We start from the raw sequence: 72089 nt of genomic DNA, 5'->3' as shown, positions 1-72089 counted from the left end.
CACCGCTTGATGTTTGTGATGTATTATTAGGCCAACCATACTTGTGGAAGCAACATGGTGTGTATGAGTCAAGGCCTTGCGATGTTATTATTTCTTTAGGTAATTCATTATACAGGATACTAGAGGTAGCCCCACCTACAGCCACCTCTTTGATCCCTGCTAAGAAATGCAGCAAGATCATCTCCCAGACTAGCAAATTCATTTTTTGTCTGGTTCGATCCCAAAGTAAGGGGAAGATCGTTGCCACATCCATGACCCCCGCGAAGGGTTCCTCCATGCAGCAGCAACAACAGATGGATATGGTCATGAAATAACACAAGAACATCTTCTCCTCACCCACAGGGATACCATTGCACTGTTAGGTCAAGCATTCATTCGATTTGACTCGCGGAGCACCTCTACCCAACAAGATGATATATCTCCACTCCATTTTGGAAAATTCCAAGTAAAAGCAGCCACATGATCAACATCAGGTGCCACACAAGTTTCAAGTGGGTGACAAAGTCTAGTTGCATTTGCAGAAAGAACGCCTTACAAGAGCCCATCAAAAGCTCAGACCACTCTCATATGGTCCTTACACCATTTCCAAGGTTATGGGAAACAATTCTTTGGAGCACAACATTCCCCCATTCCTTTGATTACACTGAGTGTTCAATGTGGACCTCCCTCGACCATTCTTCCCACCATTACTAGACACATCAAAGATTGCAGAACAGCTCACCAGGGACCAAGTTCAACAGATGAAGGAACTCAACACAATGGGGACCATTGCTTCCTAACGAGGGAGGAATGATCCAATTGGATGTTGGTGGCCACCCACCTATCCACTTGGACCCCCATAATTGTCTCTTTTAGTTTTTCAATTTCAATATTTGTAGCACAATTTACTATTTTTAGCAGTTTTTTGGGTCTTGAACTTCCGGAGCCATTTTAAGGCCCTAAACAACTTTTTTTTGGGGAAAATGGGAGCAACATCAATCCACCCAAAGTTGTAGTCCTCGGATAGATTTTTCTAACGATATATGGTGTGCGTCAAACAAAGATCGTATGCCAAAGTTACGACCCCGGGACGTTGATGTACCAATTTACCCAAACGCGGCCCATAGTTTGGCGCTTCATCTCCTAGGGTTAGGTTTTTAGATGTTTATGGTTTTTCATTGTTTCTCAACAATAAATAGGCCTTTGAACCTCATTATAACACAGTTCAGAGGCATGTAGCCGCCACATCTCTTCTCAGAGATAAGCTACCATCGCCTAGCTGGTTTATTTCCATTTCTATTTGTAAGCATATTTCAGTATTTTACATTAATGAAATGGAGTATTATTTTTGCCACATCTCTGTATTTATGGTTATTTTTTGCGTTCATGTTTAAATCCGGGTCATTGGTACACCATGATCAATAGCTATCTCACCAATTTGGGCTTCACCAAAAGTGAAGTCGATGTAAACCTCTATCATGTTTTGGTAGAAGGGAAATTATTGATTTTTTAATATGTTAATGACTTGATCCTGACTGGTGATGAGCAGTTGATCAAATCTTGCAAGGAGGACATGCTGTTGTGGGGAAAAGTATCCGACTCGGATGACCCTATCCCTACTCTAAAGGTGACAGTCTTTAGCAACAACTGAAAGTAAAGCTTTGATATTTTCCTTTATGAAAGTACAGAGAGAAGGAAGAAAAGATTAACCAACCTGGTGTCTTTCGCTTAGTCGATCCTTATCCTCTCTCTTTGTTTCTTGTTCCCAACTCCTTGCTCTCTTTGCCGGTCCAGCTACACACAGATCCTGCACAGAACAAGAGAGGAAACTACAAGATACATGTACTCATAACTGATGCATGGATTAGAGTGGATCAAATATACAAGTAAATACAATACATCAATGCAATACAAGTATATAGGAGAACATGCAAAACTTTATTGATAGAAGTAACAGGGTTCTGAGAAGGTTACAACCATTGATGGCTCCAATCCAGCAGCACCTCCCCAGCAGCAAGAACTCTCCTCTTCACCTCTAGTAAAACAATCACCCAATAGCTCTAACTGTAAACCAACAGCACCTCCTTGCTTTACACAAAATTCCAGCCTCCTTAAACCTCATAGAAGAGCTCTATATATAGGAGAGAAGAAGAGAGGATGAGTCAGCTTGAGACTGACATGAAGCTGCCTTGTGTCCTCTCCCTCTTCAGTTAATCTTCAGTTCTTGAGTCCACTTGGAGATCTTTGCTTACACATGGTGATCAAGTACCTCTTACTCATCACAGGGCGAATCTCATGAACCAAGTGTCAGTTTGGAAGCTTCCTGGGCAGTTGACACCTTGCAGAATGACTGTGCCACTTGGCCAATCTCGCCCAGCGCAGGTAGCCTTCATTAGATTTGACTTCCAGCGCAGGTACAAGGAGGAGCAGTTGCATTCCAGCGCAGATGCTCAGTGGAGCAGCTGACATGATCCAAAAATAGCCTGTTTTGAAGTGTTTTCAGGTGGAGAACTGATCGGAAGTGCTGTGGTTTGATGACCTTGTTCTTTTAGGGGTAGGAACAACATGTTTAGGGACTGAGGATCCCTGTAATTATTGACATTTCATGCTCCATGTCGCGAGGCACAAAAATGTCTATAACAGTTGCCCCCTAAAGTATGAGGCCGTTTATCGGGTGAAATGCTTTATCTAGAGGGTCCGAAGTTCATTCCAGTGCTGAGGAGGCGCCCTGTAATACAATACAATACAATACATTATTTTTCATTTTGTTTTCATGATCTAGTTGAGGCGGGCATTCCCATGCTCAGCTTTTATAAATACATTTTGGTACATATGACAGATGATCGTCTGAAGGTAGACTGATAATTTTCTGCTGAAATTATCATCCTTTGAATAGGATGATCATCTGCTGCAATGATGTACATGGCAAATGCTTTTATATTTCCTGAATATATATCGCAGCCCGGATGGATGAAACTAGATCCGGGGTCTTCAAACTCGTTCGATCTTCACTCTAAGTACAAGTCGATCCATGTGAGAATTTCGCTGAAGTCGAACATGGAAAGACATCGCTTGATTACCGGTCAATAATGAAAACCGTTAACAAGCGCGAGAGGAATCACCAATAATGACGATGATCCTCAAGGTACTGCAGTACAATCCACGTGGCGTGAATAGAGGACTTGGCGTCGAACGCCACGCAAAATCTTCTGGTCGAAGGTCATTGATGTATACCTGTCGCCGGAAGTGAGAAACTTGCCATTGAGGCATGCAAGCTTCAAAGTACTGATGGGGGTGTTCCTAGATCAACTTCTTGGATAATGAGCTGAAGTCGACAAGAAGCGATCCGTCAAAGGAGGGCCTTAATGAATCCCACATCAATGACACGGAACGGAGCTAATGATTTTAGTGGAGGTGAAAACAAACTGTGACATATGATTCAGGGTGGCGATCATGAATGGATGAAGGATAATGTATGGCAGTGGATGGGACACGGTTGACACTTTCAGAATGACCCCTCTTGAACATATAACGACACTGATGCGATGGATCGGTAGCATTACCCCAAATGTGGATGGTTTGGCGAGGACCATGGCGATGAGACCGGTGAATGAAACAACCCAACCCGATGTGGTACGGAGGAAAAGTGTCATGTTCAAGAGTGACTTGCTACCATTAAACCTTGATGTTCTCCCAATTTTTCCCCAGTCATTTCTGACCAGTACCTCTTTATTTTTGTCAAGCTTGAGGAGGATAACATATGCTTGTTCTAGAACCTGCCCTTCGGGCAAGCCCATCGCTATGATTTAACGAGCCTAGCGATAGGGAAACTCGTTCTCGTCTAAAGACAAGTTTGTCGCTATTTAATCATTTTAACGAGTCTAACGACAAGTAAAACTCGGTCCTTTTCATTTTTAGAGAGTCTGAAAAGGTACAGAAAGTTAACTCCATAATTCCTTTTTCGTCAGCTAATCCCTTAAGTCCGAAAAAGTATAAAACAATACAGAAGGGATGGTTGTTCGGTACTTTTAACGAGCCGAACAAGACAAGCGCTCGATCCTTTTGTGCAATAATCCCTCAGGTCCAAAAAGATTAAAATTTAGAGGAGGGATAGCGTTCCGGTTATTTAACGAGCTGGAAGGCCAAAACTCGGCAAACTTTTCATATTTTACGAGTTAGTGAAAAGAGCTCAAAGAAGACTCGTCTTTTGAGGAACGAGTGATAAACAGGGATAGCAGCAGATTCCAGGTACAGGTTGGAATTTTCCAATCACGGCAGTGTCACAAGGATGGCTAGGTGAAATCACTCTTCGCAGCTGTTTCTCAAAAGAGGTAAACACACAGATGGAGGTGAATGATCGGCCAAATGAAAAGTGGAGGTGACGGTACACAAACACGACCAAGGATTTTATGGCTGATGAATTTACGATCTCAAAAGGTTATTTACCGGTTCATTTTTTCTGAATGAGCTTGAACTCTAAAGGAAAGCCTGCTCATAAACTTATGTTTATTTTTTAACAAGCATGAACTATGTGCTAAAACTGCTCGGATCTTGCGTTTATTTTTTAACGAGCATGAACTATGTGCTAAAACTGCTCGATATACCAGTCATAAAAAGAACGCCTCCTGTGAGATAGCTATTTTTTAAGGAGCTTTATCTCACGAAGCTATGCTCCAATTTTGGCAAATTTTACCTTTGCCCCACAGGCTTTCTTCATGCAAGGTTGGAAACGGCTAATCCTACGAGTTTAAAGGGTTAGACCTACAGGTTTAAAGGGAGGACCTAAAAATTTAAAAAATAAATAGTCGTCCCTTGCTTGCATTCCAAAAGTTTGCATGCCCCCAGGTATAGGATAGAATTTCGAGGCTGCCCCTCCTCTCCCCTACCTCTGCTTTTCTTTGGGTGTTCACAGTTATTTGTCATCTTGCTAATCTAATGTTAACGATACTTGTCTTCTCGTTATTTTAAGGGGTCTTACGCAGTACTCAGGCTTCCCGTCGGCCCACTTTTAATAAACAGCTATTCGTGACAATAGAAGAACACTACTCAAAGACAAAACATTGGTATTATTGAGGGAGGCTTGCCTCTTTCTTATTATCCGAAGAGGGTTCTATTCGCTGCCGCAAATCAATCTCTTTCTTCGGCGGTGTCTATCATTGGGTTGTCCAAAGATGGTTACCCTCTGTCATAACAATATAGTCTCCTACTTTGTAGGCTGCCCCTGCTTATCCTTCAAAACATATGTTTTAATGGGCGAGGCTTGAATTCAAAGATGGTTACTATTCGTTGCGATAAGGGAATTCCTACTTGGGCATTGCCCACTTTTTTAGACAAAGGTGAATGACTCTTTTGCCAAACACATAACTTTAACAAAAGAACACTATTCCAGAACAACCCCACTTCCTTCCACGGACGGGGTACGGACTAGTCATATTCTTCTGCGGAAATTCTTCCTTATACCCGGGGTTTCTTCTGCCCGAAGCAGACCAGGGTGCATGCCCCCTGGGTCCTAGTCTTTCTTTCCGAATCACTCGCACTCATCGGGAAGGAGGACTGGGGGTGGAGGCGAATCTTGAGTGAACAGACCATTTAGGAATGGTATTTGACTATTTGCGATGCGAGATCCCGGAAATGAAAGTTGGTCTACGAGCTTGACCACCCTTCCTTCGTGTGGAAAACACATTACTCTAAAGAGTGAGGAGACTATCGCTCCCATGCAATAAATATAGTCACGTCCAAGGAGTAGGTTATAATCCAAGGGTCCCTGGACGACCAACACGTTCATATTAACGGTCTTCCCTTTCAATGTAACAGGTACATTAGGGAGGATTCCTAATGGTCGACTGGTTCCTTTATCAAAACCTGAGAGATTTCTCAACTCAGGTAAAAGCGCTGGGGAACCCAGTGCTTTCCAAGCAACAGAGGAAAGGATACTCACAGACGCCCCTTCATCAATGATAGTACCAGCCATAATAATTCTATAGATCTGGACAATGATTCTGAATGGTATACTGGCTGGTAACCGGGGTCTGCCTAGTTGATTCCAATCAAAGGATACAACCAGGTTGCTTGGTGGTGGGACCGAATATACGGCCGGATATGACTCTGATGATGTTCCTTCCTGCGATAAAGGAATGGGTGCATTGCCCTGACGCTCATCGGAGTCGGTGCTGATGAAAAGAACCTGGATGGTGTCATCCTTATTCTCTTCAGTGAGGGTGTCGCATGAAGATGACTCTTCGGCGACGGTGTCATTTGAAGACGGGTCTTCAATGACGGAGTCATTGGACGATAGAACCTCTGAAGGAAGAACCGGGCCAACTGCCGTTACGACCTTTAGACTTTCGTCTGGTCTGGATTCAGTAGGTTCCTTCTCAATGACCGACACTTCAGCTGACCACTTGAGCGGGTCAACTGGATTTTCAACTATCGAGGGATTAGGCGCGAGTTTTCGGTATCCAGGAGGAAGTTGCAACGGTGAAACCGGGCGATCTTCCAAAACTCTCTTTGCCTCATCTAAGAATGGACATTTGTGGATGGCATGATTGCCTTCACATAATAGACAGGGTGATCTTGGTCCCCTTCTTCGTCCTTCACTCTCGCTAGTTGACGGAATGCAATCAACATGACAATCAGAGGTTGATGCTACCGGATTGTGCAACCTTGGGGACCAGTCCCTTAGTATCCGGGGAATACAAGGACAATCACGATGGAAGTGGATCCCTTTGCAAATGACACATGGCGATTTAGGCCCGGTCGGTGCAGTGTGTGGGTTTTTGTCAGCTTTCTTTTGCTTGCCCCCAGTCGCCTTCGCCAGAGGCTCCTTCTGCTTCTTTTCTCTCTTCTTCTTTTCCTTCTTCTCCTTGGGAGGCTGACTTTTGCCAGCTCTACCTTGCAAAGATGAGGGATCAGAGGAAGTATCATAAGAAGTGGAAGGCTGGTGGGTAGTTCTAGATTGTTCTGACTGTTGATTCGACTGCTCAGGATTAGTGGCGATCTGGACTACATTAGTTGAAAAGAGCCATACAGGGAGGCCGATTGTCAATCCTGGAAGTGACAATGTAGCCATATGAGGCGCACCAACATCTCCCCAAGAGGAGAAGGGATTTGGACTTCCGCCAAGGTTACTTCCTTGGTTGGTGGGCTCCATACTTTTCAACTGAAAGATCAACGTGGGAATAACAGGTGATTATGTTCCGCTTAAAATAAATTTTATTAACGACGCTTTTAGACACAAACTTGCTTTTTCATGTTTTAAGAGTCGAGAAAAAGCTAAAGATGACTCTAGTCGCCTTCGATGTATTAACGAGCCCGAAGTGACAAATGCTCGGTTGGACTTTTTCAGTTATAGAGTTTGAAAAAGGCCAAAAGAAACTGCTCTGGAGATCTAGGCAGAGGGTGTGCCAAACCTTTCGCGAAACCACAGAATACGTTTTACGGTACGGGTGGTCGATCTTCGTGAATGCTGTGTTCACTGCATCGCGATTAGTAGGGCGGCCGACACGGTTTCCTAAGGATAAAGGATAAAAGCCTATAGGGGTCTCCCAATATACGCGACGGTACGCGGGAGCACAAGTCCGTGTTAGTGCCACCGACTCTCAGGAGGAATCACCCACCTTCGTAGAGATCGACAGTCACTATGTTTAACGACGCCGGAACACGTCTCTACCTAGACCTCTAGATGTTTGCGTTATGTTACAAAGCATTGTTATGTAAATTGAATTTATTTTAATGTTGATCTTGCTTAACAGTTTGCCTTTCAGGGTCGCCACGAGATGTATATATACAACTTCCTATATGCAATCTAAGATGAGAAGCAAATCTTTTCAATCTTTCAACTTTGAAAACCTTAATCTACTGAGGGAAAAGAAAGACACAACTTTTTCCACAGATCATAGAACACACACTAAAATGCACATTTTCCTAAATCGTCAAGCACACAGTCAAATGCAAAATGCACAATGCATGTATTTCTTTTCGTTATCCTTAATGTTGATGTAAGACAGAAAGGAAACTGCTGTATAATTTTGAATCTAATTTCAAGTAGAAATAAACAAGCTTGTCCAAAATCAAAAAGACACCTTATGATCGACTTGTTTAAACACAGGAAATGTATAGATCCAAACCATAAAATGAAAAACAAACAAACTCAAACAGCCATGAACAGTAATAAAACTAGCTCTTAAGATCACAAAGACACTTTTACAGTTCAGGATCTAAGAGGCCACAGCTATACTGGTTCGCTTTTCACAATGGGAAACTGTAACTGAAACAAGAAATACTGAAAGAACATTCACATTTTCATCACATAACTGAGGCGGAATAATGTCAAGGAGAATGGTTTACAGCAAGTACAATGACCAGCAAGCAATCAGCAAAAAATTCAGTGAAAACAGGGCTCAGACACAAAGGGAAACCTTAGCAAGACACTGGCTAACTGGACCAGCGCAGGCTCTGGTCTGTCAGTTTGATTCTCAGCGCAGTTCCCGAAGGGAGTACCTGCGCTGAAATGCAGACTGCCTGTGGACAGCCTGCACTGAGACACGAGAGTTGCATTTACAAGGAATTCCGGGTCATAAAAAGCTCAAAAATGCACTGTTTTTGCTGAAATAAAAAGCTATAGGTCAAGTACAGGCTAAGGGATGATCAAGAGGATGAAAAGCTATCACAAAGAGTAAAGAGTCTTTTGTAGATAAGCTCTTCAAATCTTGAATTTGCTCAGCAAATGAGCAAGAGTAGCAGTCCCTCTACTTCGCTTTTGATATAGTCAAAAGCTTTTCGATTTGGTACTCTTTTCTTCAAGAAATGAATAGCAAAATACTACAAACACCAACAAGATACTAGGCTCCCCAGTGGAGTCTCCAGTTTGTTGTGGGGAAAAGTATCCGACTCGGATGACCCTATCCCTACTCTAAAGGTGACAGTCTTTAGCAACAACTGAAAGTAAAGCTTTGATATTTTCCTTTATGAAAGTACAGAGAGAAGGAAGAAAAGATTAACCAACCTGGTGTCTTTCGCTTAGTCGATCCTTATCCTCTCTCTTTGTTTCTTGTTCCCAGCTCCTTGCTCTCTTTGTCGGTCCAGCTACACACAGATCCTGCACAGAACAAGAGAGGAAACTACAAGATACATGTACTCATAACTGATGCATGGATTAGAGTGGATCAAATATACAAGTAAATACAATACATCAATGCAATACAAGTATATAGGAGAACATGCAAAACTTTATTGATAGAAGTAACAGGGTTCTGAGAAGGTTACAACCATTGATGGCTCCAATCCAGCAGCACCTCCCCAGCAGCAAGAACTCTCCTCTTCACCTCTAGTAAAACAATCACCCAATAGCTCTAACTGTAAACCAACAGCACCTCCTTGCTTTACACAAAATTCCAGCCTCCTTAGACCTCATAGAAGAGCTCTATATATAGGAGAGAAGAAGAGAGGATGAGTCATCTTGAGACTGACATGAAGCTGCCTTGTGTCCTCTCCCTCTTCAGTTAATCTTCAGTTCTTGAGTCCACTTGGAGATCTTTGCTTACACATGGTGATCAAGTACCTCTTACTCATCACAGGGCGAATCTCATGAACCAAGTGTCAGTTTGGAAGCTTCCTGGGCAGTTGACACCTTGCAGAATGACTGTGCCACTTGGCCAATCTCGCCCAGCGCAGGTAGCCTTCATTAGATTTGACTTCCAGCGCAGGTACAAGGAGGAGCAGTTGCATTCCAGCGCAGATGCTCAGTGGAGCAGCTGACATGATCCAAAAATAGCCTGTTTTGAAGTGTTTTCAGGTGGAGAACTGATCGGAAGTGCTGTGGTTTGATGACCTTGTTCTTTTAGGGGTAAGAACAACATGTTTAGGGACTGAGGATCCCTGTAATTATTGACATTTCATGCTCCATGTCGCGAGGCACAAAAATGTCTATAACACATGCAAGGAGGACATTTCAAGATAATTCGAGATGAAGGAAATGGGTGTCATGCACTACTTCATTGGATTGGAAGTATAACAAGGTGATGGGGAATGTTTTGTCCCTCGGGGCAAGTATGTCAATAAGATACTTCAGAGGTTTCACATGGACAGGTGCAAGCCCATGGAGACTCCTCTAGTGACCAATTGGAGGAAAGAGGTTGCCACTTCAAGTGAGGAAGTGGATGCGACTGTTTACCAATAGTTGGTGAGTTAGCTCATGTATCTTGTGAACACATGACCAAACATGTGTTATGCAGTCAACCAGCTTAGCCAAGATATGGTTAGGGCAACCAAAATGTTTTGGAGGGAAGCAAAGCATGTTCTATGATACCTTAGAGGCACTACCCAATTTGGACTTTGGAACAGACAAACAGAGGGAGTGAAATTGTGTGGCTTCACCGATGCAGATTGGGCTGGAAGTCAATCAAACTGAAAGAGTACATCAGGTGGAATTTTCAGTGTTGGGTTTGCAACAGTTTCTTCATATAGCAGGAACCAGAGATCAGTGGCACTCAGCTCAGTAGAAGCATAATACATGGTTGCAAGTCAAGTAGCATGTGAGGCTATCTGGATGAGGAAGATATGTATTCTCTTGTTTGGTCAGATAATGGATCCTACTGTGATTTACTGTGATAGTCATAGTTTCATCAAACTCTCTGAGAATCTTATTTTTCATGATCGATACTAGAATATTGATATCAAGTATCACCATCTATGGGATTATGTGCAGAGGAAGGTTATGTTGTTGCAATACATTCCAATAGAGGAACAAGATGTTGATATTTTGACAAAGGCCTTGTTAAGAGGGAAGTTTGAGTTCCACAGGTGCAGGATAGGGGTGGTTGATAATCCCTTTCTTGCTGAGAGGGAATGTTGAAAATGCAGCAAGAAAATCTAGTTTTGACTTTGCCTTGGTCAAACTAGATTAAAATTCGAATTTCCACATCAGCAGACAACTTGGATGATGTTAACTTATGTGACATGGCTTTTGTTGCCCAGTGTACTCAGTAAATTTGAGTTGGATGAGTTAGAGTTTAGTTTTGCTTGATTGATTTCTAATTTGTAGCAATATTTTTCAATTAATCTGAGTTATTATCAGTTTAACTAGTTCTAACTGACAAAAGAACAAGTGGAGGTCAAGTTGTGGAACTGGAAGTTCAACCACACTCAGTGATCAACCAATTAACTGATCAATCATCCCAAAATAATTATTGCATGCAGAGAATTCGAGTTACCTAGTTGAGATGGAGATTCCAAGGAAATGTACTATCAGTTGTAAGATATTCCAATGTATATAGGTGGTGCATGCATCATAGGAATACCTAAGGCAATTGTGCAATTCAAAAGTGTGAAATTCCTAAGAAAAATAGGGGCAAATTCCCAAGGGAACAACGCAAGGAAATATGAGCTTGTAGGGCTTGAAAGTTGGCTAAGTGTTGGCCAGAGTGAGTCAGATAGATAAAGGGATAGACTATACACTTACAGGGTGTACTCAAGCTTGAGCAACCATTTGTATTTCTTCTCTATTCTCTGATTAATGCAATAAAGATAGTAAGGGGTTTTGAGCAGTTTCTTTCCCCTAGATAAATATTTGTGCATGTGTGATGTTTTCGTTTGGATGTCTATGACTCTTGTTTTAGATGGTGAATTAACTTCCACAGATCAGTAGAGTAGCTTCAAGTCTTGTGATTTAGTAAATTTCACGAGCAGTATTGAATCTACACATTAATTTCTACAAACTCTTGGATCTTATGTCATACGTAGATATTTTACCTTATCGATATTATATTTATTGAGAATCAAACATTGAACCAACAACAATAATAAAACATGCAAACATTATACGCACAATCTTTACCTTCGGAAAACTCCAACTTGGTGGGAAAAACCCCAACCTAACAGAATTCCATTAGCCCTGGCCAAAACCTTGGCCAACCCGGCCAAGTAAGCCTTCACCGCTCACCCTTGGCATGCCTTACAATGAAGTATGCCTAGCCTTTTTTAAAGGAACCCCATGTGCAGAAAACCATGGGTACATTATACCATGTGCCCAAAACCACCATTGTTTAACTTGGTCAACTTTGACTCTATCCCCAAGTCAAGTTTACTTAACATTATCAGATTTGTTGTGACAAACTATCCAGTGGAATATACATGGCAGTTTATGGATCACCAGTCCCATTGTGTCATTGACAAATTATTGATGGGTGAGAGGCAAATCTTCTCCATAAAGGCAAAATCCTTTTAGCTTTGGCTTAGCTGAAACCACCTTGAATAATCGTCCTAAACCTTACATTGATAGGATAAATAAAAATAGAAAAAAAGAGTCTCCATATCAAATCCCCCGAAATGGCTTAAAATTAAATTTAAATTATTATAAATAAAAGATATTATTAATTTAAGCATATATCATCCTCCCATATTTACATTAAAGAAAATACAAGTTAGATTTAAAGTAAATTTAACTTTATGTTGTTGAGTTAAAATTAAAAATAAAATAAAATAGATGGTTAATTAGATACCATAGGTTAATAATAATAACAACAAACATTTACCTTTGATTATCAATCGGTCCAAGAAATAAAAAAAATGTGTCTATTTAATTGCTTTGTGATATTATGTTCATGAATTATTAACGAAGTTATAAAAATGACCCTTAGCAAAAAAAATTCCCTATTCATAACTTTTATATATATATATATTAAAAATAATATAATATACGACTCAACATATACCACATGTTATTACAATTTAGTTTCAGGGTGGATGGTTGAGAGGTAATGCCTTGAAACGGTTGTTTTAAGTTTTTCATAAAAATTTCAAGCGCGCTCACAATTAATTTGTGAGTGCTTGTTCGAAAAATTTAAAATGAGAGCGTTGAAAAATCAAATTGCCGCCTAGCCTATCATCATTTGATAGATGGCTCTAACAAATCAGTTAGTAGCATGGCTTATTATCATCCGCGAGGTGGCGCTAACAAATCAAATGGCATCACTTTGTTTTACTCTTGTTTTTCCTGTACAAGATATTAACTTTAGGTATGGTTTGTGAACAGTTAAAAATGAAATTTTGAAAACTAAAAGAGGTTTTCTTTTGAACGGACCCATTAACAAAAACTTCTTTCACTTTTTACAAAACTATCATGGTTCAAGAGATTTGAATGGATATTTGAAGTCTATCTTTCAAGAATTCGCCAATTTTTTTTTCTATTTTTAGAAAAATGACTAATCAACTTTCACTTGGAGAGCCACCTAGAGATGTGAGGATCAAATATTATCTCCTCCTTGATTTTTTTTATTTAATAAGCTAAAAATAAATGAAGAAGTTTGAGATCAATTAATTTTGGATCTTGAACAGTTTGTAAGTATTCTATAAAGTAGATCATGAAAGATGACTAAGGGTTGGGAATTTTTTAAGAGACAAACCTTGTGTATACTTTTTTTTAGATTAATATATTTGCTATCAACAATGTTACACGTGAAATTTCCAGAGATTCATGTGTGAATGGTTTCCTGACCATTTTTCTATTGTGTTATTTTTCTCCTTAGTCAAGACTTTGATCATCAAATCTTCAATATTTGAAAAAAACTATACGAATTGGATTTCTTATTGAATGCTCAAGTTCATGTTTTTCAAAGTACTTATGTTTTTTTCAGCCTATATATCATTTGTAGAAATCAATCTTCAATATTTGAAAAAAACTATATGAATTGGATTTCTTATTGAATGCTCAAGTTCATGTTTTTCAAAGTACTTATGTTTTTTTCAGCCTATATATCATTTGTAGAAATCAAGCTGCTCTGTTTTTTGTATTTATTTTCTATCTTCTTCTACCATACCATGACGATGACTTGTCTAAGAAACCATAACTTATCTTGCCTTTGTTAGAGTTGTTCAAATAAACTGTGACTGAAAATATATTTTTCTATCAAAGACTCCATGCCCAATAGTCCCTTTTCTTTCCTTTCCAAACCAAAATCATTTGATACAAACTAAAATCTAGCCAATGGGCGTACTATTGACCTACTACTTGAGTGGTAGATTTAAGGAGAAATCCCTCTCCAGATTGAAGGTTACCCCAATGAGTTTCCTTTCATAGCTAAGGAAAACTTTTGAGTGATAACACCACATTGTTTCTTAAAATGTAAAATACACATTCATTATTTTCAACTTACTCTTTTCCTTACACAAATTTAATCCAAAATTCTTATATATTTTTAACACGAAACAATTATAATTCCATTATAAACAAGTGCTGCATAATAACTAGTACCTATCGCTTAGTATAAATATAGTTAATACATTTAATATAATGGAAAACCTTGTAGTGCAAGTTTAATTTGATAATGTCTTAAAGACACCTACAATTTTATTTGGCTTTAGCATTTAATAGCAAATAAAAAACAAATTTATATGTATTTTTTATTTTTAGATTTGTGTTTTTTTCGTGTGAAATGAATCTAGATGTTTAAAAGAAGAATATGAAAGTGTTAGAGAAAAGGTTAGTATGTAATAGGGCATATAAAGAAGCATGTAAAGTAAAATTAAATTTTTATTTATCTCATATAAAAAAATTATATGTATGAACAAAAGGAAGAAATCCTAATTTGTATGCATATGGTTAGAAAATGCATTAGGTAAAAACTTATATTTATTAATAAACATATTATCATATGAAATAAAATTTTACATATATATTATTTAAATTTATCATTTTTATAAATATGTTATTATTCATGTTTATTTTCTCAAATATGGTGTTATGTAATAATAGAGTAGAAATTTATATGTACATTATTTACATTGGAATTTGGTTATACTGACATGATAAAATATAGATAATGAAAATATATAATATTTGGGTTATAAAAAAAATATTTGTGTTACACTTTAAAAACTTATATTTATCTTATATAATAATGTTAAAACTTAAATTTAATTTTAAAGAGAAAACAACCGTTTATATAGTTGATATCTAAATATAATTTAATATTTTTTTCATATAAAAATATTTGATGTAGGTTTGGAAACTTAATTCTTTAGAATGTAGAAAAGACAAGTTCAGATATGAATCTTTTTTTTTGTTTTTTTTCTTCTCCAAATTAGCATTAGTATTATTATACCATGTTTTACATATAATTAAATTAATTATATAACCACCACCATAGCCACAGGATATGGAAACATTACAGAACAAGTGTTGCATGGTATCGTAGTCCTTGCAACACAAATTTGCAAAAAGATATTAATTTACAAAAAGGTATTTGAAAAAGGATAAGCAAAGGATACCTTGGTGTTGTGATTCTCATTTCTCTATCAACTCACAAAGAACTAAAAATATTTACATTAACGAAGCTCTCATACCTTAGGGAAAATGTAGTTGCACAAACCTCAGTTGTGGCATAGAATACTAATACACAACGGTTATTCCATTATGCTCCATTGTACATGTCATGAAGGTGGAAATAAGACCTTCAAAATATGAACCAATGGGATGATTACACATTCTTTTTTTAATAATGTTAAAAAATAAATATATATTTTATAGAGTTAAGATTAGAGACTATATTGATCAAAGCTCAACTAATGAGTAGTCAAAAGAAAATTGATTGTTAGAGTTCTACATTGGCAGGGACTAATAACTAGCAATTGTCCCAAAAGGTACAAAGAGAGGCCGATAGGATTATTTAATTGGAATTTTTGAATTTTTCTAGAAGAGTTAATTGGTTTGTGGAAAACCTTGTTTTCTTGGACTGGATCATTGTGCAATTACTTTTATTTAGATGTTTTGTTTATATCTATATTACAAGGAACACATTGAATGTCTTATTTCATTTCTGCTATCCTTAATAATATCCTTTCCATGCTTTTCTTGATCAATTTGATGAAATATTCCATTATCCTTTGGTCAAGCCTAGAAAAATACCAACGTACTTTATTCAAATTCATAGCACCAGTATGCCTGATTCTATATATAAACCTAGCCCAGAGGAACAGAGTCGTCCATAGTCTCAAGTAGTCCTAGAATCTCTCTACAAAACTCTTATTCCTAAACAGAAAACCAGACTTAACCAAAGTGTACACAAAAAAATGTTAACTAAGCACATTTAAATGTGTGAGCATGTAAAGTCAACACAACAACTAAGGTGAAAATTTTGCAAAACAGCCAAATCAAAACGTTGATAGTCATCATACACCCATACAGTAACGAATACAAGTGAATAACAACTCATTCCAGAAATCTTCAATCTAGAGCAACCTAACAAGTAAATTTTTGTTTCCATCATAACCCAATACAGAAATAAGCATAATTTTGTGATTTTTTTCTTTCATGTTTTACTGAAATAAGTTCAAATCAATGTTTGCGATGACCAAGAAAGCTCAAGCCAGACTTGGAGTGCAAGCCAAGGAAGAGGCAAGGGAAGAGGAATGATGTGGCGTGGGACAATGTCAAGGGGTAGCCGGGAATGGCAGGATCAAAGGCTTTGGGCTTTCATCCAGGTATGGTTTCTGGTGATACTTATGGCTTTGACAGGATTGGAACGGGCCCTGTGGATGGGTTTGCAATGCCAGATATGTTTACTGCTCCAGCGAGTCAAGGAAGAGGATTTACTCCTTAGGGCCAACCACGTCCCAGTTTTGGCCCAGTTTCAGGGATCAATAAGAATTATCAATTCCCTACACCCTTGGAAAGCAAAGTGACATACAGAAGCTCGTTCCATGTATCAAGGACGCCTGGTAAACACCAATGGCTACAATCTGCAAACTGCTCAGGATGCTGCTTCTCATCACTAGTAACGGTACTACTGTAAATTGAAGGGTGACCATCTTTGCGAAATTGGGAGTCCTGTGATATCCAGCAGAGTAACAGGAAAAATCATAGTCCCTATAACTTCCTTCACTATGGGCACCTGAGGAATCACTGGAGGCGAGTATCCTTTAAATTGCACTAGTTCAGTCTGACCATAGCATTTCTGCCTGTTCTTCTAATTCCAATAAATTGGGCTGCACATTTACATCAATTTTATGAGGAAAACCATTTCGTATACCTAAAATAAGAGCCATAGCTACTTGAATAGATTTCATGAATATCTTGGAATTTGATCTTTCATAAGAACAGTTATATTTTTTAAAGCTTAAACGCTTAAACTTCCAATTCCAAAATATTCATGAAAACTGCAATCCACATCAAAATTCCCTGTAATATATACAATGTGTGTTTGTATAACACCTCTTTGCAAATCACTGGCTATTATTTTCTTAGTTAGGAATATCTTGTTGAAATTTGGGGAGTATAAAATTCCACAGTTGATCCTTAGAAACTTACGAAATAGAAACTCAGGAATATTCGCTGAAATTAGAAGATTGGGGTTTGTTTTGAGAGTAAAGCTCAGAGGAATACTGTAATTGTAATTGCTCTGTTTCACACGATGCAACATAAAACAATGGAACGGATCCCCTGAATAATTTGGAGAGGAATATTTGCTCAGAGGAAATAGAACTGTAACTGTAACTGAAGCAACATAAAACAATGAAACGGATCGAGCGAATAATTTTGATCCAATGAGATTATAACGGTTGAAATAAATTAAGAAGAAACTGTAGAGCCGAGGAAACCAGAAGGATAATGGAATAATAAAACTGAGATGAATGGACTGGGTTTTGCTTTGAGAGCAGCGCAGAGGAAATATAGTTGTAATGGAGGTTTCTCTAATTCAACTATTTTAATTCAAGAAACATAAAATTAGTATCATTCATGATGAAAGAAACCTACCAGTAGTTGGGCTAAACCTACCAGTATTTGGGTTAAGGAAAACTACATAGAAAGAACAGAGCAAGGTTAAAGATCGAAAACTACATAGAAATAACAGAGCTAGAATTAATGCCAACCGAGAACAGAGCCAGAAGATCAAAATAAAACTAAAAATTAAAAGGAATTAATGGGATTGCGAGCGGACTAAGAAGAGAGAAAAAAGATTGAAGTATAGACTTAAGCGATTAATGAGATCCAGAGAGAATTTAAAAGCATAAGCATTAGGTTACGAAGGCCACGAAAAAGGAATTCTCTTCGAACATTTTTACAGGTGCCAAAAATATTTCAACATAAATATGCTACGAAGGCCACGAAAAAGGAATTCTCTTCGAACATTTTACAGGTACCATGGCAAATAATTTTATAAGTCTATCGAAATTAAAATTAATTTAATGGTATCTTTAAAAAAATTCCAGAACTTCAAAAAGCACTCTGTCAACCAATTTCATCGGTACTAATGTCAAATAATTCAAGAAACATATTAAAATTAAACTTAATTTAACCGCACATTCACAAAACCTTAGAAAACAACAACCCACAGTCTAATCATATCTCATTTGTCAAGCAATTCCATCAGTACTAATGTCAAATAATCGAAGAAACATATTAAACTTAAACTTAATTTAACCCCACATTCACAAAATCTTAGAAAACAATAACCCACAGTCTAATCATACTTCAATAGCAAAAGCATTTGACCATGTAATTTTCGCTATCATATGAGATTAAGCATTTGACATGTCATTTAATTTCATGAAAAGAGTAATGGAAAGTGAAGCAGATATGGGTGCAATGGAAAGTACATAAAGTTGCATCAGTTGTAGAATAAGCACCGGAAAAATGCGAGAAAGCAGAGGCAACAATGCCTTATTTGGAATGGAATCCTTGTGCATAAATGCATAAAGCGAGAAAGCAGAGGTAACAATGCCTTATTTGGAATTGAATCATTGTGCATAAACACAATACAAAGGTTTAAAAAAATGTATGTAATATATATCAACATAAATTTTTGTTACAATGGACAATAAAAATGATTACACTTTCCAACCATGCCATGTGATACGATTTCTACAAGTATTTTAAAATCGATTTATACAGAATTCGAAAAACTTAAAAATAGCACTTCAACAATTAAATTATCTTTGAAAAATAAAAATTAAAAATTAAAAAAAACAGTACTCAATTAATTTCATTAATACATCAAAATTTAGAATTATTTTAGTTGAATACTCACACAACTTTGAAAAATTGAAAACCAATGCGTTAAAAAAATTTAATAACTCCCAATTTTATCAAAGAACCACGCCCAAAAACCAATGCAGTCTCATCCGATCTGAATTATCAGTAATCGCCTGTTTAATTGATTTTTCCCCCCAAAACCATGATAGCAGTTTAATTAATTTTTCCCCCAAAATCATGATAGCGTGTACTGCATCACTGCGATATTGCTGGTGAGAAATTTATTTAATGAAAACTAAGACATTACAATTCTTAGCTACAGTGTTGTGTTTGATCCCTAATTCCATCGAAAACATCACACAACTTTGACAATGGACTGTTGTCCAATAGCTAGCTTAGTTTTCGAAAGAATCGGTGGGTCTTTTAAGAGAAATCACATTGAAGAAAGCATCCATATCAGATATAGGGATGGTTGAATCTGTTTACCCCTGGTTCCAAACCATTGACATTTCACAAAATATTGCCTTGCCATAAACATTAGCAAGAATGAGACTACCATGACTTGGACACTTTCAAGTCTCATAAACCTTAAATTCCTCAACTTAAATGGATGCTTGGCGCTGGAAAAAGCTCAGTCTACAAGGTCTAATATCTTTGTACGTAGTTGAAGCAGAGCAATCGAATTTTCTGGGAAGATATTCCCAAACTTTTGGTGATTATTTTTTACATTATACCACCAAATATTTATTCTCTCACATATATATTCTCTAAATTAAGAACATAATTCTCTAGCATATACATTCTCTAAATTAAAAACACAATCACTCTAATTGACTTATTAATTTCATCATCTCTCATTCATTTTTCTGCTCAACGTTCATCATATCTCATTCTCAACCTATAAATTCAATATTAAAAGCATTTCACTATGCGTATGTGCTATCATTATCATTGCCGGCAATCAGTTATGGTCGGTGGAATACATGAACTTAGACAGAGCTGCATAGGCATAGGCAAAGGCAACTGGAGCTATAGTTGACTTAGTTTTACTGGAGTCCCCTGGAGAAGGCATCAGAGGAAGCAGCAGAGGGGGCTATAGTTGACTTAGTTTTACTGGAGTCCCCTGGAGAAGGCATCAGAGGAAGCAGCAGAGGGGGCAAGGGGCAACCTCCTTTCCATCACATAAATGAATAATTTTTGGATGATACAAATGGCAAGACCTCCTTTTTATATATCTCAGTACTGAGAATCAGTATTTCTAAACAAAGAACATAAAAAATTTCCACATAAGGTAATTCTGGACTTCAAAAAATGTATACTTGGCAATGACCAATATTCTGAGTAAAATTAGATTGGCCATATTTGGACAGAACAAATCATAGCAACATCTTGCAGAATGTTTAAAATAGACTGTGGACAATTTAAACAAACCTTTTTCAAAAAGAAGGAAAATTTGTCCAGAAATTACAGAAATGAGACTGATTACCCAAATATTTTTCCAGGCATTCTAAAATTTAGTATCCCACCAAAACCCTTAAATGAACAGATTCCACCCCATGAATCATGACCCAAAGCACAAAGGAAATAGACAGCACCATTAACTTTAATAACACCTTTTGCCATTATCAGGCTACTCATCCTAATGTTTAAAAACATCATAATTCTTCACCAGTTTTATGATATCGTGCCTCTGCCATGCTGCTCTTCCTAGGCAGCATTTGATTGCATGCCAAATTACAACAGTGGATCTCCTTCAACTTCATGTGAAATCCTGATGCTCAAAAACATCATAATACTTCACCAGTTTTATGATAGCATGCCTCATGGCATGCTGCTCTTCACGAGCAACCTTTGATTTTTTGCCAAATTGCAACAGTCCACCTCCTTCAACTTCATGTGAAATCCTGAAATGCTACCAGAATCCAAACAGCCACACAATTGGAACCTGAAACATTCACATTATGAAGACCCACAGCAGCCACAACATACAGACTACAGTCACCTCGAACACAACATCATCAGAATGTGAAGCAGTTAGAGCAGACACACCACACCATTGATCCTGATGTTCAAATAAAATCTTCATCCTTATAACCTTTTAAATTTCTTCGATCACAGGCCAATCCCCTCATTTACCAATTTCTAATCCTTCATCCTTGTAACAATTTAAATTTCTTCGATCATAGGCCAAGCCCCTCATTTACCAATTTCTAATCTTCTGCCTCGTTGAGGCTGTCAGTACGATTATAACTATTAAATGGATTGATAATTTGTACATCCAGTGCAATCATCATCTTCTCCCACTACCCTGGTGTGAAAAAATATGATTTCCCTTTTTCCATTAGAAAATTAAAGTTATTAAACTCAACATCAAGAAATAAGTCTCACAAGTAACTGTCAACGGGACCTAATAAATTTTAACAATCCCCAATTGATTTAAATAGGTTAAATACTTTTGGACAGACCATATTGCAATGGCATCATCTCTTAGAATCCTTACATCAAGAGGAGGGCATCATAGAACAAAAATTCACAAATACCGGTGAAATTTAGTTCAATTAAATTTCGATAGAATGGTGAGGAAATAAGAACAAAGAATGGATTATACAGATGTTACAACTTAAAGCGTGTTTTATACAAATAAACTGCCTTTCACTGCTCAAAGCATGTTGGGTCAGATACCTTAAAGTATCACACCAGTTCAATAAGGTCAAAGTTGACAAAATACATTCATGACACAGAAATCAACTCATATGCCTGTGACAGACTCCTTATCTTGAACTTCATAAAGACCAGACTTATCACGTGGAACAGGGATGTTCCATTTTCGAAATGATGCAACTAACACCTGGGCTATTCGGGTCAAGGGACTGCCCCCTAGCTTTTGATGTCGGTATAAACGGGTACCTGAAAAGAAGCTGCAGACCGCTATTCCCATGGCCACAGTAGGAATTCCAAAACCCCACCTCCAACCAACATTCTCTTGGACCCAAACAAGAACACTAGTTGCAACAAGAGCACCAATGTTAATTGAAAAATAAAACCAGTTGAAAAAAAACTTTTCTTTTTCTTTTCTACATCATCTGTCTCATCAAACTGGTCTGCTCCTAACGATGATACGCGTGGCTTAATACCACCAGTCCCTAGCGCAATAATGTAAATTGCCATAAAGGAAACACCAGTTTGAGTCGTTGTTGCATGGCACAGATGCAGATATAGTCAACAAGGCCATTCCCTGAAAATGGACAAAAATATTCTTCAACCAAAATGTGTTGCAAACAATGTCAAAACATGATAAATTGACAGAAAGGTGTTGAGAGAATTTGCTTCTAAATATGTTACTATTCATTTCTCAAATAACAGAAAAACTTGATAGAACAACAATGAACTTACAAAAAAATACACAATAGAAAATACAGCAATTGCTTTATAACGTCCTGTTGATGCCCCGAAATTCGTTGCAACAACATCGGGGAAACCACCTGGTCCGGAACTTAGTGCAGCTCCTTTTCCGTTTGGAATAGTGGCTCCGACTGGGGATAATGGGACCAGTTTCCCAAAGATTATAAGTAAACGGGATGGATGAATGATTTACGATATGAAGTGATAATAAACAAATAACTAAACTATAAAAGAAATATAATAACTATAAGCTAATCCCGGGACTTATCAATTCAGATAATGCAGCGTTTGATAACCTATGCTTAATGGCAGGCATATAGATGTCACTAACAGTAAGCATAAATGTTTAAACCATTTAAGATTGCTCTGCATAAATAGTTATGCAGAGCGATAATAGCGAATTACTGCACTCAGTCATTTATATCATTGTTACATACATGAGTAAAAGAGATAACAAATCACAAAACATTCAATAGTGATATGAAATGCAGATTTGCTGTTTTATTGCATACATGTAATCAATAATAGCGAAGTAATAACACAGCAATTCATATAACAGAAAAGAGAACAGATACAGATAATAGTACCATGCAAGCTGTTTGATCAATCCAATATATTAATCGCTATGTCGCGGTCCTTCCTTCCAACCAGAAAGCATCCCAAGCAAACGACAATAGTGCATCAATTCTGACAATGAGAATCAAGAGGAAGCATTTCCTGTCACTACGAGAAGCAAAATTGCTTCTGAACCTACTCAAACAACTACAAAAAAGAGGAGTGCAGGTGCTGCCACACCAAAAGAAAAAGTTCTTCCACAATAGAAAATACAGCAATTGTTTTATAACATCCTGTTGATGCCCCGAAATTCGTTGCAACAACATCGGGGAAACCACCCGGTCCGGAACTTGGTGCAGCTCCTTTTCCGTTTGGAATAGTGGCTCCGACTGGGGATAATGGGACCAGTTTCCCAAAGATTATAAGTAAACGGGATGGATGAATGATTTACGATATGAAGTGATAATAAACAAATAACTAAACTATAAAAGAAATATAATAACTATAAGCTAATCCCGGGACTTATCAATTCAGATAATGCAGCGTTTGATAACCTATGCTTAATGGCAGGCATATAGATGTCACTAACAGTAAGCATAAATGTTTAAACCATTTAAGATTGCTCTGCATAAATAGTTATGCAGAGCGATAATAGCGAATTACTGCACTTAGTCATTTATATCATTGTTACATACATGAGTAAAAGAGATAACAAATCACAAAACATTCAATAGTGATATGAAATGCAGATTTGTTGTTTTATTGCATACATGTAATCAATAATAGCGAAGTAATAACACAGCAATTCATATAACAGAAAAGAGAACAGATACAGATAATAGTACCATGCAAGCTGTTTGATCAATCCAATATATTAATCGCTATGTCGCGGTCCTTCCTTCCAACCAGAAAGCATCCCAAGCAAACGACAATAGTGCACAATTTACTTAAAACAGCATTCCAAGTAAAATTAAGGACCAGTGGTCGAGTTTCAAAAAGAATATAGACTGAAGCACAATAGTGCAAACTTCAGCCTTTAAGTCTTTTACAAAATTTTACGACCCTTTCCAAAACAATGAAAGGGTCTATAAATACTATGCTAATCTAAAAATATCTAAATATCTAAAACTGAAAAACAACTAAATTGGCATTAACAAATATCATTGTGCATTTGGGTGATTTGGCAGTCGGCGGCGATGCTTCAGTCAGAGGTCTCTTTGCCTTTACTCCTTCGCTGACATATCGCCAACATTGGCTCTACTTCTGGTGGAGTATTGAGGCGTGAAGTCAGCTGTGCATCGTATGTGGCATCTCGGAAATCGGCAATCAGGTATCGGAGAACATCTGTTAGGCAGTAAAGAACCGACCTTTGAGAATGTGGTTTAATCAGGAAAAGCCAGTATGCGTGGAATGCTTCAACGCAAATGGCCTACTTTTTCATCTGTGAAAAAGTAGGCCATTCCACGTTTATACTGCAAAATCTATCAGGGGTGAAGGATTCTCTCCCTGTCAATGGTCTAATCTTGAAGAAATTCTTTAATTGAGGAGGTAACCCCTTCTCTTTGTAGCTTGATAGTTTTTATATAGTTTGTAGGATTTGTAGAAATAAGAATGTGGGACATTTCCCATTGACCTTTCGCTGTAATTAAAAGTTGTCTCACCATGACAATATTAGTATTTACTTTTGGATAATAGCGTCTTAAACCAAGAGAGATCATTTCTAGGAAATTAGATATCTTTTTATTCTGAAAATCACAGTCTAACCTTTGTAAACTTCACTCTGAACGAAGTTCTATGAGTCATCTTGGGTGTTCGAAATTAGTCCCCAAAGGTTATCTATATGAAAATAGGAGCTAATTCATTTTCAGTATCTTTAACTCTTAAACCTGTCATCCATTTATTCTTAAGAAGATAGTTGTTCATCCCATTCACCAAAAGTTTATGATTACTCAGAGTGTAATTCTAAAATATAAAAGATTAAAGATAAGAGGTCTTATTACAAGCCTGCTTACCATGTTCATAGGAAAATAATTTAACTGACATTACCAAAACTGCATATCAAACAGGGTAATGGCTTGAAATTTCAAGACAAGGGGTCTCATCACGAGCCAGCTTGTTCAGTTTAAATTACTACCCGTGAATGGCATTGTCATTTATCTGGCCACCAAACCAGGACAATGGCTTTTATCTTAAGCAAAGAAGAAAGCGAAATTCAAAAAATACGAAAATATCTTTTGAATTCATTCTGTTTAGTCACACTCTAAGGTGAATGGAACAATGGATAACGATATGGTTAAAAGGTAACCCTGCCGAGACTATGAATGTTTGCTGGCAGCAGAGGCTCTACCTGTGACAGAGGAGTTTATTTTAAAAGCTGATATGGAAAAGTTTTCTATTTTTACCTTTATAAACCAATAAGGACTTATTTTAATACTCAAAGTACATTTATAAAAAGAGGAAGTCAAATGAAGAAACCTGTTTTATTCAGAATCAATAGACATCTAGTTATATTAGAAATTTCCTTTCCTTTATAAAGATTCTATTTGAAAAGGTGTAAGTATATTTATTAGTCCAGAGATAACTGGTTCTGCCAGCGAATCGCCAATTGTTGTGCCCTACAACAACCCCCCATTTCATAACATTTTTATCACAAACAATTTACATATGAAATGGGTCCCTTTTAAAATTTTTAATTGGCATTAATAAACTTGTTCAGATAAGGTATGATAATCAAATGAATTTATGCATAAAAACCTTGTTGAACAAATAATAAGCATTTTTTTGGTTAAGTCCGAAAAAGCAATCGCAAGGCTGGTTGCCATCTTGGTTCTTCCCGATGCGATATCACTATCGGCCATCGGCGATAGCCAATGCACACAAAGAAAAAGCACATACCTTTTCCCCGATGCGACATGATATCGGCGATCAACTATCGGCGCTATTTCTTGTAAAAAAATGTTTTAAAGCTCCTACCCGATGCGATATCGCTATCGGCAGTCGGCAGAATCCTACGCAGTTTCATAAGACGTTCATATCTTTTCCCCGATGCGACATCGCTATCGGCATTCGGTAAACCAATTGATATACATTTAGGGATTATGTTCACGCACTAATACAATGTCGCAATCGGCGTTCGCTAAAGATCTTTCCCAAATGATAATGTCACTCACACTTCCGATGCGATGCGATGACGCTTAATGATGACCTCAGTTTCCAAAAGGTGATTATTTCAAAGCATTAAAGTTATATTTAAATCCGATGTGACAAAAGCTCAGATTTCAAAATGCCGTTAAGTAAAGGGATAAGGTAATGCATGCGTATTTAAAGCTTTACCCCTTCGAATTAACGAGCAATCACGATTAGACCTTTGAAAAAATCTATTGCACGCTTTAAGGGGTCATTCGGTTTAATAACTTAAGTAATGGTCATTTATGGAGCTGCAGGTCGTAAAATCACCATCATTGCATCTACGGTGCCTTCTCAAATCATTAGATCCGCAGCCTCTTTTAAGAATAATCTCACCACACTTCAAATAATATATCTATCCCGTTATGGATCGTCATTGTTATTTCTTTGTTACGATTTCTCTTGCATTTGTGTAGAATTCAACTGTCGGGAGAAGTCTGAATATGATGGGAAAGAAGTTCAAGAAGGTGGCAGGTTCTACTGCGACACCTTCCTCAGGCCAAGCTGCTGCAGTTTTAAGGAAAGGCTTAATCTCAGATACTACATGCACTGGTCTTCCTGGTACTACATGGCAAGGGACATACAATTTGCTAGAAGCAGAACAACCAGAAACGACACTAACGGAGGCAAGTGTGGATGAACTAAGAAAGTCTGAGGCAACTCTTAAAGATTTGGCTGACTCCTTTCTGCATAGAATAACAGCCAGAGAACAAGTCTTGCCTTATACTGATGTGGTACGTTGGGCAATTGAAGAAATTACTCTCACTAATAGAACCTTCCATACTAAGGATGGAAGGATTTTCGGTTCTTTCAAGCCTGACGACTTGAGACGGATGTATCATTTGCCCAATCCCGAGCAAGTCTATAACAGAGCCTTTGTGGAGAAATTCGCCAGAGAGAATGAATCACCATCCGAACCTCTCCGAGATTGGAGGCAAAATCCAGCAAAACACAAGCAGGATATGTCGGGTAAGTACTCCAATGCTTCTTTGGCTTCACCTTACTGTTATGCTGGAATTATGATGTGTAGATTGTGGGGATTTCATGATTCTGCAAATATCCATGTTGATATGGTTCCCTTAATGGAAGCGGCCGTCAATAGTATAATCATGGATTGGGCCACTATTCTGTCTGATAAGTTGGTCTTAGCTATTCGTGAGTTTAGGGCCAAAACCAGAGTCACCGAGAGAAAAATCCCACCCTTCTATTACTCTGCCTACATTATGGATACCCTTTGTTTTAATTCTGAGTTTCCTGTCCTTGGTTGGAGATGGACAACCCATGACCCAACACCTATTCATTTGTATCATCGTAAATTGTGGAAACCCTCTCACAAAGACCATTTGTATCAAATTTGCAATGGTTTTATGGTTCCCGTTCACTATTCTATTTTTGACAGACCTATCCCTAGAATTTCTTATGAAGCCTCTTTTGACCTACCAGCCGTAGCCCATTGGTTCGGCGAAGAATATTTTTCCTATATCAGAGTTTTTGGAAGCAAGGCTAGGCCACATGTTCTCCCCTTGTACATCCCAGACAAATTGTTAGCCCGAGAAATCTCCTATCAGATCATGTCTGAGGGTGTCACACAAACTCTCAAAGAAGAGAAGAAGAGAGGATGGCCATCTTTTCCTTTGAGAATTGGAGTTTACACGCTGCTAAATTACAAGCATGCAGAAAAGGAAGCAGCAAAACTCCAAATGGTATCTCTAGCTTCTATTCCCAACAGACTCTATGACCCGAAAAAGACTGCTTTCATTGCCTTGGAACAGGCTAAGCTGACAAAGGTTGTTCATCAAGAAGACCAGTTTGACGACCTGTTCATGGGTGCCGATTCAATAAGCCAAGTCAAACAACTTGCTGCAATGAGATATGAAGATGTGGAATTAACTGAATTTAATAAACTTAGAAAGCAAAGGTTGCAAACTTTGCCTCTAGATTTATTATCCACAACCCCAGCTTCATCCTCAAGCGAGCCCGATCAGCTAGAAATAAATTCACCTCCTGTTACAACTGGAGAACAGGAGGAAAGGCAAAACAAGCTGCAGGCAGAAAGGCAGCAAAAAGCACAAATTGAACAAGAGCAAAGAAGGCAAAGGGAACTAGAAGAGCAAAGAAGGCAAAGGGAACTAGAAGAACAAAGAAAAAGAGAGGAAGAAGAAAAAACAAAGAAAGAACTGGAAGATAGGCAGAAAAAGGAATTGGAGGAACAGCAACGAAGAGCACAAGAGGAGCAACAGCGGGAGGCATTCGAGGAGCAGCAGAGGATTGAAAAAGAGAAAGAACAGAGTAAACAAATCTCTGTTGATACTGAATTGATTAAAGAATGGAACCAATTCGATTCCATTATAAGTGGTAAGGAAGCCTCCAAAGACTCAGATGCCTCAAAGACTCCCGATACTACGTTTTCTCCGGTTCTCGAAGGAACCAGCGGCCCACCCATGGTACAGAATGTTGAGGAAATTACTCAAGAATCATCTGATCAAATTGATCTTCAGGTAGAGGAAATTCCTCCCCTAGACATTTTCTACAGCCCTAAGCATAGAGCCGTTGTAAGGCGCTCAAGGAAGAGACGAAGGATTGATCAACTTTCTGTTTCAACTGAGCAAACAGTCACGGGCAATGTCGTCTGGAAGGGAGAATTAAATCCCTCTGAAGATTTGACAAAGCTGTCGCAATTTGCGGGAGCTTATTCAGCGACAACCATTGACAAAGCATCCGAAGTGAGTCTTCTTTTGAAGACTAAAGAGCATGAGGTATACGCATTGCAAGCAGAAGTGATAGAGGCAAGGAATAAGGCAGCACAGGCAGAAGAACAATTGCTGGCCCAACAACAAGAGAATCATTTGTTAACCCAGCAAATTGAAAAACTGAGGATAGACCAAAGTGACATTCAAAAAGCACAAGAATTGTCAGAAGCATTATCCCAGTTGGAGGCATCGAATGAGCTGTTGATGAAATCTAAAGAGGAACAAATAATTCAGCTGTCAGCACAGCTTGAAAGTATCAAAGGTGCCAAGAGTATTGATGATTTCAGAACAGAGGCAACTCTAATAAACGGCGCATTGATATCTCAGACCAGACTCTTGTGCCAACAACTAGTTGAAGCTGAGATACTTTGTGACACATCTACAGCAGTATGTGAACAAATCGAGAAAGCCAGGAGTAACTTGGATCAGGCCGAAGAAGATATAACAGAGTATATTGAATGGCAAGACACTCCAGAAGGGCAAGCGGCAAATTTTTCCCGAATCTGTGTAACATACAAAGACATACTTTTCATGGAATGGAACACACAGGTAATGAAGGCGGAAAGGGCAGCATCCAGATGCAAAACGATTGCCAGAAACATGATCAATCTAGTCAATGATACATTGTACCTGGCAAACATGATTTCACAATGCACACCTGGAAACATAACAACCGCAAACATGCTGGAGCATAGGAATTATCCTGAGCTGGAGACACAAGGGCGGTTAATTGCTGGAGTGAATACCTTGACTGCCGACGCATACTGGCTTTTCCTGATTAAACCACATTCTCAAAGGTCGGCTCTTAACTGCCTAACAGATGCTCTCCGATAGCTGATTGCCGATTTCCGAGATGCCACATACGATGCACAGCTGACTTCACGCCTCAATACTCCACCAGAAGTAGAGCCAATGTTGGCGATATGTCAGCGAAGGAGTAAAGGCAAAGAGACCTCTGACTGAAGCATCGCCGCCGACTGCCAAATCACCCAAATGCACAATGATATTTGTTAATGCCGATTTAGTTGTTTTTCAGTTTTAGATATTTAGATATTTTTAGATTAGCATAGTATTTATAGACCCTTTCATTGTTTTGGAAAGGGTCGTAAAATTTTGTAAAAGACTTAAAGGCTGAACTTTGCACTATTGTGCTTCAGTCTATATTCTTTTTGAAACTCGACCACTGGTCCTTAATTTTACTTGGAATGTTGTTTTAAGTAAATTGTGCACTATTGTCGTTTGCTTGGGATGCTTTCTGGTTGGAAGGAAGGACCGCGACATAGCGATTAATATATTGGATTGATCAAACAGCTTGCATGGTACTATTATCTGTATCTGTTCTCTTTTCTGTTATATGAATTGCTGTGTTATTACTTCGCTATTATTGATTACATGTATGCAATAAAACAGCAAATCTGCATTTCATATCACTATTGAATGTTTTGTGATTTGTTATCTCTTTTACTCATGTATGTAACAATGATATAAATGACTGAGTGCAGTAATTCTCTATTATCGCTCTGCATAACTATTTATGCAGAGCAATCTTAAATGGTTTAAACATTTATGCTTACTGTTAGTGACATCTATATGCCTGCCATTAAGCATAGGTTATCAAATGCTGCATTATCTGAATTGATAAGTCCCGGGATTAGCTTATAGTTATTATATTTCTTTTATAGTTTAGTTATTTGTTTATTATCACTTCATATCGTAAATCATTCATCCATCCCGTTTACTTATAATCTTTGGGAAACTGGTCCCATTATCCCCAGTCGGAGCCACTATTCCAAACGGAAAAGGACCTGCACTAAGTTCCGGACCGGGTGGTTTCCCCGATGTTGTTGCAACGAATTTCGGGGCATCAACATTTTTGGCGCTAGAAGGAGGGCCATCAACTGTGAATGGCAAGTAGGTCCAAGTCCACAAACCATTCCAAGAGTAATTCCCCCTCCAAACCCTCTTCTCCTTCTCAATCACATGCTGGTTCTCCAGCACATGATCAAGAAAAAGAAGAATCAACCACCACTGCTCACACCCATCATATTTCAGAACATTTAAGTCTTGAATCCCCTGAAGTACAGTCTCTTATCCATAAACTTCAGAGCTTCTCGATTTCGCCTCAAAAATCTGAAGTATCACAAAGCAGTGTGACTTCGCAGTTAAGCTTATCTCATCCACTTACCAGACTTCAAAGTGAAAAACTCGGTATTGAACCTACTGAGTTTCCTTTACCAAAAAGGAAAAAGGCTAAAAAGATTACTGAAGTATCTGATAGTAAAGATCTTTCTTCCATATCCTCCATTTCCACTCCTCCTCTGCGAAGCCAACCATCCACTCCTTCATTACACACTGTTGTTTGTCAGGGAATAAGCACTACAGCATCTCAAACTACTCACTCTTCAACAATTTCTTCCCCTCAGTCATCTGGAATCTCAACAGTAGTAACAAACATTATCTCAAGCATAATGGCAGATCCATGGACTACGCCAGGCGCAGTCAATATGCCTGGACCATTACATGATCTACCTGATGCTCCCGAAAAATGGTTGCCTAAATTCAATCCAGATAACGGAACACAAGCTGAAGAACATATTAACAATTTCATGTTAGCAGTTAATTTAAAAGGAGTGACAGAACAAGATGTTGTTGTAAGGCTTTTCCCTTATACTCTGCAAGGATCAGCAGGGTCCTGGTACTTCTCTTTACCTTCTGGTTCTATTACCAGCTGGACTACATGCCAAGAGCAGTTCCTTACCAAATATGGAGATGACAGGTCTCTGGAGACTTTAATAAATGACCTCTCCAATTTGAGAATAGAACATAGGGAACCAATAAAGGAGTTTAATGCTCGATTCAACAAACTCCTAAATAAAATCCCCACCGCTTCGAAGCCAAGTGAACAAATCAGGAGCGAATGGTATATTACTGCCCTCCCTTCCAACATAGCCATTTTTGTTGACAGGGCTGGCAAACCTACCTTAGCCGAGAATATGAAGGAAGCACTTGCCGTTGAAAAGCGTATTAATGCTTTAGAGAAAAAAGCAGCCTCAGAAGATAGAAAATCCAAAAAAGTTTCATTTAAAGAAGATTCTAAGAAAAAGACCCCAAAAGACCCATACGACATGGAAGGTTTACAAAAGGTCCTCAAAACATTGTCTAATGAAATGGTTGAGATTAAAAAACAGGTGGCTGAAACTTCGAACAAAAGACCATTTAGAACTTTCAAGAAAACTGAAACAAAGCCACCCAATGTTATATCTAATGCAGATTCCGAAGAAGAAGAAGAAGAGGAATCAACCTCTCAAACGGATGATGAAGAAGAAGTAGTTGAGTGTCACGGCATGTGGGATTTCATACTCCCAAATTCTGACAATGAGAATTAAGAGGAAGCATTTCCTGTCACTACGAGAAGCAAAATTGCTTCTGAACCTACTCAAACAACTACAAAAAAGAGGAGTGCAGGTGCTGCCACACCAAAAGAAAAAGTTCTTCCAAAGAAATCTCCGGTAGCAGCCCCTCAAAACCAGCCTCCCATTTCTAACTCTCCTTCAACATCCAAGACACTAGTAGTATCTGATTCCATGGAGTATAATATAGTTGATGATATGAAAAAGACTAAGGCAAACATAACCATGTTTGAACTAAGTAAGTTAAAACATCAGCAGAAATTGCTCCTAAGAGAATATAACGCTGTCCCCTCTTCCCCTCTTCCCAGTTCAAAAGCTGCTAATGATTCAGGACAACCCCCTCCAGATATGGTCGAAGCTACCGATTCGGTTCTGATCGGAGATAGATCCAATTCTCATACCCCACCTTTCTTGCTCACCTATGAAATCTATAATCGAAATCTGCATAACTGTTTAATTGATTCAGGGGCTTCATCTAATATTATGCCAGCTTCAGTTTGTTCTAAACTGAACATAGAACCTCAGAAGTCCGTAATTCACATTGTACAGTTAGACAGAACCAAAGTGCAGGTTATAGGAGAAATTAATTCCGTGACTATCAGGTTGTCTGCCGACCCCAGAATAGTACAGAGAATAGATATTTTGATTGCTGACATACCTGAATTCTATGGTTTAATTCTAAGCAGAGATTGGTCTGAGAAACTGCATGGATACATTTCCACGGATTGGTCACATATGTGGCTCCCCTACAAGGGTAAGCCAAATCAAATAAAGATCGACCGTGAGAAGCACATGACTCACACAGTAACCGATTTCGAACAAGAAAACCAGCCTGTGGCCTTCAACAACAATATTTTGGGAAATTATTCCTCAGAATCATTCTTTGGCAACTTTGTTGCCCAATCTTCCCCTTTTTCAGTTAACCATTGTACATCTCAAATAGAAAATTTTTCACAAACCAATTTATCCAAATGCTTCAACGCAAATCAAAAAGATGTAAATATTTTTGTTGATTCTCCTTTATTTTGGTCTTTGTATTTTGATGGCTCTAAGTCCAGTGAGGGGTCAGGAGCAGGTTGCATTTTGGTTAGTCCGCAAGGCGAAAAAACAATGCTATCCTGTCGATTAGAATTTGAATGCACCAATAACACGGCCGAATACGAAGCTTTAGTGCAGGGACTATATAAGGCAATTGACCTTAAAGTCCAATATATAAAAGTATTCGGCGATAGTGAGATCATTTTTAAACAGGTAAGAAATACAATTCATTGCCTTTCAGGCCACCTTAAGCATTATCAATCGCTAGTGCAAGATCTTACTTTGCATTTCTCAGCATTCAACATTTCTTCAATTCCAAGATCACAAAACTCAGCAGCTGATTTACTAGCCAACGTAGCTTCCAAACTCCTCCCTTCCGAAGACTATAGTCTTGATAGATTTTCTATAGAATTAATTTTTAGACCTTCAGTTCCTGATAACATCACTAACTGGAGGGTTTTCAACCATGACGAGGACATCTTGCAATTCTTAACCTCTGAAAAGTCCTATGACAATCAAATCATTGAAGAACATGACCATGATTCTCAAATGAAAGAAACATCTCAAGATAACACGATTCCTAAGCCGGTAGTAAAACTCGAAGACCTTTATGACATTAAAGATAGGTTCAAACCTGTAATTAATGCAAAACTCCAAAGCTCTACTCTTAGGTTTGAATCGATCAATTTGGGAACAGATCAAGCTCCTCAAAATATCAATTTAGGACTAGGACTTTCTATAGAAGAAAAGGAAGCATTCATCAAACTCTTAAGGAAAAACAAACAAGTTTTTGCTTGGAAGTATGATGACCTCAAGACATATGATACATCTATCATACAACACACTATTCCTATGCTTCCTGATCAAAAACCGATCCAGCAGAAGTTAAGAAAAATACATCCAAATTTGGAGAGCCAGATAAAGTCAGAACTTAATAAGCTCTTAAAAGCTAGGATTATCTTCCCTGTCCGACACTCAAACTGGGTCTCCAATATGGTACCGGTCAGGAAGAAAAACGGCGACATCCGAATCTGTATTGATTTCAGAAACTTGAATAAGGCAAGCTTGAAAGATAACTTCCCTCTGCCTACCATGGAGCAAATCCTTCAATCGGTAGCAGGATCTGAATTGATGTCTTTTCTTGATGGTTTCTCAGGATATAATCAAGTGTTGGTTCATCCTGATGACCAATTAAAAACTACATTCAGAACAAAATGGGGAACTTACGCATACCAAAAGATGCCTTTTGGACTCGTAAATGCAGGAGCAACATTCCAAAGAGCTATGGATACAGCCTTTAGAGGGTTAATTAACCGGACAGTAGTCGTCTACCTCGATGATATTACTGTGTATTCTAAAAAGAGATATAATCACTTGCATGATTTAAATCAGATTTTTCAACGATGCAAAACATATGGTATCTCTCTTAACCCGAAAAAGTCTTTCTTCGCTCTTAATCAAGGTAAGCTCTTAGGATTTATTGTTTCTAAAGATGGCATTTATGTAGATCCTGATCGAATTAAAGAAATTTCTGAGATTCCTTTTCCACACAATAAAAAATCGATGCAGTCGTTTTTAGGACAAATTAATTTCGTTAAACGATTTGTTCCAGATTTTTCACAGATAGTACTACCACTGCAAACGATGATTAGAAAGAATTCAACCTTCAGATGGGGATTAGAAGAAAAGCAAGCTTTTAATGATATTAAGCAATCCATAATCAATGTCCCAGCTCTGAATACTCCAAATCTTTCTAATCATTTTACATTGTATACTATTGCATCTGACTTATCTTACGCAGCAGTACTCACACAGTTGAATGATGATAATTTGGAAGCGCCCATTTCATCCTTTAGTTCAAACTTTCAAGGCGCCGAATTGAATTATTCCGAAATTGAGAAACAAGCTTTTGCTGTCTTTAAAGCAGTCAAACATTATCGGCCCTTTCTTCTTAAAACCCATACTAAAGTAATAGTTCCTTTCTCAGCAGTTAGGCAACTATTAATCCAAAAGGAATTGGGAGAAAAGAGGGCAAATTGGGTCGTAGCCCTCCAAGAATATGATCTAGAAATAAAGCCAGCAAAGTTTGTTAAAGGTCAAGGTTTTTGCAGGATATTAGCAGGAGCATCAAACATTCCTGAATCAAGTGATACAGAGCAAACTCAAGAAGTTAATCAGCTAAGTATACCGGATTCCGAATCTCAATATTCAGATCTGATCTTTTATTTAAAGAATGGTTATGCACCTACCAATTTGTCCTACAAGAACAAAAGAGCTATTAGATTGAAAGCTAAGAGTTTTTCCCTTATTAATGATGTGCTCTTCAGGAGAAACTATGATTCTGTCCTATTAAGATGCCTTGAGAAACCTGAAGCTCAAAAGGTTTTGCAGGAGCTACACGATGGACCGGCAGGAGGACATTTTGGAGCTGATACAACAGCTCATAAAGTCATTCATGCTGGATATTATTGGCCTACTTTGTTTAAGGACGCTCATGAATATGTAAGGAAGTGCATCAAATGCCAAACTGCCAGTGGAAGACAAAAAAAGCCAGCTTTCCCTTTGCAACCAATCAACATTGAACAACCTTTTGAACAGTGGGGATTGGACATCATTGGAGAAATAAATCCTTCTTCTTCCAAGCAACACAAGTATATCCTTACAGCAACTGATTACTTTACAAAGTGGGTAGAAGCAGTTCCGTTAAAGACAACAAACTCTGAGGCGATCATTGAATTTATAGATCAGTTCATCATTACCAGGTTTGGTGTTCCAAACGCTCTTGTCTTTGATAATGCTTCTTATTTCTCAGGCAATGCAATGATTGATTTCGCTATCAAAAGAGGGTTTAAATTAAAGTATTTTGCTAACTATTACCCTCAGGGCAACGGCCTAGCAGAATCAACTAATAAAAATCTAATCAAAATCATTAAGCGAACAATTGAAGAGAATCATAAGAACTGGCATAAATCCTTGGTATTTGCATTATGGGCCGATAGGATAACACATAAAGCTTCCATAGGGACCTCTCCGTTTAATCTCGTCTACGGAAAAGAAGCAATCGTACCAACCAACCTTCTTCTTCCATCTCTAGCCTTAGTGCAATTTATCGACGAAACTCCTTCTTCTTCTATACAGTTTAGATATGATCAAATTCTCAAACTTGAGGAAGAAAGGGATAAAGCCAAGGTTACACATGCAAAACATCAACAAGTCATTAAAGCAGCTTTTGATCTGGCCTCATCTAGCCCTAGACAATTCCAAGTCGGAGATCTAGTCCTGAAATGGGACAAAGCCCATGAAGACAAAGGTAAACATACCAAATTTCAAAAACTGTGGCTAGGACCATTTCAAATCTGTGAAAAAGTAGGCCATTCCATGTTTATACTGCAAAATCTATCAGGGGTGAAGGATTCTCTCCCTGTCAATGGTCTAATCTTGAAGAAATTCTTTAATTGAGGAGGTAACCCCTTCTCTTTGTAGCTTGATAGTTTTTATATAGTTTGTAGGATTTGTAGAAATAAGAATGTGGGACATTTCCCATTGACCTTTCGCTGTAATTAAAAGCTGTCTCACCATGACAATATTAGTATTTACTTTTGGATAATAGCGTCTTAAACCAAGAGAGATCATTTCTAGGAAATTAGATATCTTCTTATTCTGAAAATCACAGTCTAACCTTTGTAAACTTCACTCTGAACGAAGTTCTATGAGTCATCTTGGGTGTTCGAAATTAGTCCCCAAAGGTTATCTATATGAAAATAGGAGCTAATTCATTTTCAGTATCTTTAACTCTTAAACCTGTCATCCATTTATTCTTAAGAAGATAGTTGTTCATCCCATTCACCAAAAGTTTATGATTACTCAGAGTGTAATTCTAAAATATAAAAGATTAAAGATAAGAGGTCTTATTACAAGCCTGCTTACCATGTTCATAGGAAAATAATTTAACTGACATTACCAAAACTGCATATCAAACAGGGTAATGGCTTGAAATTTCAAGACAAGGGGTCTCATCACGAGCCAGCTTGTTCAGTTTAAATTACTACCCGTGAATGGCATTGTCATTTATCTGGCCACCAAACCAGGACAATGGCTTTTATCTTAAGCAAAGAAGAAAGCGAAATTCAAAAAATACGAAAATATCTTTTGAATTCATTCTGTTTAGTCACACTCTAAGGTGAATGGAACAATGGATAACGATATGGTTAAAAGGTAACCATGCCGAGACTATGAATGTTTGCTGGCAGCAGAGGCTCTACCTGTGACAGAGGAGTTTATTTTAAAAGCTGATATGGAAAAGTTTTCTATTTTTACCTTTATAAACCAATAAGGACTTATTTTAATACTCAAAGTACATTTATAAAAAGAGGAAGTCAAATGAAGAAACCTGTTTTATTCAAAATCAATAGACATCTAGTTATATTAGAAATTTCCTTTCCTTTATAAAGATTCTATTTGAAAAGGTGTAAGTATATTTATTAGTCCAGAGATAACTGGTTCTGCCAGCGAATCGCCAATTGTTGTGCCCTACAACAACCCCCCATTTCATAACATTTTTATCACAAACAATTTACATATGAAATGGGTCCCTTTTAAAATTTTTAATTGGCATTAATAAACTTGTTCAGATAAGGTATGATAATCAAATGAATTTATGCATAAAAACCTTGTTGAACAAATAATAAGCATTTTTTTGGTTAAGTCCGAAAAAGCAATCGCAAGGCTGGTTGCCATCTTGGTTCTTCCCGATGCGATATCACTATCGGCCATCGGCGATAGCCAATGCACACAAAGAAAAAGCACATACCTTTTCCCCGATGCGACACGATATCGGCGATCAACTATCGGCGCTATTTCTTGTAAAAAAATGTTTTAAAGCTCCTACCCGATGCGATATCGCTATCGGCAGTCGGCAGAATCCTACGCAGTTTCATAAGACGTTCATATCTTTTCCCCGATGCGACATCGCTATCGGCATTCGGTAAACCAATTGATATACATTTAGGGATTATGTTCGCGCGCTAATACAATGTCGCAATCGGCGTTCGCTAAAGATCTTTCCCAAATGATAATGTCACTCACACTTCCGATGCGATGCGATGACGCTTAATGATGACCTCAGTTTCCAAAAGGTGATTATTTCAAAGCATTAAAGTTATATTTAAATCCGATGTGACAAAAGCTCAGATTTCAAAATGCCGTTAAGTAAAGGGATAAGGTAATGCATGCGTATTTAAAGCTTTACCCCTTCGAATTAACGAGCAATCACGATTAGACCTTTGAAAAAATCTATTGCACGCTTTAAGGGGTCATTCGGTTTAATAACTTAAGTAATGGTCATTTATGGAGCTGCAGGCCGTAAAATCACCATCATTGCATCTACGGTGCCTTCTCAAATCATTAGATCCGCAGCCTCTTTTAAGAATAATCTCACCACACTTCAAATAATATATCTATCCCGTTATGGATCGTCATTGTTATTTCTTTGTTACGATTTCTCTTGCATTTGTGTAGAATTCAACTGTCGAGAGAAGTCTGAATATGATGGGAAAGAAGTTCAAGAAGGTGGCAGGTTCTACTGCGACACCTTCCTCAGGCCAAGCTGCTGCAGTTTCAAGGAAAGGCTTAATCTCAGATACTACATGCACTGGTCTTCCTGGTACTACATGGCAAGGGACATACAATTTGCTAGAAGCAGAACAACCAGAAACGACACTAACGGAGGCAAGTGTGGATGAACTAAGAAAGTCTGAGGCAACTCTTAAAGATTTGGCTGACTCCTTTCTGCATAGAATAGCAGCCAGAGAACAAGTCTTGCCTTATACTGATGTGGTACGTTGGGCAATTGAAGAAATTACTCTCACTAATAGAACCTTCCATACTAAGGATGGAAGGATTTTCGGTTCTTTCAAGCCTGACGACTTGAGACGGATGTATCATTTGCCCAATCCCGAGCAAGTCTATAACAGAGCCTTTGTGGAGAAATTCGCCAGAGAGAATGAATCACCATCCGAACCTCTCCGAGATTGGAGGCAAAATCCAGCAAAACACAAGCAGGATATGTCGGGTAAGTACTCCAATGCTTCTTTGGCTTCACCTTACTGTTATGCTGGAATTATGATGTGTAGATTGTGGGGATTTCATGATTCTGCAAATATCCATGTTGATATGGTTCCCTTAATGGAAGCGGCCGTCAATAGTATAATCATGGATTGGGCCACTATTCTGTCTGATAAGTTGGTCTTAGCTATTCGTGAGTTTAGGGCCAAAACCAGAGTCACCGAGAGAAAAATCCCACCCTTCTATTACTCTGCCTACATTATGGATACCCTTTGTTTTAATTCTGAGTTTCCTGTCCTTGGTTGGAGATGGACAACCCATGACCCAACACCTATTCATTTGTATCATCGTAAATTGTGGAAACCCTCTCACAAAGACCATTTGTATCAAATTTGCAATGGTTTTATGGTTCCCGTTCACTATTCTATTTTTGACAGACCTATCCCTAGAATTTCTTATGAAGCCTCTTTTGACCTACCAGCCGTAGCCCATTGGTTCGGCGAAGAATATTTTTCCTATATCAGAGTTTTTGGAAGCAAGGCTAGGCCACATGTTCTCCCCTTGTACATCCCAGACAAATTGTTAGCCCGAGAAATCTCCTATCAGATCATGTCTGAGGGTGTCACACAAACTCTCAAAGAAGAGAAGAAGAGAGGATGGCCACCTTTTCCTTTGAGAATTGGAGTTTACACGCTGCTAAATTACAAGCATGCAGAAAAGGAAGCAGCAAAACTCCAAATGGTATCTCTAGCTTCTATTCCCAACAGACTCTATGACCCGAAAAAGACTGCTTTCATTGCCTTGGAACCGGCTAAGCTGACAAAGGTTGTTCATCAAGAAGACCAGTTTGACGACATGTTCATGGGTGCCGATTCAATAAGCCAAGTCAAACAACTTGCTGCAATGAGATATGAAGATGTGGAATTAACTAAATTTAATAAACTTAGAAAGCAAAGGTTGCAAACTTTGCCTCTAGATTTATTATCCACAACCCCAGCTTCATCCTCAAGCGAGCCTGATCAGCTGGAAATAAATTCACCTCCTGTTACAACTGGAGAACAGGAGGAAAGGCAAAACAAGCTGCAGGCAGAAAGGCAGCAAAAAGCAAAAATTGAACAAGAGCAAAGAAGGCAAAGGGAACTAGAAGAGCAAAGAAGGCAAAGGGAACTAGAAGAACAAAGAAAAAGAGAGGAAGAAGAAAAAACAAAGAAAGAACTGGAAGATAGGCAGAAAAAGGAATTGGAGGAACAGCAACGAAGAGCACAAGAGGAGCAACAGCGGGAGGCATTCGAGGAGCAGCAGAGGATTGAAAAAGAGAAAGAACAGAGTAAACAAATCTCTGTTGATACTGAATTGATTAAAGAATGGAACCAATTCGATTCCATTATAAGTGGTAAGGAAGCCTCCAAAGACTCAGATGCCTCAAAGACTCCCGATACTACGTTTTCTCCGGTTCTCGAAGGAACCAGCGGCCCACCCATGGTACAGAATGTTGAGGAAATTACTCAAGAATCATCTGATCAAATTGATCTTCAGGTAGAGGAAATTCCTCCCCTAGACATTTTCTACAGCCCTAAGCATAGAGCCGTTGTAAGGCGCTCAAGGAAGAGACGAAGGATTGATCAACTTTCTGTTTCAACTGAGCAAACAGTCACGGGCAATGTCGTCTGGAAGGGAGAATTAAATCCCTCTGAAGATTTGACAAAGCTGTCGCAATTTGCGGGAGCTTATTCAGCGGCAACCATTGACAAAGCATCCGAAGTGAGTCTTCTTTTGAAGACTAAAGAGCATGAGGTATACGCATTGCAAGCAGAAGTGATAGAGGCAAGGAATAAGGCAGCACAGGCAGAAGAACAATTGCTGGCCCAACAACAAGAGAATCATTTGTTAACCCAGCAAATTGAAAAACTGAGGATAGACCAAAGTGACATTCAAAAAGCACAAGAATTGTCAGAAGCATTATCCCAGTTGGAGGCATCGAATGAGCTGTTGATGAAATCTAAAGAGGAACAAATAATTTAGCTGTCAGCACAGCTTGAAAGTATCAAAGGTGCCAAGAGTATTGATGATTTCAGAACAGAGGCAACTCTAATAAACGGCGCATTGATATCTCAGACCAGACTCTTGTGCCAACAACTAGTTGAAGCTGAGATACTTTGTGACACATCTACAGCAGTATGTGAACAAATCGAGAAAGCCAGGAGTAACTTGGAACAGGCCGAAGAAGATATAACAGAGTATATTGAATGGCAAGACACTCCAAAAGGGCAAGCGGCAAATTTTTCCCGAATCTGTGTAACATACAAAGACATACTTTTCATGGAATGGAACACACAGGTAATGAAGGCGGAAAGGGCAGCATCCAGATGTAAAACGATTGCCAGAAACATGATCAATCTAGTCAATGATACATTGTACCTGGCAAACATGATTTCACAATGCACACCTGGAAACATAACAACCGCAAACATGCTGGAGCACAGGAATTATCCTGAGCTGGAGACACAAGGGCGGTTAATTGCTGGAGTGAATACCTTGACTGCCGACGCATACTGGCTTTTCCTGATTAAACCACATTCTCAAAGGTCGGCTCTTAACTGCCTAACAGATGCTCTCCGATACCTGATTGCCGATTTCCGAGATGCCACATACGATGCACAGCTGACTTCACGCCTCAATACTCCACCAGAAGTAGAGCCAATGCTGGCGATATGTCAGCGAAGGAGTAAAGGCAAAGAGACCTCTGACTGAAGCATCGCCGCCGACTGCCAAATCACCCAAATGCACAATGATATTTGTTAATGCCGATTTAGTTGTTTTTCAGTTTTAGATATTTAGATATTTTTAGATTAGCATAGTATTTATAGACCCTTTCATTGTTTTGGAAAGGGTCGTAAAATTTTGTAAAAGACTTAAAGGCTGAACTTTGCACTATTGTGCTTCAGTCTATATTCTTTTTGAAACTCGACCACTGGTCCTTAATTTTACTTGGAATGCTGTTTTAAGTAAATTGTGCACTATTGTCGTTTGCTTGGGATGCTTTCTGGTTGGAAGGAAGGACCGCGACATAGCGATTAATATATTGGATTGATCAAACAGCTTGCATGGTACTATTATCTGTATCTGTTCTCTTTTCTGTTATATGAATTGCTGTGTTATTACTTCGCTATTATTGATTACATGTATGCAATAAAACAGCAAATCTGCATTTCATATCACTATTGAATGTTTTGTGATTTGTTATCTCTTTTACTCATGTATGTAACAATGATATAAATGACTGAGTGCAGTAATTCGCTATTATCGCTCTGCATAACTATTTATGCAGAGCAATCTTAAATGGTTTAAACATTTATGCTTACTGTTAGTGACATCTATATGCCTACCATTAAGCATAGGTTATCAAACGCTGCATTATCTGAATTGATAAGTCCCGGGATTAGCTTATAGTTATTATATTTCTTTTATAGTTTAGTTATTTGTTTATTATCACTTCATATCGTAAATCATTCATCCATCCCGTTTACTTATAATCTTTGGGAAACTGGTCCCATTATCCCCAGTCGGAGCCACTATTCCAAACGGAAAAGGAGCTGCACTAAGTTCCGTACCGGGTGGTTTCCCCGATGTTGTTGCAACGAATTTCGGGGCATCAACACGTCCCCAGTATGCATCAACCAAAAAAGCTCCAATCAAAGGAGTTATGTAACAAGTTCCAGACCAATTTGTGACATTATTGGCTGCAGTTGAATTGTCTTGCTAGAACTTATAGGCACAGATGCAGATATAGTCAACAAGGCCATTCCCTGAAAATGGACAAAAATATTCTTCAACCAAAATGTGTTGCAAACAATGTCAAAACATGATAAATTGACAGAAAGGTGTTGAGAGAATTTGCTTCTAAATATGTTACTATTCATTTCTCAAATAACAGAAAAACTTGATAGAACAACAATGAACTTACAAAAAAATACACAATAGAAAATACAGCAATTGTTTTATAACGTCCCCAGTATGCATCAACCAAAAAAGCTCCAATCAAAGGAGTTATGTAACAAGTTCCAGACCAATTTGTGACATTATTGGCTGCAGTTGAATTGTCTTGCTTGAACTTATCTGTCAAGTAGTTCACCAGATTTGAAATGAATCCATAGTATGCCAATCTTTCGCAGCACTCATTCCCTGTAAAATAAATCCGTTATGGAGACCATAATCCAATTGAAGGTATATAAATATAAAATAAGAGTGTTTCCTTGCCCAAATTTCAAAACCAGTTCTGTAATTACTAGTTATTTTCTGGTTAGTTTATCAATAAATATGTGGGCAAACTACTCGTTGAGAAAGATATTAGTATGCTAAAAAGAACATTTTGACATTTAAAGGTCATCACATATACCCAAAATAAATGGACAAGCCTTCCAGTTCCCCGAATTGTTCTTGACTGAACGTTTTCCATGAATATCTACAGACCCATCTTGAGTGTACTCATCATCAAGATTCATTGAAGAGTTCATACTTCTTATTGGTCGAGTGTTGACCTATAACATAAAAACCAATAAAATGTTAGCAAAGAATGAAGGAACAGGAATTATATTTATTTATAATTACTGGATAAACAGTTCCATAAAAAAAACCATGACAACTCCGTATCATACATTTCACGTAGTTACACCAGGCATACAGATTTGGCAAGCACACACAATAGTTTAAGTCATTGTGCAAAACGTTTCACTAAAAGGGGATCAGCGTTATGCTTCAGCTCAAGATGTGTTTACTAACTACATCCCCAATTTGTAATTTAATTATTTATGAAGAGAAATAGGGAACTGAATATTGGGAAACAACTTTGGCTAAGACCACAAAGATAATACATTGCTAGCTCAACGTTACCAGAATTCAGATGCAACAACGTTGATGATTGATCCCTCAATATATGACCATAAACTGGCCTTAATACAATATTTCATTCTGGGACATATCAATGGGTCAGCAATCAAAGGAACAATAGGAAAGAAAACTACATGAGCATTGAGAATCATTAAGTAATTGTAGATAAGCATTAAAAATTTATTAAAAAAAAAACATTCTTAATGTTACCTGCCCATAACTCACACATCAAGAGATTTTTTCATCGAGCTTTCCTCTGATGATACAATTGGTTTTATTTGATCCTCATTGCTCTCAGAAATCGACAAATTATAAACAAAGGAAGATAGCAGAGGATCTGGTACTGCACTGTTAGCAGCCACCCCACGCGAGGACACACCTCCCAGAAGTGGATGCAGCTGCCCCTCCCGAAGCTCTCTACTCAGAAAAGACAGTGTGGAATTAGGTGGCAACCCTAAACAAAGATTAATGGTTTGACTGTGGGAGTCACTTCTGGAGGTGGACAGAGCCTGATGAATCAAATCTTTTCTTAAGATTTTGCCCGTGGGGGACTTGGGAATTGAATTGACAAATGCTACTCGACGTATCTTCTTGTATGGTGAAACCTGCACTCAACCATAGCAGATATTTTCTCTTGGAAATTAACATCTTCAACAAAAGAAAACAAAGTTTAGGTTGAGACAGAGTAAGGAAACATATAGAAACTCAAGTGCTCCATTTACATGTTTTGCAACAAAATTTATGACATCCTCTTCGCAGAAATTGCTGTTTGACTTCTTCACAACAAATGCCATCGGTATTTGACCTGCTTCATGATCAGGATACCTACCACACACACCCCAGAAGGAAGAGAGTTTCATGCTTAAATAAATAGCATGTCTGCAAGAATCTTTGGCTTAATTTGAAAACGAAAAAGGACATCAGCTAATGTTTCAAAGGTCGTCTGGGCTACCAGCCCAAGTGTTCAATTCTAACTAAAACTTGAAAAATATTTGCTAGCTAAACAAGTGGTAAATCTAGCTGCATATAGACATTTGAAAGCATATCAGATCAACAAGTGGGAACTTGGGAAGTATATCAGATCAAGAAGTAGTAAATGGCACTCACGGAATAACAGCAGCATCAGTAATATCTAGGTTCGAGAGGAGCAACTCCTCTAATTCCGCTGGAGCAACCTGACAAAATATAAGTCTTCTCTGAGAAGATCAATATTTTGGGTTTGCATTTACTATAAAAAAGGTCCTTGAAATGCTATGTACCTGAAATGCTATGTACAAGGACAGTCTGATGCCCAGGCTGCCCCACTCTTGCTCTACAAACCGTCACCAGAGTAAGCTTAAAATAAATAAATCCCTGCAGTTATTTAGAACAGTAATAAGCGATTCTTGGAAAACCTAACAGAGAACAGTAATAAGTAAGGTTAAGCAGTCAATAGTTCCACCATTTAAGCTCGGAATATAGCCCAAATTTGTCGAAATAAAGCACGAATTCGGCCAAATTCGTCGAAAGAAAGCTCAAACTCAAGCAGAATCCTCGAACGAAAGACCGAATCCGGCCAAATTCGCCACAAAAACGTCAATTTGCTAAAAGAAAAGGTGCAACCGCTGAAATTTAGTCAAGAAAAAGAATCGAATGCACTAAAGTCTCGCAAGAGAAGAACATACCGCAATGTTTCAGCTCACTGTGTCAAATTAGCATAGAGGCTGAACCATAAAACGAATTGAAGGGGTCAAATTTAACACAATTTCGGAACCGCCATCATTATCGAGAAAGGCGTTGGCATGATAGTTTTACAGTTGAGGTTTAGCGAGACCCGGGCAATAGAACTCGCGCCCATGCCAAGTAATTGAATGAGACGCTGAATGCCCGCTGAAAAATATTAAAAAGAGAATTAACACTAAAACTGTTTGCCCGTTGAATGAGGATGACACGTGTCAATAGCAGAGAGAAAAGGACGACGAAAACTTTGTTTCAAAGGAAGGCCTATCGGCCTAAAGATAAATCTCCATGATTGAGAAACTTGTTTTATGTTTTTCTAAATTTATATATGTTCAAATTATATATTGATTGATTTTATAATTAAATAATAATAATTCTAAATAAAATTATAATTTAGTTAATTATTGGTTTTTTAATAATGCTAAATATATATATATATATATGTAGGGAGATAGAAAGAGAAGGGTCAAAGCTCAACCAATAAATAGTCAAAAACAAAAAGTCCTTCCAAGGACTAATAAAAATAAATCTTCATATATATCTTCAAATTATATATTAATTATTTTTATAATTAAATAGTAATAATAATAATTATTATTATTTAATTAATTTTTAAAATTATTTTAATTATAATAACTTAACATGTGTAATAAACTAATTGTTTTTATACTAATCAATTTCTAATATTAATCATTTAATTTATATTATTACTTTTATCTTAATCTAAATACACAAAATAAATAGTGATACAAAAGTGTCATGTACCCCAGACACACTCACCCATGAAATATTTTAAATACATAAAGCAAAGAGTGATACAGAAGTGTCATGTATCCAAGACACACTCACCCATGATTTCAGGTATTGCTTTCAATAAAGTTAAAAAAAAAAAATTGACCATAATATCATAATAATATGTCTTATAATATAATATAACCTTTTTTTTTAGCTCTAGCAATATAATTGACAAGCATGCAAAAGCATTATGAAAATGAATTGTTCTCTCCAAAAAAAATCTAATTTCAAATCATCCTTTGGTCACCAAAAATACACATTGTTTAGAAATATGTGTCGTATTACCGAAAGTAGGGCTACCCGTCTTAGGGTTTGTACACATACAAAATATCCTATTGCTCGATGTTTAAATCTTAAATGTACATGACAATAAGACTCTCCCTGCCATCTGGCAATGGCCAGGGACTATAGTAAGATGGTAGGGACTATAGTAATCGAAATCATTAGTCTAAGATGCTATGTTATTAATTTGAGCTGAGTATCGCGGGGTAACAAAAGTTTTTAAATACAATGTTGTTTGCCTTTGCTGAGTTAGTTTTTAAATGCATCCTTGTTTGCCATCTTATTTGGCCTCCAGTTCTTAAATGCATCCTTGTTTACCATCTTATTTGGCCTCTTCCCGCAGAGGCTGGAACATAGGTTTGTTCTGTTTTACCAGTTCATTATTAATCGCTGTGAAACCGTGGATATTAATGCTAACATTAGTTTGTAGTTTGAGCGTTTATTTGCATGTTGGCATTTTAGTTTGAGCATAGTTTGAGCGTTTATTTGCAGGTTGGCAGGTGTAGATGTGCATGCAGGTGGTGTAGGTGCCACCCGTGCTTGCCACTATTGCCACCTGTTTGCCCCTGTTGCCATTGCCACCCGTTATTGCATGGTGCTTTGGTGTTAGTGCAGCAGGTCCAATATGAACAATAGCTATAGGATCCTTCTCATCCCATTACTAATCCTAAATCAGTGGTCGTTCCTTCCTGGGGCGTGATGCGACAGTAGCGGCTTTCGGATCAAGCAATTTGGGCTTCTGAACTTTCCTCAGTTACATCTTGCACGAATGCCAGAGATAATATTAACTTTGGGCTTCTGAACTTTCCTCAGTTACATCTTGCACGAATGCCAGAGATAATATTAACTTATTGTACATATGAATATACGAATATACATTATGAAACATCTTATATTTGTTTTTATAGTATGAAACATCTCATATTTGTTTTTATAGTATGAAACATCTCATATTTGTTTTGACATTAAAACTTAGGCCGAAAGGAAACCAGCCATGAGTTCGACAACAGCTTCTAGGCCTTCATTGAAAAGGAAGGAGTCGATGGTTTCGAGGGAGGGAGACTAGTTGATCATCACCCCTCTTGGTGCAGAGAACAAGACCATTCTAGTAACTGGGATCTCCAGAGCTGCGTTTAATACCTTATTGCTGAGGATGCCTGATCTCTGATCTCTACTGAACTGACGTTGTGGGTGATCTGCTGAAGTTCTAGCCTGAGTTCTGCTGCGCTGTGGGTGATCTGCTGAAGTTCTGGCCTGAGTTCTGTTGAAGTCCTCCCTCTGCTGGGCCTGAGTTCAAAGCGGATGTCTGTTAGGTATTTTTCATTCACTCTGCAATTCTCCATAACTCCATAATCAATTTGTATCATAGGTATTTGATGTCTGTTAGGTATTTTTCATTCGCTCTGCAATTCTCCATAACTCCATAATCAATTTGTATCATAATCAATTAGGTATTTTGCATTCGCTCTACAATTCTCCATAACTCCATAATCAATTTGTATCATAATCAATAATCAATTTGTATCCCTGTAGCATCCACAATAATTTTAGCTTAATAAAGCCCAGGGATATGATGCTACAACGATTTTTTGTCACCATTTAGAGTTCAAAGCTAGTTTCCGACTGAATTAGTATGAAAATGATTTTTAGCAGCGCTACCACAACTAACCATATCATCTATTGAGTTCTATGTTTGGCTAATGGTTATCACGTTGTTTGAATTATATGGGGAAGGAAAGAAAGTGATTCTAACTATGTTCTAATTCCCTACACTTGGTTGGAACTTAAGGTGTGGGTCTGCCTCGGTAATTGCCCTCGCCTTTAGTTCGCTTACGGACTAGAATTTAGGCTATAAAAATTGGGCACTAAATCAATTGAAAGGAAGCAGGCAGATTTCCTATTTGTTACTACGGCTACTTCATCGACTGAATAAACAGACTCTATTGAATAAGCTACCAATAGAAACTACTTACAAGTGTGCTTCGAAGTAATCTTCGGAGTTGTCAGAGTTCCAAGAGAAAGGCGCTCGGAGATGGTATTGGGGCATAAATTCATATATAATGTAATGGACGGTCTTGACCTGCCTGAGAGAGGGGGAGAACCACCTTACTGGATTCCTTCTGTCAACACCCCACCGCAAGATCAATTCCCTTCGAATCGAGGGGGTTTCTGCACACAATAAAATAAAATTATTGAAATAAAATTATTGCTCGCTGTTTCCCCAAAGAAGTAACAGAGATATCCTTCAAATTGTATTCTTTGCTCGCCATATATCACTCATTCTTTAAGAAACGCTCCCGCCTAAAAATATCTAGCCAAGTATGAATCTGAGCTCTCGGAAATCGAATTAGTTAGTTGTGGTTCCCGTTGTCTATCCCCCATTATCAGTCGCCCTTCGCTCGTTTTAGTAGTGCATTGCTTTGCCCAAAACACTAATCAGAGGCATGCCAATCAAACACAACTTTGATCCAGGACCAAGTATGCACAGTGCTAACGGACGGAAGGACATCTAGAGAATCAGTTAGCCTATTCTACTAAAAAACGACTCTGTTAACTTGGTATTTGTTATCTTTGCAAGAAATGAGATGTGTGAACCTGAAGCAACACCTAGGAGTTTTAGCTGCGACTCTGTTAACTTGGTATTTGTTATCTTTGCAAGAAATGAGATATGTGAACCTGAAGCAACACCTAGGAGTTTTAGCTGAACAGGGGCGGAGCCTCGTATTGCTCCTTAGCCTCTGCACCTTCTCAATAAGTATTTCTTTCAGAACCTCTTGTACGTACTCTGGTTACATTCCTGAGATCATGCTTTGAGATGAAAACCCAACCCCGAATTGTGCTTCGAGCCTGGTGATCTAGAATTCATGAAAAACCCCCAGTTAGAACTCTATAGCCATCGCGTCGTCGTTCCAAACGAGGTCACGAACCCAAGGATAATGCCCTATTACTGGAAATTAGAACTGTGAAACCGAGAGGATCTCCTGCTATCTGGGCTCTTTCATCTGGCTATAAATGGTTTTAAGCCCCATCCAGTCCTCTACTTATTGTGGTCATTTTGGCACTTGAAAAACCTTACAAAACTCATAGCGTCATTTTTCCTGGTCCAATTCGCAATGCCAAATTGAAACCTTCATTCGCAATTACCCTTTGCAGTACCAAAAATGTGAAAATCGGAAACACGACCTTTATAAGCCCTTACATGTTCCTTCTAATGTGAAAATCGGAAACACGACCTTTATAAGCCCTTACATGTTCCTTCTAGGCCATTGCTTTGCTTCAGACAATAAAGAGACATGTCATACATGTTGGTGGGTCACACATATGGCACTGTGCATGGTGATCATGACGACAAGTAAAATGGGGCCCGTGACAAGTGGAATCGTAAACTAATGATCACGGCGACAAGTAAAATGGGGCCCGTGACAAGTGGAATGGTAAACTAAATACGCCATGACAATATCTATATGATTACTGCTTTTGGTGCTTTACTCGAGCGATATTTTTATCCTTGGGAATTTTGGTGATTACTTCTGTCTCTGGGGACTTTTGTGATTTGTAAATATGAAGCTGATGGGCATATTGAACATCTTCTGTATTTCCCCATCTTCGACTACACTCTGTTTTTCTGTGGGAAGACTATACCTTCAAAGACCAGACTATCAGATCTCGGAGCACACACAGCTTCTACAGGGGCAGTCTACAAGTGCAGTTGTAGAGGTTCAAACTTCTGACCTGCTGAGAGCTAGGAATGTCCAACCCACTAAAACTGAAGCAGGTCATAACATTAAGGCAAAACCCAGAGGTGAGAATCATGTGGTTTCAATGTTCATTTATGTCCACTTTGGTATTAATCATATGTTTTCATAGGTCTGCTTATCAATTCTGTGAAATCATAGAATATAACAGACACACTTTTTTTAAGTCAGAGTATGCAATCATTGTATATATGCTCTTTATGATTTTTGCATATATTATCTTCTTTTATGTTGTGCAGGTGGGGGTGTTGAGAGTCTAATTGCACTGCGCTGGCTGTGCCAGAAAAGTCAGTAAACACATATCAAAAACGGAAGGTGACACTTCAGCTTGCTTGCTTAATATTGTATGTTATCTGTCAATAGATACCTCAACATCATATATGTAAGCAATTTTTGTGACGTAATACACAAACTCTGGTGTCCAACTGTGTCAGGTGTGACAACATTTGCTATAGATCTGGAGAAAGAGGAGGTCACAGTGATGGGTAACATATCACCCATTGGAGTTTTGGAAAGTGTTTGCAGAATAAAAAATGTTGAGTTCTGGCCTCAGGAGAAGTTAAGCTAAAAGGCTGCAACAACATTTCTGTAATCTAACAGTCTGTATAACTAAAATTTTGTCCTTTAGCCTTCCAGCTTTTTAGAAGTTGCAGATATAACTTCACTATTTGTGTTGCTGCAGGCTTTTGCAAATAGCCTGCTCTTGCATTTTTTAAAAATTGCAGTTCACAGCGTTCTCATGTTGATGTCCTACATCATTTCAAAGGGGACAAGAACAGGAATATGAGCATGGACGAGTCCTTTGTGGATGTGCTTGACCATATGACAAAAAGTAGAAGTGCAAGTCTGAAAGAGTCTAGTTTTCTTCTGAAGGGCGATTTTCTTGAGAAGGAAGGTCAGTTATCAAAACTTGGTTACTTTCACGAAAAAGGGTTAATATAATATGTGGTTGTGCATTTATATTTTCCAGGAATACCCGTGATTTCTTTGCACTATATGACTGCAAAGAGGCTGACACTAAGAGCTGATCATTTCTGAACAGAGCTTGAAATGTTCCAGGTTGCATTTCTATTGTCTGTGTTATAAATCTGTCATTTTATAATTGCAGAAGTTAGAGAGAAAATATATATATGTTGGGCATTATTTCTGAGTTGTACATAGTACTGGAATATATCTTAAATGGGCTTCATTAATAAATTTCAGTGGTTTTATGTTATGCATAATAGATAGTGTCATTTCAACTGCGGGCCAGCCTCTCTATCTCTCTAGGAAAGCCAGTCTCTAGGATTGCTTTTGATCCTTTGTCATCTAATCTTATGTCTTTGCGCAGTAATGCGAGGAAAGGTAGAAGAAAGATGAGGGAGGAGACGGTGCAGAGACTTTGGCCTTGTGACCCTTCAAGCTTCAATCAGGAAAAATCAATCTTTTGCTTCCCGATTACAGGAACTTAAACATTGCTTAGTATTCCTTTGAACATCTCGTTCTGTTGATGTCCTACATCATTTCAAAGGTGACAAGAATAGGAATATGAGCATGGAGAGTCCTTTGTGGATGAGCTTGACCATCTGACAGAAAGTAGAAGTGCAAGTCTGGAAGAGTCTAGTTTTCTTTGAAGGGCGATTTTCTTGAGAAAGAAGGTCAGTTATCAAAACTTAGTTCTTTACGAACTACTAATATCAGTTCCTTACCCAGCAGTAGTTACAATCCCATGTGCGAAGAACTTGGTATTCTGGTGACTCAATTCTGTTGAACGGGCCAACCTCTCTATCTCTCTAGGAAAGCCAATCTCTAGGATTGCTTTTGATCCTTTCTCGTCTAATCTTAAGTCTTTGCATAGCAATGCGAGGAAAGGCAGAAGAAACATCAGGGAGCAGACGGTGCAGAGGCTTTGGCTGTGTCTGAGAAGTGTGGGGACGATGTGTTATCTGGGCAAAAACACGCTCCGAAGAGCACTGATGTTGAGCTTGCAATTCTTGACTTTTGATAATGCAAATGAATTAGAACAGGTAAATCTAAATTTTTCTTAAGGCTCTCAAGAGAGAAAAAAAGCTCATTTGGAGGACAAAGTTGCTGCAGGGGATGAAATAAATTCGTTTTCTGTTTTGACTTTCTTATATATTTGGTATTGAGGATGTATTTATTCATTTATAAGCTCACCTTGTTTTGGTTAGGGTTTTGCAGGAAGTCGCGTCTCCAGTTCTGGACTTGAAAAATGATGAACATGGAGGTAGTCCACATGGTGGGCAAATTCTATAGACCACAGATTTTTTTTAGCGTGCAGTCTCTGCTTAGGCAGCTGGCTGTACTTGGATTGTTGAGTCCCTATGAACCATACCTACATGTACAGAGCTTCAACTATATGGCATAAAAGAAGGAAGCTAGTTTGATGTGGAAAAACCTCACCGTATAGCCTTTGTTGCTTCATTGTACATTTTGACTGTACCTTGTTTCACCAAATTTATACCACTACACACACAAGTTTAAGTCCACAAATACTCCAAAAGCTATATATATGATTACTGCTTTTGGTGCTTTACTCGAGCGATAGTTTTATCCTTGGGAATTTTGGTGATTACTTCTGCCTCTGGGGACTTTTGTGATTTGTAAATATGAAGCTGATGGGCATATTGAACATCTTCTGTATTTCCCCATCTTCGACTACACTCTGTTTTTCTGTGGGAAGACAATACCTTCAAAGACCAGACTCTCAGATCTCGGAGCACACATAGCTTCTACAGCAGCAGTCTACAAGTGCAGTGTAGAGGTTCGAACTTCTGACCTACTGAGAGCTAGGAATGTCCAATCCACTAAAACTGATGAATAGGTCATAACATTAAGGCAAAACCCAGAGGTGAGAATCATGTGGTTTCAATGTTCATTTATGTCCACTTTGGTATTAATCATATGTTTTCATAGATCTGCTTATTAATTCTGTGAAATCATAGAATATATCATACACACACTTTTGTTAAGTCAGAGTATGCAATCATTGTATATATGCTCTTTATGATTTTTGCATATATTATCTTCTTTTATGTTGTGCAGGTGGTGGTGTTAAGAGTCTCATTGCACTACGCTGGCTGTGCCAAAAAAGTCACTAAACACATCAAAAATGGAAGGTGACACTTTTTCAGCCTGCTTGCTTAATATTGTATGTTATCTGTCAATAGATACCCCAACATCATATATGTAAGCAATTTTTGTGACAGAATACACAAACTTTGGTGTCCAACTGTGTCAGGTGTGACAACATTTGCTATAGATCTGGAGAAAAAGAAGGTCACAGTGATGGGTAACATATAACCCATTGGAGTTTTGGAAAGTGTTTGCAAAGTAAAAAATGCTGAGTTCTGGCCTCAGGAGAAGTTAAGCTAAAAGGCTGCAACAACATTTTTGTAATCTAACAGTCTGTATAACTAAGATCTAGTCCTTTAGCCTTCCAACTTTTTAGAAGTTGCAGATATATCTTCACTATTTGTGTTGCTGCAGGCTTTTGCAAATAGCCTGATCTTGCATTTTTTAAAAATTGCAGTTCACAGCGTTCTCATGTTGATGTCCTACATCATTTCAAAGGTGACAAGAACAGGAATATGACCATGGACGAGTCCTTTGTGGATGTGCTTGACCATCTGACAGAAAGTAGAAGTGCAAGTCTGGAAGAGTCTAGTTTTCTTCTGAAGGGCGATTTTCTTGAGAAGGAAGGTCAGTGATCAAAGCTTAGTTCCTGCCACGAAAAAGGATTAATATAATATGTGGTTGTGCATTTATATTTTCCAGGAATACCCATGATTTCTCTGCACTGTATGACTGCAAAGAGGCTGTCACTAAGAGCTGATCATTTCTAAACAGAGCTTGAAATGTTCCAAGTTGCATTTCTATTGTCTGTGTTATAAATCTATCATTTTATAATTGCAGAAGTTAGAGAGAAAATATATATATGTTGGGCATTATTTCTGAGTTGTACACAGTACTGGAATATATCTTAAATGGGCTGCATTAATAAATTTCAGTGGTTTTATGTTATACATAATAGATAGTGTCATTTCAGCGGTGGGCCAGCCTCTCTATCTCTCTAGGAAGGCCAGTCTCTAGGATTTCTTTTGATCCTTTGTCATCTAATCTTATGTCTTTGCGCAGCAATGCGAGGAAAGGCAGAAGAAACATCAGGGAGGAGACGGTGTAGAGGCTTTGGCCTTGTGACCCTTCAAGCTTCAATCAGGCAAAATCAATCTTTTGCTTCCTGATTACAGGAACTTAAACATTGCTTAGTATTCCTTTGAACATCTGAAAAAAGTTACTATATCTTTCTTTGCATACATATTTCATTTAATTCCGTGGAGCTGGGACTTGCTCTAATTTGTTAGATCATGCCTCGCCTATGGGCCAAGTAGCATGTCAGCCTGAGAATAGAGTTGCAGTACTCGTTTTTCATTTTTGAGAAGCAGAAAACCAATTATAGAGTTACTTCCCAAAGCAACATCAATCAAACTCGCTCCCAGCAATTCTGAGAGCATTCCCATTATCAGTCGATCATAGGATTCAAATCATTATTGAACCGGATCATTTCTGAGAGAAATCATTCCCAGGAGTCGAAAGGGTTCCCAAGCATCATCATTCATTCTAACTGGATCATTCCTAGCATTTGAAACGATTATTTAGACACAGTCATTTTTCCATCAGCGATCGAACTGACATCATAATTCCCGAGAGCATTTCCCTCTGGTAATTCTGAAATAACACAAGCGATATATTGAATTACACCAAAAAATGCTAGTTTCCAAAAATCTTAACGAAGGTCAAAAATAAACTTCGCTAAAAATAAATATCGCTACAACTTGTTGTGCCCTTGCTTTAGCAAGGCAACCGCAACAGCCCGGAATAGCCCCAACGCCATTTCCTTCCTTTCGTGCTCACGGTTAGGCTCTGAAGCCATGAATTGCAATTTCTGCTTCTAGCTTAGATGTTGTTGGTGCTGCTAATTACTGGTACTAATTACTCGTATTACTGCTGGCCAAAAAACTCCTCTTCGCCATTATTTTTCTTTCTAAAGCGGGGACTAGTTGTTCTACTTAATTTCTAATTATGTATCACCTGTGCACAGAATCCAACATAAGCTCTATTAAAAACATAATCCAACATAAGCTCCATTAACAACGACCTCCAGCCCCGCTTTCCACTCAAAGCACTCAAAAATATGAACCATTTCAGCAAAGAAGTTTGAGCAGTTTCCAAGGCAAAGCAGCGAGACGAGCTCCAGCCCCGCTTTCCACTCAAAGCACTCAAAAATATGAACCATTTCAGCAAAGAAGTTTGAGCAGTTTCCAAGGCAAAGCAGCCAGCCCTTACAGGATTTTTTACATATTAAAAGCTAGCGGGTCAGGAGCAATGGTTTCCAGGCCTCCTACTGCACCCGGACTATGACCCCTCTCACATAAAGGGATATTTTGACCTAGCCTCTAAGAGTAATCCAGGATGCAGAAGCGCAAGTGGCTGGCCCTTTCTTCTTAAATCAAGATAAATAAAGTTCTCTTAAGCTTGATGGCATAGTATTTTCCAGATTGTAAGCCTTATAGCTGCTAAAATTAAAATTCTGTTTTAACTGCCAGTAGGGACTCGCTACTTCGCAGCGGTTCTTCTTTATCTTAAATTAGCTACCTTATAAAGAATCTCAATGTTTATTAAGAATCTCAATGTTTGGTTCAAGAGGTAATGAGCTTTTCATGAATATTCATTTATATTTTTACTTAACCTTTCTCTTGTCATGCATATTCATTTATATTTTCTCCTTGACTTTGCTCTGGTCTCTAAACATTTGTGTAAGTAATGTATCTTTGAAATTTACATTTTTTTTATACGAAAAAAACATATTTTTAATATTTTTTTAGGAAGTCAAAAAATACAATTTCTTGGTTGTATAGTAACACACTTGATAACTTAAAAATGGGTTGAAAAAAAAATCTTACATATATCTTGGATCCCAAACATAAATATATCTTGGATCCCAAACATAAATTGACACTTACCTAAACATAAATTGACACTTACCTAAATAATATTGTTGACACTTACCTAAATATTATTTGAACAATATTATTTGAACTTGATCAAACATAATATTATTTGAACAATATTATTTGAACTTGATCAAACATATCAAACATAAATTGACACTTACCTAAACATAAATTGACACTTACCTAAATAATATTGTTGACACTTACCTAAATATTATTTGAACAATATTATTTGAACTTGATCAAACATAATATTATTTGAACAATATTATTTGAACTTGATCAAACATATTATTGACACTTACCTAAACATAAATTGACACTTACCTAAATAATATTGTTGACACTTACCTAAATATTATTTGAACAATATTATTTGAACTTGATCAAACATAATATTATTTGAACAATATTATTTGAACTTGATCAAACATATTAAAGGGCAAATAAGATAACACATTACTATTAGACACCGGGCAAATAAGATAACACATTACTAAATAATATTGTTGACACTTACCTAAATATTATTTGAACAATATTATTTGAACTTGATCAAACATAATATTATTTGAACAATATTATTTGAACTTGATCAAACATATTAAAGGGCAAATAAGATAACACATTACTATTAGACACCGGGCAAATAAGATAACACATTACTATTAAACACCAGGCAAATAAGATAACAACACTAATAAGATAACACATTACTATTAAACACCAGGCAAATAAGATAACAACACTAGGCAAATAAGATAATGATCAAACATATTAAAGGGCAAATAAGATAACACATTACTATTAGACCACTAGGCAAATAAGATAATGATCAAACATATTAAAGGGCAAATAAGATAACACATTACTATTAGACACCGGGCAAATAAGATATCACATTACTATTAAACACCGGGCAAATAAGATAACACATTACTATTAAACACCAGGCAAATAAGATAACACATTACTATAGGCAAATAAGATAACACATTACTATTAGACACCTTTAGGGGCAAATAAGATAACACATTACTATTAAACACCAGGCAAATAAGATAACACATTACTATTAGACACCTTTGAGGGGCAAATAAGATAACACATTACTATTAAACACCAGGCAAATAAGATAACACATTACTATTAGACACCTTAGACACCTTTGAGGGGCAAATAAGATAACACATTACTATTAAACACCAGGCAAATAAGATAACACATTACTATTAAACACCAGGCAAATAAGATAACACATTACTATTAGACACCTTTGAGGGGCAAATAAGATAACACATTACTATTAAACACCAGGCAAATAAGATAACACATCACTATTATAACACATCACTATTAGACACCTTTGAGGGGCAAATAAGATAACACATTACTATTAGACACCTTTGAGATGGAAACTAGCCTAGTAGAATTTCCTTGGATAACATATAAATTTGTGAGCATCATCTATCAATGAAATTCAATTGAGCAATTGAGTAATATTTTGGATAGATATATTTGAGGGAAAGATTTGTACAATGCAAAATTGTGTCCTAAATATAGTGGGACGATAAGAACAACTTTTAAAAGAAGCCAAGGTATACATTACCTTTACGTAAAGGGAATAATAAAATATCAAGTTGAACGAGACGTAGAGATATAATATGTGATAAGAATAAAGAAATGCGGAGTTAAATGGGATTAACTTGAAGTCGTTGTTGTGTCTCTAGCCTTGAAAAACTAAAGGCACATAGTTCAAATCTTTCTTGATTTAACATGGAGCATGAACAAACCAACCATGGACTAAAAATTGGCATGAAACAAAATAAAAAAATCAATGCATTGTAATATGTGAGCAAAGAGCTTTCTCGTGCCCCAGAATTGAAACCTGTCAGGATTTCAGAAGTTTAAAATAAATAATGAGAGGCACATTTTGGGTATTATGTATAGTGGTCAGCACTCATTCTTGGTTATAGATCTGTAAATTAATGTATCATTTACTGTCAATGAGGACGTTATTACGGACCAAGGGGACGATCAGATTGGAGTCGATTCCCTTGCTCAACAATTTTCTCTTGATGTGGGTGCTCAATTAAAGTGATGAAATTTTCACATCTTTATCCATTCATATATAACTGAAAAACAGTTACATTAACAAAGCTCTCATACCACTAACTGAAAAACAGTTACATTAACAAAGCTCTCATACCACGGGGAAAATGCAGTGGCACAAACTTTGGCTATGGCATAGAATTTGGCTATTTTTTTTTTTTTTTTCATTATGCTATTCGACTAAATAAATGATTATTTCATTATACTCCATTGCATGTGTCATGAAGGTGGAAATAAGACATTCAAAATATGACCCAATAGGAAGATTACAAATTGGTTTTTTAATAATGTTAAAACATAGATATATATTTTAGAAAGTTAAATATCAGAAAATATATTGGTCAAAGCTCAACTAATGAGACTAGTCAAAAGAAAATGGATTGTTAGAGTCACATTGGTAGGGACTACAAAGATATGAAAACATTACTCTTGCTATCATTAAAAAATAAACCACCAACCAGTCAAGTTGAAGATAAATAAATTAAATTATTGTTAAAAATTATCAGAAAATTATATAGTATAGAGCAACGGAACACATAAAATATTGAAGAAACACAAACTCAAAAAACACATAAAACAAAAAAGACACATATATACGTGGTTCATCCAATTTAGGCTATGTCCACAGAGAAACAATCAGTCCTTCCTATATATTATCCAGCAAAATGAAGAGATACAACCTACAGAAAATCCGTTGTAATTTCCTCTTCATTCTCACACAGTTTCCTCTCTCTTTATTGCTCAGAATAATAATACACAACCGCAATAAAATTCCCTCATATAAACTTAGGGTTGCCTTGTAGGGAAAAAAACCTTAAATTAAGCATAAATTCTGCCTTCAGATCATCTGCCTAATGAATGGCCTATATTGGCTACGAAATTACAATATTTTACAAGGAAATTTTACATATATTTTAGCTGCGAGGGTGTTGCCCCAGAACCCCCACCAGGGGGCTCATAAAATCGTCATTGCCACGTGGCGACCCCCCCCCCCCCCCCCCCCCCAAACCCCCTGGCGGTGATTAAATGGGCAACGTTGTCGCCCCATTAGGAAATGGGGTCCAATGCGGCGATACCTCTCAATAAAGAAGATAATTAGGCTCCACACCCAACAATCTCCCACTTGGAGATTGATTATAACAACTCCATTGCTACTCCATTTGCTGGACAATGCTTCAACACTTTGTACCTGGTTGTTTCTAATCTTCATCATCATACTTGAAGACCAATTGAAACCAAGCAGAATCTCAATTTCTCCCTGGTTACAACTTTTGTTAACATATCGCAGGATTCTGGCTAGTGTGTACCGTTTCCAGCTTCAACTGTCCATCTTCCAACACTAACTGTATGAAATGGTACTCGAGTTGTATATGTTTAGCCTTGGAATGAAATTTTGAGTTCTTTGCAAGATGAATGGCACTCTGGTTGTCACTGTATAACCTGCCTATCTCCTGCTTCTTACCCAATTCATCCATAAACCTTTGCAACCAAATCATGTCTTTACTAGCCTCTGTAGCAGCAACATACTCCATTTTTACCATTAAAAGTGCAACAACACTTTGCATTTTTGAAACCCAATTGATATTTGTTCCACCTACAGTAAACACATACCATGTGGGGCTCCTCCTCTTGTCTTTATCACATACCATGTCTGCATCAATATATCCCCATACAGAAATTTTCGAACCACCAAAGCATAAAGCTTGATTTGTGGTACCTCTCAAATACCTAAGAATCCACTTCACTTCCATCCAATGTTCTTTTCCTAGATTGTTCATGTACCTACTTACAACTCCCACTGCATGTGCAATATCAGGCCTTATTCAAACCATTGCATATATTAAGCTTCCAATTTTTTATGTAAGTGGAACTTTAGACATATAATCCATCTCTTCCTGAGTCTTGGGACACATCTCCTTAGTTTGAAATGGCTAGCCAAAAGTGTACTAACTGGTTTTTCATTCTGCATATTAAATATTTCCAACAGCTTTTGTATGTACTCACTGAGACTGTTAATTTGTGATTTTTCCTGTCTCTAGTTATTCTCATACCAAGGATTTGTTTTGCAGCACCCAAATCCTTCATTGCAAATAAATTTGCCAATTTTCCTTTTAGCACATTTATTTCCTCATGTTAAACCCTACAACAAGCATTTCATCTACATACAATAACAATATAATATACTTGTTATCATTTTTCCTTTTGAGATAAACACAATGATCATAGTGATATCTAGTATAACCTTGTTTAGACATAAACCTGTCAAATTTTAGATACCACTGCCTTGGATCCTGTTTTAAGCCATACAAGCTCTTCTTCAACATGCACACTAATTTCTCCTTCCCTTTGACCTCATACCCTTGTGGCTACTGCATATAGATCTCTTCCTCCAAATCCCCATGGAGAAATTTGTCTTTACATATAACTGCTCAAGATGTGAATCTTTTGCTGCTACTGAACTTAAAATAGTTCTAATTGAAGTCATTTTGACAACAAGAGAAAATATTTCATCAAAGTCTATACCTTTCATTTGTGCGAACCCCTTCACCACAATTTTATCTTTATACCATTTTCTACCCCCATCTTCTTCCTTCAACATGTAAACCCATTTATTCTACAATGTTGTTTTACCTGGAGGAAACCTAACTAAGTCCCAAGTCTGGTTATGTACCAAGGATTCCATCTCTTCTTTCATAGTTGGCTCCCACTTCTCCCTGGTTTCTACCTGCATTGCTTCTTCATAACATTTTGGTTAACCAAAATCAGTCAACAATACATAATATAATGAATGAGAGTATCATTCAAGGGGTCTACTTATCCTCGTCGATCTTCTAACACCACTTCTAGTTGTTTGAGGTGCTTGTTGCTATTGTGGTAGTTGTTGTTGCTCTGGTTTTTGATCATTATGATTTTCATACACCTTTACTTTTTCTGTGATCTCGTCAAGCACTGTGTATTCTCTGTTTTCTTTTTCATGTTTATTTTTGTGCATATCATCCTTATACAAGACCCTTTCATTGAATATGACATCTCTAATCATAATTATTTTGCGATTTTCATAATCATATAAGCAATAACCAAAATCATTAACACCATATCCAATAGAGGTACATTTCTTTGATTTTTCCTCAAGCTTTATTCTATTTTGTTTATTAACGTGGACAAAGGATTCACAATCGAAAGTATTTAAAAAAGAGTAGTTTACATTTTTACTTGTCTATGCCTCCTATGGAATACCACCATCAAAAGATCTTGAAGTCCCTTTGTTTATTAGATAATCAACAGTATCTACAATATCTGCAAAAAATGTAAAGGCAACCCTACATGCGATCTCATGCACCTTGCACTCTCCATGATTTTCCTATTCATCTTTTCTGACACACCATTTTTCTGTGGTGTTCCTGGAACTGTCTTCTCTTTGTGAATTATATGCTCTGAAAATTACTTATCAAACTCTTTGTTGCAATATTCTCCTCCAATGTCTGATCCAAGACACTTCAACTTATTTCCTATCTCATTCTCAACCAAGTCCATTTCTTGAAAGTATCAAATACATCAAATTTATTTCGAATACAATAAATCCAGGTTTTTTTTGTTGCATCATCAATAAAAGTAACATAATAACAAGAGCCACTGAGATATGATACTTGAGCAGGTCCCCATACATTTGTATGCATAATCTCTAATTTTTCGCTCTTCTTATATTTCCCAACTCTAAGAAATCTAACACTTTTTTGTTTTCAATAAACAGAATTCTCACATAAATCCAAATCAACATGCTTCAAACCTGGCAACAAATTTCTTGAGTGAATAATTTGCATCCCCTTCTCACTCATGTGACCTAACCTATGATGCCACAATGTTGTATCTTCTCTTGTGGAGGTTAAAGCATTAACATAATTAGAAATTCCATTGCATAAATACAATGTACCAACCTTTTCTCCTTTTACTATTATTAGGGCTCATTTAGTGACGTTCTAGGTTTTATTTGTAAAAGTAGTTACACAATCTTCACCTCCCAACTGCCATGTTGAAATTAATTTTTTCTTCAGATCTGGAACATGCATTACCTCCAAAATCCATTCTTCTCTATTCTATTTTTTTATGAAAACTTTACTCATTCCAATGTTTTTGCAAAGTTTACCATCAACCAAACGAACTTGTCCAAAATCTCCTTGAAAATAATCATGAAAATGTTTCCTATCAGGTGTGGCATGAAATGAGGCCCCTGAATCTACCACCCAGACATCAATAATATTTTCTAATGAAAGAATCAAATCATCTTGCAACACATCACCTGTCACATTCGCTTTATGATTGTTTTCTTGTTGTGTGTCTCCTTCTTTTCCCTTCTGAAACTTACGGTCTTTCTTCAGGTGTCCTTTCTTCCCACATTTCCAGCACACTATCCCTGACCTAGACTTGGATTTTCCTTTCCTTGAATTGCTGTGATATCCTGGGCTCTTTCCTCTTTCAATTTTTCTTCCCCTAGTCTCTGCAGTCAAAGCATTACCTGATGTCTTACCAAAGCTTTTTCGTTGCATTACCTCACTAAGGATGGCACCGATAACGTCATCAAACTTTAAAGTACTAGATTCAGAGACAGAGTTACTAATAGCCATATCTAAACCATTCCAACTTTCTGGAAATGAGCACATAATTAACAAAGACCTAATTCTATTATAAAAATTTACTCCTACAGAACTTAACTAACTGGTAATCGTATTAAATTCATTTAAATGATCAACAATAGATCCACCTTCTGACATATTCATATTAAACAAACACTTCCTAAGAAATAATGTATTTGAGGCCAAGGGTTTTTCATATAGTTTGGAAAATGTTGTCATTAAACCCTCTATTGTCCTTTGAAATATTAAAGGCTACCGAAGCTACCAGGCACAGCCGTATTGTTCCAAGTGATTTTCTATTGAGAATCTCCCATTCTCCGTCTATCATACTCATCGGCTTCTTTGTTTTTCTGCTCAATGGTAGCTACATATCTTTCTGACACATATAATCTTCCATCTACATTTTCCGCAACTAATAGTTTTGGCCATTACATTTCTCAACCCTCAACCTATCGTCCTCCGCCATTGCTCCCACTCAAACCATGAACCCTTCTTTCCTGTGAGTTTCTCAGCCAAATAGACCTTCGACTCTAATACTAGTTGTTGGTAAATTATATATTACAGAGCAATGGAACACATAAAATATTGCAGAAACACAAACTCAGAAAACACATAAAACAAGAGAGACACAAATATATGTGGTTCACCTAATTTGATCTACGTCGACGAAGAAACAACTAGTACTTCATTTATATTATCTGCAAAATGAAGAGATACAACCTACAACAGGTTTGTTGTAATTTCCTCTTCGCTTCCACACAGTCTCCTCTCTCTTTCTTGCTCAAAATAATAATACACAGCCACAATTAAATTCCCTCATATAAACCTAGGGTTTCCTTCTAGGGAAAAAAACACTAAATTAAACATAACTTCTACCATCAGATCATCTGCCTAATGAATGGCCTAGATTGACTACCAAATTACGATATTTTACAGGGAAATTTTACATCTATTTTTAGCTTCGGATGGTGATTAAACGGATGAGGTTTCCGCCCGGCTAGGAAATGAGGTCCAACACAGCAATACCTCTGAATAAAGAAGATAACCAGGTTCCACACCCAACACAAATAATAAATTTCAATTCGCAATGTTAAACTATAGAAAATTTGCAAAAAAACATTGGCCAAACCCCAATTAATATGGGCAGCATATCAAATAAATTTCCACTACTTAGAATATCAAATAATGGTTGATTTAGAATATCAAATAATGGTTGATTTGATTGCATCATAATATCAAAAAAGATCAAAAAGTGCCTCCCTCTATAAAAGCTTTGCCTTTTGGTGATGTTTCCAATTTTTCATACAATTAGATAAAAGAAACTGAGTTAAAAAAAAAAACTATGTAGAATATCAAATAAAGGTTGGTTTGCTAGCATCATAATATCAAACAAATCAAAAGTGCCTCCCTCTATAGAAACTTTGTCGTTTGGTGATGTTTTCAATTTTTCATAGGAAAATAAAAATATAAGGAAGAAAAAAATATTGATATATTAAACTTCGAATTTATTTCAATTATATATTTAGACTATCAATAATTTTTTGTTAATTGTAGATATAAATATTCAAATGCCATAGATATAAATTGTATGAGAGCTAAGAATTGGATGAGAGTTTCCATATTGAATCATGGAGAAGTTGAATCCTTGTATTTCTTTTCAATCTTCACCATCCAACTTTAAGTTCACACAATAATACAAATTATCATTTAGAAAAATAAAAGTTGTATCCTATTTTATATATTTATAATCACATAAGAAAAATAAGTAATGTAAAAGAATAAAAAAATAGTTTTCCTATATAGGAATTGCATGAGAGATTCTAGATTGAGCAGTGGAGATATGCTCAATCCTTGTCCTCCTTTTTAATATTCACCATTCAACCTTAAACGCTCACCATCCATCCAACCGCCAGCATGGTGGTTTATGCTAACGGCCCACTTTTTGGGGTATTGTCTTGTGCGTCATTATAGTGGTTGAGTTCATGTTGTTTCTTTTCTCCCCTTTGTGATAATGCCTCCTCGACAGAGAATGGAAAGTCAATGAGGGGGGAAAGTGGTTTAGTTTCTCATCGTCAACAACTATTTGAATGGAATTCAGTAGCATCTTATTTCGACTCGGTCCCTTTGGAGGTATGAAAGGAAATTCAACATCTTGAGTCAAGAGAGTTTGGTGATAAGCTTCACTTCTCTAATTTCGAAGTGGGTGTCATAGATCTCAAATGGATTCCTGATCCAGGGAAATTTAGGAAGAAGAGATTGCATTTCTTAACTCACTTGCACTCCACCAACAATTGGATACACTCTTTCGCTTGGTCTTGCGAGATAAGAAGGTGGATGACTACAAAAATTTTGCAAGTCAAGAAGATATGAAGAGAATGCTCAAGAATGTTCGTTTTTGTCTTGATGATATAGTTTCATGTATGTGCATAGTGGAGAAATATGTCATTTCATAATCGGAATCTGAGGAACTCACATGGCCTCTTGCTTTCATCAATACACAACCGACTACTACTTCTCCTCCATCTGCTACATCTCATCTTTCGCCAATGATCATATCATATTGCAGTGGATTTCTAGTGCTTGGTTTTATCAAATTAAGTAAACCTTGTCTTTCTAGAAAATGTTGTTACAATTTATTGAAGGTCTATACTAGTATATCTCTCTTCTCACTCAATGTTGTAGATGGAGGCAATATGGTTGATATGGTATGTGTTGTGCTTTATTCTATCAGAAATAGCGTATAGTCCAACTTTTGAGATTTCTAATGGCATCTATAAATAGCTTTGTTTGCAGGGAATTTCTCCTATGTTGGAATGATCTTGTAATTATGTTATATCTTGTATAGGATAGTGTCCCTCATCTGTTTCTGGTGGCACAGTCTCTTCATGGCACTAGAGCTGCCCTGGTCCTTCATTATCATCTCCTTGTTATAGGTTTTTTGGCTCTACTCATAGAGTATGGATGTAACTGATGTTAATATTGGGACTCTGGTTTTGATAACCAACATCTTGAATTCTCATACTATCCATGTAAAATTGTTTATATATTAATAGAATCTTTTTGTACTAGCTTTGAAAAAAAACTCACACATAATTAAAACCATAATTTACAAAAATAAAAATTGTATGCTATTTTACATTTAATCGTTGTTCTCTTTTTAATCTTCACCATCCAACCTTAAACTCACATAGATATTAACTAGTACAACCACATTAATAAATGTGGTTGATAAACGCCGATAAGCTCATATCAAGCACATATATCAATTCTCAATAATATTAAGAATTAATGTTATTAATATTATTATAAATAATATTAATATAAATATAAGAACCATATTAGTAATAATTAATATTATATTATTACTATTAAAAATCCAATTTTATATTTTTACTTCATTTATTTTACTTGTAATCAATTTACAATATAATGCATTTTAAATTTTAAAAATAAAAATACATTTCAAAACATGAGCTATAATTTCTAAATTTATTAATCATGGAGGAACCTATCATGGAACTTATTAATATAAACAATATACTTCATAAGTAAAATATTGTAATGTCATATTAAGTGATATATTTCAATGTCAACTAATATGTAAATGAAAAGAAATAAATTTTCATGGTTAAAACATTTTTAAGAATTTCCAGTCATGTTATTATTTTATATTTGAGCTATATTTTTTTTTTGCCAATTTTATCTTTGTGATGCAAACATTTTTTTTCAAATTTTGCATTTAAAAAAAAATTACACAAGAATAAATTATATCACTCTAAGCACTTCTTAGATTTGTGATTAAAATAGATCAATATCTATCTTTAAAGAAAAAACTAATAAGATCAACTTGCCATTTGAAAAATTGTTATTGAATGGATGCTAATTAATTTTAGAGGACAATTTCATTCAATCTACCTTACCTAATTCTACACTAATCCTACACTGAAAAACTACGACAAACCAAATTCATAGTTGGGCTACTTTTATACATTTGTATTTGAAAAGTAAAGCAATATTAGTGGCATAAGCGGTCAAACCTTGTACTCCTCATTTGTGTTGTGACACATATTCCTCCGGAGAGTCAAGGTCTAGTCGACCTCGTGATCCAATATCAAATGCCCAAACTTCTCATAGAGGTTGCCCACGTTAAATTTTCCAGAAGAATACATATCATTTACAGCTTGTAGACCACATTAGCATTCACAACTTGTAGCCACATTCTTGTAGGGTGAGCAGAAGATTAGAGTAGTCAATATGATCTTCGAACACATTGAGGGACATCTTAACGTCAGAATTGATGGAAAATACCTTGTTATATTTGATTATATATATATATATATATATATATATATATATATATATATATATATATATATATATATATATATATATATGAATGTTATAAATAATAATGAGGAACTTATTAGAATTGGAATAATCTCAAGGTCAGTGGAGGCGGATGGTTGGTAAAGTCAGACTCGTAAAGACGGTCAGGTCTTGTGCTCAAACCTAAGCGAGGGCGTTGACTAGTCGTGGGTGTTACTCGTTTCCTGGGCCAAGCCTGCTCACCTTTTCATCGTTGCTCTGCTGCAACCCTATCCGCGCCACCTGAATCGACTCACCTTCACGCGATCTCCCCCATGGAGCTTGGAGGTGGCCCTACGGCCCCTCCTCCCTTACCTCCGGAGCTCGAAGCCTTCAAAGCTCTAGTAGCTGCTGCAGGGAAACACCAGCCCTCAGGCCCGCAACAAAGTTTGTTAAAAAACTGGACAACATCCCCATGGTGTCCTTGCCCGTGGAAGAAACCTGTAGATCAGTGCTGAATCTCGCAGAAAGAGGCCTCATTGGCCAGTTTACCGGACTGTGGCCATCCCCGAGAGCAGTCGAAGAATGGGTTAAAAGAAACTGGTTACCACTGGTCAGTGAAGGAATAAAGAGTCACTTTGTAGGCAAAGGGTTCTTCGTCTTCGTGTTTGACAATGCAGAGGACAGAAGCCTGATCTTCAGAAATGGGCCATACTTCATGGGCCCTCAACACCTCTACTTGAACAAATGGTCTCCAGATTTCGACCTAGCACAAGACGTGCCCAAGGCTGTACCTGTCTAGGTGCACCTCCCGCACCTTCCCCTTCATTGCTGGAGTCAGAACTCACTTCAATCCATCGGCAATGCCCTAGGGAGATACATAAATCAAGCTCCGAGGAAGGATCAATTCTCCTGCGCTCGTATTTGTGTGGAGGTCGACCTGGAAATCGGGCTACCTGAAGCAATAAAGCTATCGGTGGCGGATTGGACTCACATCCAAGAGCTCGACTACGAAAAACTACCCTTCAAGTGTCGACACTACCATGAGTACGGGCACTTCGCAAGATACTGCAAAAAGAGAAATGAGGAGGCATCAGAGAAAGAAAAGGGAGAACAATGGAAACAGGCAAAGAAACCAACAAGCAGCAGACAGAACAACAAAAATAAGGCTAAAGAGACAGAGAATAAAGCAGGTAATGGAAGTGCAAGCAATCAAAACACCGGAAGCAGAGACACAAACAGCAATGAGGGGGACAAAAACCCCTTTGAAATTCTCACGCCACCCTCAGACCCTCCAGAGGCAGAGAGAGAAGATCCACCTCAGCTGGAGAATAACGACACCATAGATCCAGGTAATAACCCAATCCCCACCCCAAGCAATATTTCCTCCCCTTCCTATGCAGATATAATCAAACAAAAGAAGAAAACCACAGAGAATATGGGCTCATCAGACGATGAAACATTTGAAAGGCCAGCAAAAAAGGTTGGAAGAAGAACAAACAGGGAAACTAGAGAAGAGGAGTCAGAAAGAAAAAAAACCCTTGGCAGTCAAGCAACCATAGAAATGACACTTGGGAGGAATACCAGGCCTAGGGCCCCCAAGGGAGGAGGGCCTACCCCTACAAGTGGTAAATGATGCAGCTGACCTCTTGGAACTGCAGGGGTTTGGGGAATCCCACAAAAGCAGAAGCCATAAAAGACCTTTTGAAAATGGAACCCACAGACATCCTCATGCTCCAAGAAACAAAAGTAGAAGGGGAGATCCTTCTAAGCACCAGTAACACCAAATGGAAATTCAACTCTGGAAAGGTTGTGAGTGCAAGAGGCACGGCTGGAGGAATAGGAACATTTTGGGCAAAAAACTCTTTCTCTCTAGAAAGATCATTCGAGACACAACATTGGATATTTACTGTACTGTGACATATAGCAAGTAATCTCAACTTAGCCTTGTTTAATATGTATGTTCTTGTTCACTACGAGGAAAAGAGAGAGTGCTGGAAGACACTCTCAGAGTTTCTAGACCATAACAATCCCAGGAACATAATTATAGGAGGTGACCTGAATATAATTCTTGATCCTAAAGAGAAGAGAGGAGGGACTTACTCAAGAGACCCTTTTCTTACCACCGTGGAGAACATAATATTACAGAGGGATTTAGTAGACTTCAATCCAGTTAAAGGAAAATACACATGGACCAACAACAGAATAGGAGAAAATCGTATCGTAGCAAGGCTGGATAGATTCCTCATCAGCGACTCAATAGTGATGGGAAAATGAATAATCATCAATAAGATCCTTCCAAAGCTCAGCTCGGACCACAAACCTGTCCTCCTCTGTCTGAAAGATGAAGAGGATCTAGGCCCTCTCCCCTTTCGCTTCAGTCCTCTTTGGGCAGAAAGAGAAGGATTCTTTGAAACAGTCCAAACATCATGGAGTACAGAAGTCTCAGGTTTCCCAAGCTATGTGTGGGAGCAAAAAATAAAAAATACAAAGAAGGCCCTTAAAGAGTGGATAAAGAAACCTATGAAAACTCCCACCAGCCAGAGGAAAGAGGCTGTCACCCAGCTGGAAGAAATACAACTTGATTTGGAAGAGAAAGACATCCATTCTATGGATTTAGACCAAGAAAAAATTGCACAAAGGAAAACATATTGTTCCTTCAGAAGCGAGGAAGAGTACTGGCGCCTAAAGTCCCGCAGCCTGTGGCTTAAAGCTGGGGACAGAAATACCACATACTTTCATAGACAGTATAGCGCTCGACTCAGCTAAAACCATATAGCAGAAATTACCTTATCTAATGGATAGGTATGCAAAGGATTCACCCAAATCAAGGAAGCTGCTGTGAAACACTTCCATACTCTACTTACAGCAGAAATAGGGGAGTGAGGAAGATACACTAGAGTTCCGCGCTAATATTCCAAAGCTAGTCAGTACGGAGGATAATGAAAACCTCAAGAGCTCAGTAACGGAAGAAGAAGTATCCAACATTGTTTGGTCTATGGAGCCTGACAAAGCGCCAGGACCCGATGGATTTTCAATCCATTTCTACAGAATCTGCTGGGCGTTAATCAAATCAGACCTCCTCAAAATGATACGTGGATTCATGAGAAAGGAAAGGATCGGGGGTGGAATCAACTCTACCTTTCTTGCCTTAATTCCTAAGGAGACAAATCCAGGATCTTTGGACAGGTATGGGCCGATTTCACTGTGTAATGCATCCTACAAGATAGTGGCCAAACTTCTGGCGAGCAGAATCAAGCCTCTCTTGCAAAAGCTCATTTCTCCAGCTCAAGGGGGATTTGTGAAAGGAAGACACATTCTAGACAATGTTATCCAAGTCCAAGAAGCTTTGCACTCGAGCCATTCACGCAAAGAACAAGGTATGCTTATAAAACTCGACATGTGTAATGCTTTTGATAGAGTTAATCGCTCCTTTTTGTATAGGGTCCTTTCAGCCTTTGGATTCAATCAAGAGTTTATAAACCTAATCAAAGCATGTCTAGGAAAGATCTGGATAGCCCCAATGGTAAACGACAGACCAGAAGATTTCTTCTTAGCCACTAGGGGACTGAGGCAGGGCTGTCCCTTGTCACCATTTCTTTACATATTGATGGCAGACTCTCTGAGCAGAAAATTAACTTTGGAAAAAAAAATGGCAATCTTCCTGGAATCAGGCTAGTGAAAGAAATCGACCCAATGAACCACGCATTGTTCGCTGATGACTCACTATTGCTTGGGGGCGCATCTCCACGAATTGCGAAATCCTTCAAAATGATACTCAAAAAGTTATGCAGCATCTCTGGAGCATTAATCAATGAAAGGAAAAGTGTTGTCTATGGGTGGAACACAGAATATCAGACTATCAATAGAATTTCCAGCGACCTGGGCTTCAATGGACACGTAGATTGGGACAAATTTAAATACTTAGGTCTCCCAATAATAATGGGATCCAACAGGAATCAACTGTGGGAAGAGGTGATCTCTAAATTTAAGAAAAAGATTGCAGGATGGGGGGGTCATTGGCTTACCACAGGAGGCAAACTCACACTCATTAGATTGGTCCTCTCGGCACTGCTAACATTACAGGCCTCCTTAATGCTAGCCCCAAAGCAAATCTCAGACCAGATCTCCAGCCTTATGCGAAATTTCCTGTGGAATGGAGGGTGAGGAAATGAAAATAGATTTCACCTAATAAATTGGGAAACAACAAAAAGACCTATGGAGGAAGGTGGCCTCCAA

General features: G+C 37.6%; 1 protein-coding gene and 1 long non-coding RNA gene across 11 annotated transcripts; one reads left to right on the top strand and one right to left on the bottom strand.

The window, feature by feature from the left end:
• Positions 1-21700: 21700 nt before the first annotated feature.
• Positions 21701-46083, bottom strand: LOC149242659 (protein NRT1/ PTR FAMILY 8.1-like). Of its 6 annotated transcripts, XM_089374294.1 has the most exons (7): positions 45902-46081; positions 45497-45590; positions 45345-45412; positions 43747-43888; positions 43315-43532; positions 43072-43156; positions 21701-22181 (listed from the first exon to the last, which is right to left on the bottom strand). In XM_089374294.1, exons 4-7 carry the CDS (start codon positions 43862-43864, stop codon positions 22090-22092), a joined length of 513 nt encoding a protein of 170 aa, XP_089230420.1. In that variant the 5' UTR covers positions 43865-43888; positions 45345-45412; positions 45497-45590; positions 45902-46081; the 3' UTR covers positions 21701-22089. The 6 variants fall into 6 exon arrangements, with proteins under 6 accessions (XP_089230420.1, XP_089230425.1, XP_089230422.1 ...); XM_089374299.1 differs by lacking the exon at positions 43072-43156 and having other exon boundaries at positions 45902-46083; XM_089374298.1 differs by lacking the exons at positions 21701-22181; positions 43072-43156; positions 43315-43532 and adding exons at positions 44448-44842; positions 44960-45062 and having other exon boundaries at positions 43746-43888; positions 45902-46069.
• A 4166-nt stretch (positions 46084-50249) lies between these two features.
• On the top strand, positions 50250-54194 carry LOC149242658 (uncharacterized). 5 transcript variants are annotated; one of them, XR_016246662.1, is made up of 7 exons: positions 50250-50835; positions 51028-51103; positions 51223-51847; positions 52119-52425; positions 52626-52794; positions 52970-53639; positions 53834-54194. It is a non-coding gene; the product is annotated as an uncharacterized LOC149242658 (long non-coding RNA). The 5 variants fall into 5 exon arrangements; XR_016246661.1 differs by lacking the exons at positions 52626-52794; positions 52970-53639; positions 53834-54194 and having other exon boundaries at positions 51223-51273; positions 51471-51847; positions 52119-52297; XR_016246660.1 differs by lacking the exons at positions 52626-52794; positions 52970-53639; positions 53834-54194 and having other exon boundaries at positions 51223-51376; positions 51471-51847; positions 52119-52297.
• Positions 54195-72089: the final 17895 nt, after the last annotated feature.

Source organism: Pinus tabuliformis, chromosome 8 (assembly GCF_031772625.1).
Source record: "Pinus tabuliformis cultivar Carrire ecotype Pingquan chromosome 8, CPIR1, whole genome shotgun sequence".
Classification (NCBI taxonomy): Eukaryota; Viridiplantae; Streptophyta; class Pinopsida; order Pinales; family Pinaceae; genus Pinus; species Pinus tabuliformis.
Note: the sequence above shows the minus strand (reverse complement) of the source record. Positions and strands in the feature narration are given on the sequence as shown.

Bases quoted from the DNA above. Each gene is read 5' to 3' on its own strand.
- LOC149242659 (XM_089374294.1), bottom strand. From the start codon at position 43,864: ATGAACTCTTCAATGAATCTTGATGATGAGTACACTCAAGATGGGTCT. The intron at 43,533-43,746 runs GTATATGTGATG...TTTATTTTACAG, and splicing joins GGCTTGTCCATTTATTTTGG to GGAATGAGTGCTGCGAAAGA. The intron at 22,182-43,071 runs GTCTGGAACTTG...GTCCATTTTCAG, and splicing joins GCCAATAATGTCACAAATTG to GGAATGGCCTTGTTGACTAT.